At 37.1% G+C, this 72,089-nt stretch overlaps 3 protein-coding genes across 3 annotated transcripts; 1 reads left to right on the plus strand and 2 right to left on the minus strand.

Annotated features, from left to right (window-relative positions):
- Positions 1 to 1,424: 1,424 nt before the first annotated feature.
- Positions 1,425 to 4,332, minus strand: LOC149008221 (dehydrodolichyl diphosphate synthase 2-like). Its single transcript, XM_089166014.1, has 3 exons — positions 3,820 to 4,332; positions 3,651 to 3,718; positions 1,425 to 2,103 (listed from the first exon to the last, which is right to left on the minus strand). The coding sequence occupies exons 1-3, from the start codon at positions 4,279 to 4,281 to the stop codon at positions 1,656 to 1,658; spliced, it is 978 nt and encodes a 325-aa protein (XP_089022140.1). The 5' UTR covers positions 4,282 to 4,332; the 3' UTR covers positions 1,425 to 1,655.
- Positions 4,333 to 16,075: 11,743 nt separating this feature from the next.
- On the minus strand, positions 16,076 to 22,638 carry LOC149008222 (dehydrodolichyl diphosphate synthase 2-like). Its single transcript, XM_089166016.1, has 3 exons — positions 22,013 to 22,638; positions 21,828 to 21,895; positions 16,076 to 17,008 (listed from the first exon to the last, which is right to left on the minus strand). The coding sequence occupies exons 1-3, from the start codon at positions 22,472 to 22,474 to the stop codon at positions 16,561 to 16,563; spliced, it is 978 nt and encodes a 325-aa protein (XP_089022142.1). The 5' UTR covers positions 22,475 to 22,638; the 3' UTR covers positions 16,076 to 16,560.
- A 19,645-nt stretch (positions 22,639 to 42,283) lies between these two features.
- Positions 42,284 to 56,390, plus strand: DDB2 (damaged DNA binding 2). Its single transcript, XM_089167328.1, is given in 12 exon segments — positions 42,284 to 42,752; positions 42,859 to 42,949; positions 43,116 to 43,243; positions 44,543 to 44,665; positions 44,774 to 44,862; positions 45,020 to 45,140; positions 45,870 to 45,961; positions 50,453 to 50,582; positions 54,416 to 54,664; positions 54,746 to 54,841; positions 54,843 to 54,943; positions 55,486 to 56,390. Coding segments are annotated over 12 exon segments (1,716 nt in total). The 5' UTR covers positions 42,284 to 42,476; the 3' UTR covers positions 55,706 to 56,390.
- Positions 56,391 to 72,089: the final 15,699 nt, after the last annotated feature.

Here is a 72,089-nt window from a genome sequence, read left to right on the forward strand (position 1 = left end):
TCATCTTTTGTGGCTAAACTACCCAAATAAGAGTTTGAAGGTGCTTCAACAATGTTTGTAGCTTCATATCGATATTGATTTAAAATTATTTTCCCAATTTGGCTTGCCATGCTTTGCCAACATGTTTCTTCATCAGTATGATTATGTTTACCACAATAAGTACATATTCTTGAAGCTTTTTCAAAATAAGTTGAACTTCTTCCTCTACCTAGTCCCCAAATCGAGGCTCCTCCACCTTGAGATGGAAGCCCTTGCACGCGACCAGCCACCATGGCTAAGTTTTCTTTAGGTGGAACAACAATATTTCCTACAAGAGTCATGCATTGTAATTGAAAGAAGCTTTCAGATAGAGATGCTACATTTTTGCTTGTTTGTACTTAGTTGCAAGCAAGCTGATAATCAGAGTTAAGACCAACTAGAAATTTTGCCATTTGTATTTCAATCCTTTGTTCTCATAGTTTTCAGCATCAATAGTAAAAGGCTAATAAATAAAAGGCCAATTCTTCTAGAATCCCTTTGTATGCACTATAGTAATCAACTAGTGATTGATCCCCTTGTATAATTTTAAACCACTTTTCATAGAGATGGTGATACGAAAGATATTTTTCTCACCAGAATAAGTTTCCTTTAGATCGTCCCAGACATTTTTTGCAGCAGCATGGAACATGATGTTGTTGGCAATCTGTGGCTCAACGCTATTTCAGATCTAGATTTTAATATCAAAGTCGTCTCTACTCCATGTTTCGAACTCAGCAACGGATTTATCATTCGATGACTCCAATTTTAGAGGATCCTTTTGTCAGATGTTTTTCTTTCCCTTTGGTACATATGAATGCAAGAGCTAAGTAATTATCAACGCCATTGAATTTGTTGGTGGTGATTTTAATAAGAAACAATTCAACTTTCACAGCTTTGGCCATGGAGTAGAGAAATAATTAAGCCAAACAAAGAATTTTAAGGGTGCATATAAATACCTAACGGTATTTTGGTATCCTTAATAGCTCCAAACAAACATGGGTAGAGAAGGCAGCGTTGTGGTGCTACAACCAAGAGAACAATTGTGAATTGGGGTGGTTCAGAAGAGAGATCTAGATGATGAGAATTCCTGGATCGAACTACTGCTCTGATGCCATAATGCAATATCAGAGAAGAAATTTTACTAAAGACGAGAGAGAAAAGAAAGAATAGAAAGAGAGAAATCGTGTCTTCACTCCTTCCCCTATAATACTTTATTTACAACGTAAGCTACAGCTCTATATTATTTAGAAAAGTAAATATTGATGACTGACTATAACAAAAAATAATAAACACAACAAATAAATCAAAATCTTCACACGATAGTTCTGACTTATGCACTAAATAACTTGTTGCCCAAGTTACTTCGACATTATCTAGAGAGCAATAACATTTATTATTATGCCTCTTATAAATAGATTATTATTCCACATATTGGGAATTCCTAACTACAGCTTAAGCTGATACTATAACAATTGAAATGGAGTCGTTCATCCTGCCTAGTGCAGGGACCCTGGTTTAGCCACTAGAAAGCTAAACAAGGTACACTGATAACTAGCTTACAATATGAATGATGAAGACACGCAAATCTTGACTTATGGGTTCCACAGTACTCCTCATAGTGTATACATACATGTGAGTTATGAATCTCGACCACCATATCGCCGTCGCCTCTGCTGATATGAATGTATTGCATCCACAAATTCAGCTTCTCCAAAATCAGGCCAGAGTGGTTGTACGAAGACAAATTCAGTATAGGCAAGCTGCCATAGCAAGAAATTGCTGACCCTTTGTTCGCCACTAGTACGGATAAGCAGATCAGGGTAGGGAAAATCTGTGCAGTTTGTTTCCAGTTCTTGTTCAATTACAGCTTCTGTGATGTCATTTGGTTGCATGAGACCATTTTTAACTTTCTCAGCAATGCTTCTACATGCTTGAACTATGTCGTATCGCCCACTATAGCTGACTGCAAGAATCAGTTGGAATCGTGTGTTGTTCTTTGTGATCTCCTCAGCTTCAGCTATCCATTTCTGCAGGGACACTGGAAGCCTCTCGGAGTCACCAATTACGGATATTCGAATATTTTCTCTGCCACAAACAAACAGGACCAACAACACCAATAGCTCAGCCTTATCCCAACCAAATGATGGATCCCAGAAGAAACAGAATGTTAATTATATAAAAGGAAGCTAAAGAGCTCACAACAATGGCACTATCTCTAGAGCATTGACCCAACTTAGCTATGAACCACATCTTAACTGCTAAACGGTTCTGCTCCTGACCTCGAAATGGCATGTATTACAAGAATAGCATTCCAACACCATAGACCAGGTAAACAAGGTTTGCCAGTTGGATCTTTGCTCTCCGATTTGATCTATTTGAAATCATATTAAGAGCAGAAGGATTGGCATAAAAGGACAATGATGATGACAATGGACGACTTCTAAATCCCATAAAAAGGCAGTTAACCAACAGACAACCCAGGTAGCACAAATTGAACCCAACAAACTCTCTCAAACCTGAAGCAGCCCCGCTACCCACCCAGTTGAACCCTGAAAACTGCAAGTCTAGAATAACATTCAAGCGATTGGTTAGACAATTATTTCTCATAAGCACTGATGAAACTGAAAGCACCAAAACTCTAAACCATCATGGTCCGGCTGGACTCAAGCAAGCCCTTGAAGTTGAGCTTGCACAGTGGGGGTTCAGGCTTCCAGTAAGAGACATGCCAAATAGAACTTGGGATGGATTTATAACGAGTGTATGAATCATGTACATAAAACTATCATCAAGATTTTCTGATCTTCCATCAGATATTGATAGTTACTCTAAATTGATAAGCTATGAAACTTTGGTTCTTGAGAATGGCATTTGTAAGACTGAGCTGGATGCTAGAAATTACACTTCTATGGGGTTCAACGATATACTTATAAAAGCTACAACATCTAAACTCCTGGAGTATTATCTCTCTTTAAAGCACAACTGAAAATTGATTAAGCCTTGGAGAAACTTCAGAGATTAGATTGTCATATTAAAAGAGAAGTATAAAAGCTCTCGAGAGATTAAAATATACCATTTAATAGAAGCCTTAACTGACTTATGTAGCTTAATGAAAGGGGACAGAAACTCATAAAGGCTTAAATATCTTTTTTTTGGGTAATCCTATATGTAGAGCTTCACAAGATGAGAAAAAAACCATGACACAGGAACAGATAATACACCTGAAAATTTCATCATCAGGGTTTGTCAAATACCACAGTAAAGATATTTCATAGTTTGAATAAGCTTTGTTTAATTAGCATGGAATTAGTGTAATAATGGATGAGCCATCAGAAATAGATTTGATTTGACTACCAATTCAACAACAACAACAAAACACAACCAAAAATAAAAAATAAAACAAAAACTGAACAAGAAAACAGTAGCCACATTTGAAGGTTTTACAGCTTAATTCAAACAGCCATATGCGAAGCACATCTCAATAGTATGTTTGTTTCATCACTTTCATCATCCACTTAACTCCAGTGAATGGTGTTCTCAATATTTTGATAACACTGATGAATAGATGACTTATTGCCTAACTATCAGGTTTTACATTTTCATATCAAATTGCCATTTTGGGTTGAGAGAAGTACCTCGTATAATGTTCTATTTCTTCCTTAATCACCCTCTCGAACAAGCTCATCAAAAAATCAACCTCCACCTGCGGCAGAACAGATGACCAGAAAATCACTGAAAAATCAGACGAGAAGTTTTCATTCCAAAGGAACAAGGGAAACTCAAAAATGATTAGGAGCAACCCACTTTGGGCCGAATCCAGTTTTCATTTGAGAAAGCGAAAACAGATAGAACACTAATCCCCCATTTGCAGCAGAGCTCAATAACCTCTCTCAAAGACCGATAACCAGCTTTGTGACCAAACGAAGAATGCATATTCTTCTTCTTCGCCCACCTCACGTTTCCGTCCATAATAATCGCCACATGTTTGGGTATTAATTCAGGCTGGAGCTCATTTGGCAACAAAGGAGCCTTTTCTGCTGTAGTTCCAGCACCGGAATCTCTTCCCTTCACTTCTTCTCCTTTGGATACCACATCTCCTGGAGTTGTAGCTGCACAGAAAATATATTTCTGAAGAGAAGGGAACTCCCCTGGGAGGTTTCTACTACTGCTGCCGGATCGATCATGGACTAAACGTAATGCTGGTTTTGGGTTACGATTATAAAACCCAATATTGATTGAAGGAAGTGAAAACTGCAGAGACAGCATTTGCTTAGGGTTTCTGATACGAGCTGGAGAGAAAATTTCTACAAACTTGCAAAAAATTTGTCTCAATAGTTTGCCGCGCAGACTTCAAATAATCACATGAGCGGTTCACGTGCCCCTATAAAAAGAAAAGATTTAAACAACGTGTCAAGTCTGCTGAATTTCTTTGATAGTCGAGCTGTCTGATATGATGGCCCAGAAAAAAATGGAGGATGAGAAAGTTTTATTCGTTTTTATCTCTTTTCTTTTCTTGGCTATCTACAAAGCTCCTCAACACACTCCCCAACCCCTTACTTGGGGATTTTTATTTGCGGCAGCAGCTGCCTGCTGCTGCCGATGGCTAGGATTAAGCCACATGAAGAAAAAGAAATCAGACGGTTGTAATCGTAAAAGTAAATTTTGATTTTACATTTAAAAGTTTAAAGGTTTTCGAATTTACAAAACACATTCCTGCCGCTATTCGACCCAATCGCTATACTCGTCCACTTCATCTTCACGTCATTCCACCACCATCACCAGCAAACCTTTGCCGCCGATTCCAGCCAACCCTTTCTATGAGTTCGTCTCTTCACTCTTTTATGAATCAACAATGAAAAAGATAATAAAAATAATTGTCGAAGGTGAGGTTCTTATTTGCTACTGTACCGTGTATAGTTGAGTTCCAAGCGCTTCTAAAGTTTGAAGCAAAGGTAACTACACGAATTCATCAGGAACAGAGATGAACAACGACAAAAGAGACCCGAGTTTGACAATTGTGAAGAAGAAACAAACGTTAAGCATTCATCAGGAACTATTCGCAAAGATGAACAGCAAAAAAGAAAAAAATGAAGTTTCTACAAGAGCGGAATGAAGAATAAAGGGCACGAAACAAGAAGGAATACCTGAGCCATTATCGTCGAGAAGGTCTTGAGGGTTTCGAATTGTGAATAAGCCGGAAGAGATGAAATGCGCGAATCACACACTGAAATGTCTCATGCGCTTGAGTTTAAATAGCCCAACGATGAAATTATGAAAAACGAAAAAGCCAGAAAAGAAGATAACATGACTTCTTGTCAACGCTATCTTGCACTGAGTAGCGTAGAAATGATATTCCTACACACAACGATAAGTTCTCAATGGCAATCGACGGGAGTTTTTCTCTGCAACACGAATTGGATAGATTTCTTGCTCGTTGTCCTAAGCTTCGATGGTGTTCCCAGATTACAATCACTCTCAGAGAAGGTACTCTTCTTTCATTTTATTTTGGGTTTTAAATAAAAGTTAGTGGCTTTGTTTCTAATTCATTCATTTTATGTACAAACGCAGGGAGAAAGCTTGACGGAAGAGGAGGTAGTGAACTCAGCCGAGCTGTTTCTGCATCTGAACTATACAATCCCATGATGGGTTGTTTCCGTCCGCTCGGTAGAGGCAGGGATGTGTTTTGTAAATTTGAAAACCTTTAAACTTTTAAATGTAAAAATCAAAATTTGCTTTTACAATTACAACGGTCTGATTTCTTTTCTCTTATGTGGCTTAATCCTAGCCATTGGCAGCAGCAGGCAGCTGCTGCCGCAAATAAAAATCCCTTACTTGGCTACCTCCAAGTCCTAATTTTTTAAGAGAAATAGAAGTCTCCATTTAGAAATCAAACACATCACATTTTTTACATGTGACAATTTGTGGAAGCTTAATTAATGTTCTTTCAACCCTAGTTTATATTGAAGATGCATATCCAAACTAGTCCGGATGAAAACCTTATTAATTTGTCAACAATCAACCGATCAAATTCAAGACTATGAACATCGCTCACCACCCATAAGTGCATGAGTGTTGGTGCCTAGAGACTAGACCAGTAAATAGATAACTGAAATTCGCCTCATAATTCATGTTCGTATTTGTTTAAGAATGTCCAAATTCAAATTTTTTCTAATCGAGAAATATCCGTATCCGTCCAATTACTAAACGGATTCGGATTCGGATATTTACTAAACGGACTGGATGTTATCCAAATAATATATTATCTGTTTAAAATAAAAAATATATTTTTGATGAGTTTAATTAATAAAGATGACTTTGAATTGGGAAAAGTTCCTACCAATTTCTTCACGCATTTTAAAAGCTTTGTATACAATCACTTGTCACATCATTAAATGACTTATATTTAAAAAATTAACATTTTTCGATAAGGTTGAGTGATTTCACGAGCATCAAGAGCTGTGTTTTAAAAAGTTTTAAAAAACAAATTTTCATCATAACCATTACCGAAAATCACTTATCACATCAATAAATAACTTAAATTAAAAAATTAATATTTTTGGATAATCTCGAGTGACTTCACGAACATCAATGGATGAATTTTAAAAAGTTTTAAAAAATAAGAATTTTAAAAAGTTTAAAAAAATAAAGTTTCAACATAACCACTAGCAGATACACTGTTGAAGGAGACTTGTGTGGGCTGTAGACTTGTAGTCTCTCTTTTCTTCTCCTTTTAGTTTTTTTGGCTTGGGAACAATTCAGACGGCGTTGCTCAAAAAATCAAAATGGTTAAACCTCATGTTTCAGCTCTTCCCGTCAACCAGCAGCAGCTGGCAAGTAACAGCAACCAGCTTACGGCAGTGGTAAGAACGTGGCTTTGCATCTTCAGATACCTATATTGATGATTCTCATCAAACCCTTACTGTTCTCCGTTTCATGGGCTCTTGTGCATCTTACAGCGCCGGTAAAGTCTTGTTAAGTCCTTACCTTACAAGGTTACCAGGTTGTAAACAAATGTGAAAAGTCGTACATACAAATGAAGATCAAAGATGGCAAAACTAGGTTGCTTAATCCTGAAGAAATCATTGCTATGATATTGTTGAAGATGAAGGAGACGGTCAAAGCATATCTTGGGAAGAAAATAAAGGATACAGTACGTTGTTACTATTCCAGGAATGGAATTTGAATTGATTCAGCATTTTTTGGCTGGTGAAGGAAGTTCTCCCTTCACCCACCTATGAAGGGTTGGGTTAGTTTCAGGAACTTAAGTCAAATTGGATTTATTTAACTTCTTTTGAATTTACTAATCACTTTGGGTGATTTTTTTGGGTCGAATTCTCCAGGTAATAGAAGAGTGGGTTGTTCCATTTATGGGGTATTTTTGACTTTTTTTCAAAAAACTAACTTCTTACACTTGCATTTAACTGCAATTTCTAATGGCACAGGGGGTACTTGTCCCAGGCCTACAATCCCTCTCCCCTTGCCCTACGAAATATTTAATTCATTTATGCATTCCCTCCATAGGTCCTTCCCAATGCGGAGAATATGCAAAAAATAACTTGCTTACACTAGCATTTAACTGCAATTTTCTATTTGATTTTTTAATTTTTTTTGTGGGTTTGACCTCAGTTATTTCGACTAGAATTCTTAATTTTTCTTTCTCTTACTAATCCATTTCTCTTCTTCTTCTTTCTTCACTTTGCAGATACGAGTGTATAAATATTGAGGAAGCAAGGGTTAATGGATAGTTAAAGGACTCAATGAGAAGAGAAATTAATGGCTAGAATATCAAAGTAGGGAATTGACATTCTTGCTTCTAAAATGGATTCATCTCTCTATGATTTATCAATTATAATTATGAATTGATTGTTTGATAGAATACATGCACATCGCTTGTAATGCAACCATTTATTGTATCAAGTAATCAGTTGGGAATTAGTTTCAGGGTTTAGTTTATCCCAACCGTGCAACGGCTAGACTTGATCGCTAGCACTCAAGATTAGCATGTTTAAAAAGACAATACCAACCATTGACAACAATAATTAAAAATGAACTAGAAGCTTCTCTATAGCGTCAATACCAAATTCTCTATAAAGTGGTTTTTGGAATTCTAAATGGTCTATAAGGAAATTGGTCATCAGACATTATAAGGAAGCTGGGCAAAAATGAATGCCAAACTCTTCGCCCGCCCCCCCACACACCAAAAAACAAAAAAACCCAAAGAAAATAAAATATAAAATAAAGACACATCTAAAGAAATACCCAAATATCAAATAATATGAATGAAATAACAATTTTAATGTTATTTGGATTAAGAAATACCATTAGGGAAAAATGAAACATCTACTATAGCAAAATTCATTTTCTTTCATTCTCTTTAACTAGCTTTTTCACCCCATGTATAACCATTAGCAAGTTTTACTAGTGTACTTAAAAGCCAACCTAGAACTAATGTTAACGTTTGTTTTCAATACAGAATTCTAGGTCTTCCTCAATCGGTTGCAATGTTCAGTTTTTATCATTATATGAAATTCTTTATACGTAAAATTACTTGGCAGCCATATTGGAGCTGTTGTAGGACACATTTCCCTGTTCTACATTGATTGGACTTGGATATATCCTGAAGAAGACTAAAACTTTGTACCCAACACCAGGTTTCAACATCTGTTCAGCACAAACAGATTGGCATGCGTGCACCTAGATAACCTGTGTGCACACTGTTTCTGGCAATAGATTCATATTTCCATGATTGTGGAGGGGGTTGCAGAGATGGCCTAAGCTCAAGAACACATCTTATTCTTACCTAAAAGAGAGGAATGCTTAAGAAGAGGAATCACTCTCTCGTGTGGCTCACCCCCCATGTTTCATATTTCTTTCCCTTTTTTTTTTCTCTTTTTTTTTTTTTTTTTATTTTCTCCTCCTTCCTCAATCTTAACAACTATCCACCCCCCTCCCCCCCTCCCCCCCACCCCCCCCCCCCCCCCCCCCACCTCCACCCACCCAACAAAAAGAAGATGATAAACAAAAACACAAGGACCACCCCCCACTCTTTTTGAAAAAAAAAAAAAAAAAAAAAAAAACCCCCGGGGGGGGAAAGAGAGAAGCTTATGGATGGTTCGTGTTCAAAATAGAAACACAATTTTAACGTGGTTCGATCTTCAGTATGAAGTCTACGTCCACGGTGAAATCCCCAATCAATCGTGTTCGGGGAGAGCTTTCATTATCTTTAAATAGAGATGGTAGTGTACATGATGTGGTATTTTACAATGAGTAGAGTTCTACAAGTAAAGGAACTTTACAATGAGTGGGACTATTAGTCTTTGTGTTACACTGAAAGACTAATATCCGATAACACTCCCCCTCAAGTTGGATCGAAGATAACATCCGGGTCAACTTGGACAATAGTTTTTGGAATGTTCCCTTGGATAAAGCTTTGTGAAAATATCTGCAAGTTGCTCTTCACTTCTTATGAATGGAGTTTCAATAGTTCCATCTTGGACTTTCTCACGAATAAAATGACAATCAATCTCAATGTGTTTGGTTCTTTCATGAAATACTGGGTTGGAAGCAATGTGAGTAGCTGCTTGATTATCACAGAAGAGCTTCATAGGTTGACTAAAACTGTCAAATCCTAATTCTTGAAGAAGAGATCTGATCCATACCAATTCACTAGTTGCGATGCCATTGCTCTATACTCACCTTCAGACTGAACGTGCAACCACACTTTGTTTTTACTTTTCCAAGTGACTAGATTTCCTCCAACAAATACGCGAGGCCTGTAGTTGATTTTCGATCAATAGGATTACCCGCCCAATCAAGCATCGAGAATCCTTCAATAATAGTGTTCCCCGGTTTTCTTCATCCATATACCTCGTCCTGAGATGACTTCAAGTAACATAGAATACGGTCTACCAACTCCATATGTCCTTTGGTAGGAGCATGCATGAATTGGCTCACATAACTCACCGAATAAGCAATATCGGTCTAGTAATAGTAAGATAAATTAGCCGTCCTACTAATCGTTGGAAACAACCAATATCTTGCAGAGGAGTAGAATCATTGACCACTTTGCTATTATAGTCCATGGGAGAATTAGCTGGTTTCACACCCATTTTTCCAGTTTCTTTTAGAAGGTCAAGAGTATACTTCCTTTGACAAATGAACAATCCCTTACTAGAGCTTGCAACTTCAATACCAAGAAAATATCGAAGTTTTCCCAAATCCTTGATGTCAAAAGTTTTATCCAAATATTGCTTGAGAGTAGTAATTTCCTGATGATTATCTCCAGTGATAACTATGTCATCAACGTAGACTAAGACGACAACTATACCGCCGTAGTTTTCTTGACAAACATTGAAGAGTCCGATCCACTTCTTTTGAATCCAAAAACTATAAGGGCTGTACTTAACTTCTCATACCACGCTCGTGGTGATTGCTTAAGACCGTATATTGCCTTTTTCAATCTACAGCAATACCATCTTGATTTTTTAATGGATGACCTGGAGGAACTTCCATGTATACTTCTTCTAGCAAATCTCCTTGTAAGAATGCATTCTTAACATCCATTTGAAAGAGAGGCCATTCACAATTGACGGCTATTGACATTAACACTCTTACGGTGTTCATCTTCACCTACCGGTGCAAAAGTTTCCTTATAGTCAACCCCATATGTTTGGGTATATCCTTTGGCAACAAGCCTAGCCTTGTATCTTTCAATTGTACCATCACCGTTGTATTTGGTTTTATAGACCCATCGACAACCAACTGGGTGTACACCATTTGGAAGTGGAACAATATCCCAAGTATGATTCTTATCAAGGGCCTTTAGTTCGTCTTCCATAGCCTTTATCCATACTGATGAATTCTTGGCTTCAATGTAATTAATTGGTTCCTTATGATCATCAATGGCAGTTAAAAATGTAAGAAATTGAGGAGAAATACGATCATAACAAATATGAGATTGAATGGGATATTTTACTGCATGATATGTTGAAAAGTCATGCAATCTGATGGAAGGTTTAGAGACTCGAGTTGACCTTCGAACTTGTATAGATGATGTCTGCTCATTCTCAGGTGGAACCAATAGTTGTGGTTCTTCTTGAGTATCAAGATTTTGTTGCTCAATGTCGATTGATGAGCTATCTGGCATACTTGATAATGGGGTAGGAGCAAATTCCTGCACAACAAGTTCATTATAATTATCCATATTCTCCCCCTGAATTTGACTCCTGCCAGGATAAAACATGTGAGTTTCATTAAAGGAAACATCACGAGAAATAAAAACTTTCTTGGTGGAAGGATGATAACATTTATAGCCCTTTTGTGATGTCGAGTACCCCAAAAATACACACTTCTGAGAACGAGGATCAAGTTTGCTACCATGCTGCGAGTGAACATAAGCAACACAACCAAAGACTCTAAGATGAGTCATTGTAATTGAACGATTATAGAGAACTTCCAGTGGAATCTTGAATTGTAACACACTACTTGGAAGACGATTAATCAAATAACAACTTGTAAGAACCGCATCAGACCAATAAATTTTTGGAAGATTTCCATGAAAAAGTAAAGAACGGGTCACCTCCAAAGAAAAGCCTATTCTTACGTTCAGCAACTCCATTTTGTTGAGGTGTGCCAACACAGGATGTTTGATGCAAGATTCCCATATTTCTAAGATAGGACTGGAAGGGAGTATTTGTATACTCGTGCCATTATCTCATCCGCAAGATTTTAATACTCGTCTGAAATTGAGTGTGAACCATTTTGCAAAAATCTTGAAATATCTGCAAAACTTCATTCTTGGATCGCAATAAATATAACCACGTGGCTCGTGATTTATCATCAATAAAACTAATGAAATATTTAAAACCATCTCTAGAATCCATAGGAGAGTGCCAAACATCGAGATGCACAATCTCAAAAACGTCTTGGAAACATGAGTACTGTTCGGAAAAGGCAACCTATGTTGTTTAGCAAAATGACAAGCATCACAACAACTGGAATCAAAAAAGAAAGATGAATTCAAAAAATTTAGAATCCTATCAGAAGGATGACCCATAGGCCAATGCCAAAGTTGGGATTTCTCAGGTTTTCTCAAAGAAACCAAAGCATTGTTTGGAGAGTCCAACACATAGAGACCATCTTGCAGCGACCTTCACCAATCGTCATTCCGGTTCTCTGTCCCGAAATATTACTTTGTCCTTGGAAAATATCACATGACAATTCAAACTTTTAGTGATCTTGCTAACTGATAGTAAATTCATAGACAAAGATGGCACAAACAATGCATCTGCTTCAGTTGAAAATAAATTCAATTTCCCATGTCCTTGAATAGGAACAGTGGTGCCATTAGCAACCGTAATAGGAGGGAAGGAGTCCACTTTATCAGTACTCAAATCAGATAAATAATATGAAGAACGACACATATTGTCGGTTGCACCGAATCCACTATAAAATAATTCCGAGATAAAGTGGAAAGGGCAAGGGGAGTACCGTGGTGTGAGCAACATTGCTTGATTCAGCTCGAGCGAACGGAACTATTTGACTGAAGGAACTGTTGTAGTTGAGATGCAACTGCTCAAGAGAACCCCGAAAATCGAAGAGCTTGCTTGCGCAACAATTTTTGGATCCGATGTTTTAGTGGTGGTCCGATCTTTAGAAGGACGCAAGTGAGGGTGCAACTGCCAAACACGTTCTTTAGAATGACCATCACGATTACAATGATCACAATGATAAGTAGGTCGAGTTCCACGACCTTTCCCACGATGACGACCATAAGAGACTTGATTTCCAGGCGATTAGGAAAAATATTTGTTTTTGCAACATGGGCAATAGTCTCACTTTGATCGGTCCCTGTTTTAGATTCGATGCATAACACGTCTTCTAGTCTCTTCTCTCGAATAGTGGCACAAGCGAGTGAATGTGGGAATTTCAATTCATAATTCATGTCTCTCTTTTTAAGTCTTCATATTCAGGTCGAATACCGGCTAACAGTTGAAAGACACGGTCATGCTCATCTCTCTCATATATTCATCAATAGTTTGGGTGGGGGACGATCTCGACGAAGTTCATCCCATTTCTTTTAAGGTTTCCAAGATGGTCGAAAAAACTGAGAAGATCCTTGCTCAACATGAGCAATCTCTTGTTGCGGTTCATAGATTCTAGAGGAATTATCAGCTTGTCCATACATAAGACTTAAGGCATCCCACAGAGATTTAGCCGTTTCGAGTAAGCAAAAATCTCATATATCCGAGGTTCCATGGAATTAAAAAGCCAAGTCATAACTTGGTTATCATTGGCAAGCCATTCACCATATTTGGGGTCAACAATATCAAGAGCTTTGGTCCGTCCATTAACATGACCAATTTTAGACGACCACCTAAGGCACGGTTATTGCACGAGACCAAGTCAAAAATTTCTCTCATTGAGTAAGGTGAGGTAAGACGACCGGATTCGTATGAAACCTTTGAATCAGTCATGATGAATACTTCTACCCGTGCAACAACCAATCAATAATCAAGCAAAGGGTTAAAAGAGATGTTTTGCCTTTCCTTTCTCCCTTTTTTTTTTTTAATTTGGAGAAACAAAATCGAATGGCAAAGGGTTTACACGTTAAACCCAAAGCGAAGGGCAAAAAAGGTTTTTTGAAGGCTTCAAAACGTGAGACCCAAGCACTAACCAAGTGCCAAGCAAACAAAGAACACAAAAAGAGACAGAATGTACTTATCTTGAATTTGGCAAAGGGCACGTGGAGCTTCAAGATTTTCAATTGAAAGCGTGCTTGGTGGGCCCAATTTATCAAGTTTGCACTTGACACGCCTCCTTTGTCTAACAAGAAACTAAAGATGTCTGTGATTCTCAAAAACGGACTCGTGAAGATAATCAACGTTGCTCGTGAACTAAACCGCTTCAGCAATTCGAGAGGGAAGCAATCGTCTCCCTTGCGGAGATGCAGCACAAAGCCGAGAAGAGGGTTCAAGAACCGAAAAATACCAAGCCGGATCTTTGCCACCACCGAATTAATTCCCGGATCGTATATGCTCATACCATGTTCAAAATAGAAACACAATTTTAACGTGGTTCGATCTTCGATGAGTCCGTCCCGGTGAAATCCCCAATCAACTGTATTCTGGGGAAAGCTTTCATTATCTTTAAATAGAGATGGTAGTGTACATGATGTGGTATTTTACAATGAGTAGAGTTCTACAAGTAAAGGAACTTTACAATGAGTGGGACTATTAGTCTTTGTGTAAAAAAAAAAAAAAAAACAAGGGGGGGTGGGGGGGGGAGGGAGGGGGAGGCGGCGGCCTTTGTCTTAAAAATGTTTGCAAAGTATGGTGATTTGGGTTACATTATTAGGGTTTATATGGTTGATGTTTAATAGTAATAGTGGCTCATTACGTAATTTGACATTCGCTGCAATAGATATTGGAAGAATAATACATGATGAAGGTGAAAGCTTCTACAAAAGAGAGAAAAAAAAGACACTCATACAAAATAGACTTTTCCTATGAGACAGCAAATGGGTGGGGAAGGAGAGCACTGATATCAACTCGAAATATTTCGACTCAGAAGTCAGAAAAATGGGCTTCGATGAAGATTTTCAGTCATTTTCTAAGATCTCGATTCTAACAGATATTTAGATTTGTTAGGTTTAACTTCACATCTCTATCTACATTTTTTGGAGAAAAGTGAGATATCTCGAGAGATCTAACTAGTTTTCAAACCATACGGCTTGCACATTTTTTATTTTATTATATAGAACAGCTGTCAATCAAAAAAAACAAACAAATGGAACAAAATAAAATAATAAATAAAGACATGACCTAGGACCCAAAGAGACACTTGCAGAGTTGCAGGTCAATTATATTTTTTGAACGTAGAGGACACAGATTAATAGTTTGAGGATTTTAATATTTTCTATTTATCTACGAATTTTTTATTTTTTTATTTTAACATTTCTTCTATTCAAAACAAGCAGGAAGTGAAGGTGTAGAAAGTCCACCAACCACTGACTAGAAAGTGGTCATCCTTTTAGCCCGAAACCGAAAGATATAATATCTAGGAATGTTAATATTATAATAAATTTCTTAGATCATAAGGTTCTTTCAGTTTCGAGTCCAAAAAATTGGTCTAGTCTCACACTCTCACCTTGTAATTATCAAAGCTTCTTAGCCAGTGCTCCTTTTCAATCTAAATTAAGAACTTGATAATAAAAAATGCTTTATTTGGTTGCTCAACTAAGACTTGTTGAAATCATTACCAAAAGAAAATTTGCTAGACAAAGATACACAGTAAGCATACAGGACTAACAAAGAGCCCAAACTAACTTTGTATATGGCTGTAAATTGATTGAACTTTGAGGTGGTGAAACTGTTTCTTTTCTTAGGAAAAAATGTGCTTCTTGAAGCAAATGCACAAAATTATTGCTTTTTTGTATGGACGAAAAGATTACATTTGTGTATGATGAATCAAACTGTTTCTTTTCTTAGGAAAAAATGTGCTTCTTGAAGCAAATGCACAAAATTATTGCTTTTTTGTATGGACGAAAAGATTACATTTGTGTATGATGAAGCTCTCATTTTCATAGAAAAACTCCTATTATCCTTCTGTTTTTATAGAGAAACTCCTACCATCCTTCTTCAGGCTTCCCACCCGATCAAGAACCGAACCTCCCATTAGTTAATGATCTTGGGTTAGAGCCAAAACCCCTAGAAAACCAGATCAACAACCTAGAACCAGCCCGATTGACACCCCCATTGTAACCCTTGAAACATAGATCAATTAATTTCTAATGATAGATTGAAAACAAAATTATTGCAAGAATGTTGCTAAGTTTTCTGGTCTTTGAGGAGAAAACCTAGAGGTGGACAGTATCTTATGATCTGCAAGCAATGTTCATACATATCTTAATGTGCTTGGATCATGCTTCTTACACTTCAGAAACCCAAGAAACAAACTAGTTGTTCAAGTAACCATTTTAAGTAGAAAAATAACTTTATTACTAAGGAAAAGAAAAGAAGCTACATCATAGAATGGTTACTAAGTTGATGCACTAACCTATCAGCCTAAAAAGAGGTTTCTTAAAAGAATGTACATGACTATTTAATCAAGATGAAATAGAGTACAGTATCCATTACTATCATTTACATAAAACTATCATCAGGATTTTCTGATCTTCCACACCCAATGTAGCCTCTGTCTCTGGAATGTACAGTAAATCATCACCATCACCACTTTGCTGAAGTATTTTAATGGATAACAAGTGAATGCAGAACAGAGATATTATTCAGAGAACAATAACATTTATGATTATGCCTCCTGTAAATAGATTGTTATTCCACACATTGGGAATTCCTAGCTACAGCTTAAGCTGATACTTTAACAATTGAAATGGAGTCGTTCATCCTGCCTAGTGCAGGGACCCTGGTTTAGCCACCAGAAAGCTTAACAAGGTACACTGATAACTAGCTTACAATATGAATGATGAAGACACGCGAATCTTGGCTTATGGGTTCCAAACTCCTCCCCATATTGTATACATGTGGGTTATGAATCTCGCCCACCATATCGTCGTCGCCTTTGTTGATATGAACTTATTGCACCCACAAATTCAGCTTCTCCAAAATCAGGCCACAGTGGTTGTACAAAGACAAATTCAGTATAGGCCAGCTGCCATAGCAAGAAGTTGCTGACCCTTTGTTCGCCACTAGTACGGATAAGCAGATCAGGGTGGGGAAAATCTGTGCAGTTTGTTTCTAGTTCTTGTTCAATTACAGCTTCAGTGATGTCATCTGGCAGGATGAGACCATTACTTACATTCTCAGCAATGCTTCTACATGCTTGAACTATGTCATACTTCCCACTATAGCTGACTGCAAGAATCAGTTGGAATCTTGTGTTGTTCTTTGTGGTCTCCTCAGCTTCAGCTATCCATTTCTGCAGGGACACTGGGAGCCTCTCGAGGTCACCAATTACGGATATTCGAATATTTTCTCTGTCACAAACAAACAGGACCAACAACAACAATAGCTCAGCCTTATCCCAACCAAATGATGGATCCCAGAAGAAACAGAATGTTAATTATATAAAAGGAAGCTAAAGAGCTCACAACAATGGCACTATCTCTAGAGCATTGACCCAACAGCTATGAACCACATCTTAACTGCTCAACGGTTCTGCTCCTGACCTCGAAATGGCACGTATTACAAGAATAGCATTCCAACACCATAAACCAGCTAAACAGGGTTTGCCAGTTGGATCTTTGCTCTCCGATTTGCTCTATTTGAAGTCATATTAAGAGCAGAAGGATTGCATAACATGACACTGATGATGACAACAGACAACTTCTAAACCCCATAAAAAGGCAGTTAACCAGACAGACCAACCCAGGCACTACAAATTTTAGGTACTGTGATCAGGCTCAACCAAGAAACTCTCTCAAACCTGAAGCAGCCCACTACCCACCCAGTTGAACCCTCAACACTGGCAAGTCAAGAATAACCACAGCTTAATCCATGTGCTAACTCCAAAAAAGCAAATCAAGAATTTTGTTCAGTTAAAGGGAGTATAAGTTGGCACAAACAAAAGTTTTCTTGTTCATAACTGCATGTACTTGGACACAGCCTGTTCTTTTTTTTCCCCCTATTTTTAGGGGGAAGAAAGAGGGTGAAGTGGATGGAGGTGTCGTGCTAGACGAAAACATAACTAGATAATTAGTGAGAAGAGAAACAGTGATTATTCTGACAAGATATTCTAGCACCAGATCTCACGCCATGTTTGTTGCTGGATGGAATGAAGCATCTCAAGGGCTTTTAGTAAAATACAACAGGTAAAATGAATCCACTGAACATGTAGTTTATCGATGAAAATATATCTAAGCATTGTCATCAGTATTGGGTCGGAATTGACAGTTAGAACCACATATACCACTCACTCGACTTCACCCTTCGACTTCTCACAAAACCATTCAAGCAATTGGTTAGACAATTATTTCTCATAAGCACTGACGAAACTGAAAGCACCAAAACTCTAGACCATTATGGTCAAGCCGGACTCAAGCAAGCCCTTGAAGTTGAGCTTGCACAGTGGGGTTCAGGCTTTCACTAAGAGACACACCAATTACAACTTCAAATAGATTTATTACAAGTGTATGAATCATATAAGATATTCCTAATCAGAGTTTAACCTTACAAAAATTATCCAGGAAATACATGGGAAAGTCGTTTGAGGTGGGATGCCAATGGATGATGGAGGCTGTCAGATGTTCCAGTAAGGAGTGATTCAATTTTTGAAGGAGGTAAAAGCGGGAAGACCTAAAATAACAACCTCTAAGACAGACATCAATATCAGCTTTTCCCGCTTTGTAAAGCAAATACATTGCGAAAACTCCATAAGTTCTTGGAGACACTGAGTGTGATTCCAGTTCAGAAAAATAGACACAAAATGGCCCCAGGAAGATTTAAAGCAAGCACATAAAGGAAAAAAAAAAAAAAAAGGACCCATAGATTTGGTTGAACGCACAGAGGAGGTAAACAAGGAAAATACAACTTCCTGTCACTCTCATCTGCAACCCATCACTGGTATTCGGCTTCTTGTATCACACTACCCAAGCAATAGCCTTGCATCACCACCCAGATTCCCAAATAAAAAGGGGATAAACTAAGTTGCTTTGGGAACAGGGAGAGAAGGATTTGCGAATATGATTTTGGAAACTGGCTATTACAAGTCAAAGTCCAAACACACTTATCAGGCTCAGAGAAAGGGGTATAAACATTCAACCAAGCAAGTAACCAAGTCAAAGTCCCAGTCAACATCAGAGCTGCTGCAAGCCACATACTCTCCTATGGTCCTGCTCTTCACCCTTAGCAAATCATATAGCCTTGATGACCGACAAATACAACATTATCCTTCCACCACACACCCAAAATCCTCCAAAACCTACTTCATCTCCCATCTCCCACATCATGTCTGATATGGTTTAAGAAGGGCAGGAAGAGCCTTCTAATACTGTTCCCTAAGGATAAGTTAGTGTAATCTGATTATCAGACTCTCCATAAGTAACCACGAAGTGCATTAAACTTCCCAGCAGAGAAAATAAAATCTCCATGGTGTTTTGGCACATAGAGCCTCATTCTTTTGGGAACATCACTTAGAACTCAACCAATTCCCTTAATTAGTTTGTATACCAAACCCAATTTGCAAGGTGATCCTTACAATCAATCACAATTTTAAGAGAGTTACTTTTCAGTTAGTTAAGCTATGAAGGCACGTTTATCATTTTCTAATGGTGGATTTTAGTAGATTGCGTAATTTACAGGATGAACTGTCCATGTCAAAAATATCCTGGATGTCAATGCTCCACAAATTTGGTTGTGGTGATTTTCTCGAATCCAAAGTTTGACACCATAGTGTGTGTAGTTCTGGCTTTTATTACAATGCTCTTTATAGGAAAATTATTCCTTCCTAGTAGCATTTGTTTGGAATTCTCTTTCCCCTTTATCTCATTTTGGCAATTCAATTTTGTCTTGAGAGTGTTGAAGAGACCCCAAAAACAGTTTAGCTATACTGATGAGGGTACTACAATGAGCCAATTAACGGTACAGTTCCAAGGGTTCAAGGCGCAGAGAATGAGGTTGTCTCTCATCTTCTATTTGTGGTGACACCATTGTGCTTTTGAGGCCACTGCCGCTGCTGTGAGGAAGGTTAGGGTCTTCTGAAGTCTTTCCGTCATAATTGTCAAGGCGTCGCCTAGGCGTCCAAGTGCTCTGGTTGACCTGGGCACCTCAGTCGCCTAGGCAGGCGCCTTTCCTGCCTAATTGGTTTGGCTTGGCATTTTACCTTCTCCAACCCTTGGTTCACTTAGCATTTTGACAAGTATGTTTCATATATTTCTCAGCTGAGAATTCAACCTGGATAAGAGTTTTTTTATGGTGATTCTGAGATTTATATATTCACTTTGATGTTTGGATGTAGATTTGTGAATTGACCTACCAAATATTGTGGATTACCTCTTGGTAGTTACTCTAAATTGATAAGGTATGGAACCAAGTTCTTGAGAATGGCATTTGTAAGATTGAGCTGGATGCCAGAAATTACACTTCTATGGGGTTCAGCGATATACTTATAAAAGCTACAACAGCTAAACTCCCAGAGTCTTATCTTTCTTTTAAGGCACATCTGAAAATCAATAAAGCCTTAGAGAAACTTCAGAGATTAAATTATATCATATTAATAGTGAAGTATAGAAACTTCAGAGAGACTAAAATATACCATTTAATAGAACCTTAACTGACTTATGTAACTTAGTGAGAGTAGACAAGAAATTCATAAAGGCTTAAATATACTTTTTTTGGTAATCCTGTATGTAAGCTTCACAAGATGAGAGAAAAACCATGACATAGGGATAGATAATACCCCTGAAAATTTCATCATCAGGGTTTGTCAAATAAAAAATGCACCACATAAAAGGGTATGATAAGTTTGTAGCATTAACCCAAGCAGCCAAGGAAATAGGATCTATGGACTCACCATGGGAGATATTCTTCTTCAAACAAATAAGACACTAAAGAATAAAAACTAAATGGGATGTCTCACATTTTCTTTTTCTAAGTTAAATGACATCCCTAAGTTCAAAGCTTAATTCTTAACACTGACAAATGATTATGTTAGACCAAACAACCTCCATGTTTAAGGGCATAAAGCAAGAAAATTGATAGAGGGGACATACCAAATGTGAATATGCAAGACTTTAGGCTGACAATCAAATGTTCATCATACACTTCTACCCAGACACACATAGAAAATTTCGACACCTTTTTTAAGCTTAAAAAATTATCTGATTAGTTTTATTTATACTTAGACGAAAACCAATTTATGTTTCATAAATCGAGTACAAAAAGGTTGAGCAAAAATATTCAGGACTTCAGTAAGCATTCAACCTCACTTCATCATCAAAGTAAGCAACAAAAGCTGTTTTCTTACTGATATAGGGCAAGCATTATTAGAGATCATATCTCAGCATTATCCCATGTGTCCAATGAGGTAAATCTAAAATGCAATCTCCCATCCTTGGAGCAGCACACACATGGTAATCATGCATCTTTTTGGAGATAATATCTCAGCATTATCCCATGTGTTCAATGAGGTAATGCTGAGATATTATCTCTAACAAGCATAAAAACCAAAAAAGTTCCCCAAAAAAAAATGGAAGACACTGTTTTTAATTTGCAGAAAGGATCCTGAGAGTCATAGATGATTTCTAAAAGATAGTAAATTGCATCAACCTTCCAGTTACACCTGTAACTCCAGGGCTACAACTTAAACCAAAGCTACCCAGCCGAATCTTGGATGAACCAAACAATGTCAAAGTCATATTGATATTGCACTAACTCACTTGATTTTCTAGGGCTGCTATAATCAAGGCATCATTCCACAGTAAAGATATTTCACTTAATAACGGATGAGCCATCAGAGAGAGATTTGATTTGATTACCAACCCCCCACCCCCACCCCAAAAAAAAAGAAAGAAAGAAAGAAAGAAAGAAGAAAAGAAAAAAAAAACAACTACAAGAACAACCACAACAAAACAAAAACTGAACAAGAAAACAGTAGCCACATTGAAGGTTTTACAGCTTCAAGCTGCCATATGCTAAGCACAGTTCAATGGTATGTTTGTATCATCACTTTTATCCTCCACAACTCCAATGAATGGTGTTCTCAATATTTTGATAACAGTGATGAATGTCTGACTGATTGCCTATCTATCAGATTCGACATTTTCATATCAAAATGCCATTTTGGTTTGAGAGAAGTACCTCATATAATTTTGCATTTCGTTCTTAATCACACTCTCGAACAAGTTCATCAAAAAATCAACCTCCACCTGCGACAGAACAGAGCTATTCATTACGCTAGGACAGGAAAATCACCGAAAAATCAGATAAGCAGTTTTCATTCCAGGAGAACAAGGGAACTCAAAAATGATTAGGGGGCAACCCACTTTGGGTCGAATCCAGTTTTCAGTTGAGAAAGCGAAAACAGTGAGAACACTAATCCCCCATTTGCAGCAGAGCTCAATAACCTCTCTCAAAGACCCATAACCAGCTTCGTGACCAAACGAAGAAGGCATATTCCTCTTCTTCGCCCACCTCACGTTTCCGTCCATAATAATCGCCACATGTTTGGGTATTAACTCAGGCTGGAGCCCATTTGGTAACACAGGAGCCTCTTCTGCTGTAGTTCCAGCACCAGAATCTCTTCCCTTCACTTCTTCTCCTTTGAATACCACATCTGCCGGTGTTGCACTTGCACAGAAAATATATTTCTGAAGAGAAGGGAACTCTCCTGGGAAGTTTCTACTACTGCTGCGAGATCTATCATGGAGTAAACATAAGGCTGGTTTTGGGTTACAATTATAAAACCCAATATTGATTGGAGGAAGTGAAGCCTGCAGAGACAGCATTTTCTTAGGGTTCCTGCTAAGAGCTGGGGAGAGATTCTCCAAACCTGCAAAAATTTTGTCTCAAGAGTTTGCCGCGGAGACTTCAAATAATCAAATGAGCGGTTGACAACCCCCTATAAAAAGAAAATTTAAATAACGTGTGAAATCTGCTTAATTTCTTTGATGATTTTTCATCATCATTCTGTTTGTTTTTGTGGGAAAGAAAAAGGAAGAAAAGGACTACCAAAAAAACAAAAAAAAGGGATAAATGAAATTTTAAAATTTAAGAAAAGGGATAGGCTCATTTAATAATTTATTTTTTTGGATGATAGAAATAGAATTAGTACTTTACATGGCCAGTCGGCAAAGTAGAAATATAGATTGGAGTAATTTAAGGTTAGTGCATAGCCAAAGAATATATGGAATAAAATAGAATGACCAGGGCAAGGTTTAAAGTATCAGTATAGAGTATCGTATTGGTCAGGTGATTTTAAGAGACGTATCAGGAGTATTGCATCGCTGTGGCTAATGTATTTTAATATAATTCAATGGAGAGACGTATCAAAATGTATCGTATCAGTTGGGTCAAATATAGATATGTATCGGTAAGTATCGTATAGTATCGTATGATACTTTAAACCTTGGACCAGGATTCCTATGGGTTATGAACCATAACAACAGTTCATGTTCAAAATCAAGGCGACACATTAGACAATTATTGTCTCATCATTATTATCATATAATAGGTTTTCTTCGTTTTTTTTCTTGGCTACCAAATAAATCCCTAACACACACTCCCCACCCCTTACCCTACCCTACCTTCAAGTTGTACAACCTGTAAAGACCCTCATTTTTGGTGAGAAATAGAGTAGTTAAGTATTTCGAAATTGGACCACACATAAAAAGAAAATTTTTAAATAACCTGTGAAATCTGCTTAATTTCTTTGATGATAATATTTCATCATCATACAGTTTGTTTTGGTGGCAAAGAAAAAGGAAGAAAAAGACTACAACCAAAAAAAAAATCAGAAAAGGGAAAAAAGAAATTTTAAAATTTGAGAAAAAGGATTGGCTCATTTGACAATTTATTTATTTTTGATGATTGAATTACTACTTTACATGGTTCGTCGCCAACTAGAAATTTAGATTGGACTAATTTAAGGTTGGTAAATAGCCAAAGAAAATCTCGAATCAATGCAGGATTGATAGAGTGGTAGAGATCCATATTTCTCAGCGGAAAAGTCATGGGTTTAATCCTTACAGACAACATCTCCCCTTGAGAATGTAATCAAGGTGGTGCGCGCAACTGGGTCGGATGAAAAAAAAATCTACAATCAAGTAACTACATTTCATGCTCAAAACAATATAAAAAAGCAAGGCGACACATTAGATAATTAATGTCTCGCCATTATTAGCATATAAAAGGTTTTCTTCTTTTGTTTTTTGCTTTTATTGGCTGGCTGGCTACCTTCAAGTCTCCCCACCCCTTTTTTTTTTGGTCAAGAACTAAAAACATGTCATTAAGTAAAAGAGTGTAAGCCAGGAGACCTGGACAATAAAGAGACATCAACCATAAATAAAGGTGGGACATTCCACCATGAACGAGAAAGGGTCTCCCCACCCCTTACCTGGTTACTTTCAAGTCTTGTACAACCTCTGGACTCTGGAGACCCTCATGTTTTGTGAGAAACAGAGTGCTCTGTATCTGGAAATTAGACCACACATTGCATTTTACATGTTTCAACTTGTGAAAGCCTAATTATTGTCCTTTTGCCCCTTAGTCTATTTTGATCAAATCCATACTCAAATTGGTTTACATGAAAACCTTACTAACCCAACAATCAAGTAACTCCGTGACAAAAGAAGCAAATCTGGGCCTTGTGATAAAGATAGAGGTTGTCTTGTTGGTTTCTGGGGCATTATTGAGAGTGAAGTGACTGACTGCCCTACCTTATTTAGAATGAGATCCATTTTTTCTTGTTATGGGTTGGAGGAAATTGACAGCAATCTAGATATTAAATTTAGCCTTGACGACCTCAAAGTTTCATGAATCATGAGATGTAAGGTCAAGCAACTAAGATGTGTTGTGTCTAAAATCGATATATTTATTGAGCTGATCTAATTCAAGCAATAATTTGTCACAAAGAGAAACAGTGAGAGCTAGCCAACCTGGTTGTTTGGCAGACTGTCTCTGGAGATTAAGCCAGAAAGTAAATACAACACTTCTCCAAGGTTGTGCTAAGAAGTTCTTTCAACTGAGAAATCACAAAGCAATAAAAAAGTGAACATTTGTTACCTTGAGGCTGCATTTGTTTGCTAGAATAAAGGTGGGCAGAAAAATTTCTTGAAAAATTAAATTTTTTTTTTAAATTTTAAAAGTATAGTTTGTTTGGTTGCTTGAAGTGAGAAAATTAAAAAGTTATCTGGTGAGGTGGCAAATCAACTTATCATCTCAAGCTTTTTCAAAATCCTAAAAAATGTGTGGGACTTTGTGGAAATATAAAAAGTAGAGACCCACAATTAATACTTTTTCACAAAATCCATTCATTTCTTTTTCTTCTCCCTCACCTCACTACACATTAGACCCACATATTTTTTTCCAACTCTTTTTTTTTTTTTTGTTCTACCTTTGCAAACAAACGCAGCCTCAGGCTATGTTTGTTTGCTGGAATAAAGGTGAGGTGGGAAAATTCTTTAAAAAAACAAAATTTTCTACTTTTCCCATATACTTTTCTTAAAAGTGTATATTGTTTAGTTGTTTCGAGTAGAAAAGTGAGAGACAAGCTTTCTTGAATCAAGAAAATTTGTCTGATGAGGTGGCAGCCCAACTTCCCCACCTCAAGTCTTTTTAAAATCCCACAAATTTGATGAGATTTTGTGAAAAAATTTAGAAAAATAAAAAGTGAGACTCATCACTATCACTTTTCTACAAAATCCTTTTATTTTCTTTTCTTTCTCCCTCATCCCACTATATATGGGGCCCACATTTTTTTTTTCCACTCTATCTTTGCAGACAAACGCAGCCTAAGTGAAATAGTGAATAGGATAACTTGATCATTGAGGACAGCTAGATTGCATACCTCGAGAACCAAGGAGTTTGTGATACATCATATCCCAAGTTAATGCACCCAGTGCTCTTTTTGGATCTAGGTCTAGCTGTGGGATTTGGCACTTACAATAGGTACACACTGGGTAGTCCTTGAACCCAGTGGATAGTCTACTCTGGTTTTGTTTGGTTTGAGCCTTGGAGGTGATGGTCCTTGTTGGGCATTCAAATCTGTGAAGTATGTTGTAACAGAATTAGAAGATGCAAATATGCTTCAATTTCAAAAGTTTATGAAAAAGAGTGGAAAACGAATCCACTTAATTGATAGATTTGGAAGATCTAACTATCAATCGATCTGAAAAGGTCATAAACCATTGGATGAATGGATTCCTTTTTGGTTGTCCACATCATGTTCCAGCCCGTACCTGTCTTTCTCACGTTCTCAGATTGTGTAGTTCTGAGCTTGTCCTTAAATTTGCAGGCTCTTAGATTAGATTGATTGGTTTTCATATAATTTATGGAGCTTGGTTTACCAAAAAAAAAAAAAAAAAGAGCTTGTATGAGCAGTCACGAGCAATGTTTAAAGTATACCATGATACCATATAATACTAGTCGATACGTATCTATATTTGACCCAACTGATACGATACATCTCTCTATTGAATTATACTAAATACATTAGTCAGAGCGATACAATATTCGATACAAAACTATGCATCTCTTAAAATCACCTGACCAATACAATATTCGATACCGATACTTTAAACCTTAGTCACGAAATTTTATTGCCCACCCCAATTATTGGAACTTTCTGCCATGGGGGAGGGATCCGTATGGGATTTTTTCTTTTTTAGTAGGGTGGTCACCCAAAACACGTTGAGAATAATTGGTGCTTGGGAAAATATTGTCGGTTCCTTAAAAAGGCTGGAGTTTGATTGAATGGTCTACATTTGATGCGCATCACCTACTGCCAATGGTCCAACAATTTGACTTGAATGTTGATGCGCAACACCTGTTGCCAACGGTCGGGATTGAAATCTCAATTGAAATCAACGCATTTAATGTGCAATACAATATTGCACATTTTAATGCACATCATTGAAGTTGAAAAACAATCATGACCATTTTTGTTTTACTTAGTTGTACACATCTCTTTGTTGTGCATAGCAAGCATCATCACCACGTGGTGACATGTAGATCTCAAATGTGATGGTTGAGATTAGAATGTTGCACGTGGTAGAACCATATAACTAATTGGGAAATGCTCTCCAAAGAGAAGAGCTGAATACCCGTCTCCTTCAATCAGCAAAACTCTCTTCTTCTCTCTCTTTTGATCTCACCACTAATTGAAAGGTAAAATTGATGAGTTATCTCACTCAATTAAGTGATCAATGCTAGAAAACTCACTCTCGGTGTCATTTGTTTGAAGAATTTGAATTGGGGTGAGAAAAAATGGTGATAAAGATATTTTTTTTTTACATAATTTCAAAATCTAGATTATTTGGTTCAATGATAAAAGTAATATCTACATTTTCAACTTTTCCACAAAATTCTTTAATTTTTTTCTTCTTATTCCTCACCACACTATCAATAGGTCCCGAATAGTTATTTTTCCCACCCCTCTACAGTTATTTCTCCTGCACAAAGAACTACCTCACGTAATGGACACGCAGTCCCTATTGAAGCCCAACTCCAGCCACAATTACCATCTACCAATTTTGCTTGGAAATGGGCCATCAACAATACCAGCCACAGTTCACATCTAGGCTGCGTTTGTTTGCAAAGGTGGGGTGGGAAAAAAAAACATGTGTGTCCCATGTGTAATGGGGTGAGGGAGAAGGAAATGAAAAAAAAAAAGATTTTGTGGAAAAGTGATAGGGGTGGATCTCACTTTTTACTTTTTCCAACTTTCCCACAAAGTCACATATTTTGGGGTTTTAAAATGGCATGAGGTGGAAAAGTTGGGTTGCCAAATCAGCAGACTTGTCTCCCATTTTCCTACCCCAAGCAACTAAACAATCTACCATTTTGGGATTTAAAGGAAAAGTAAGAAATCTACAATTTTTTCAAAAATTTTCCCATCCCACCTTTATTCCAGTAAACAAATGCAGCCCTACCAATTTTGCTTGTAGCCTTCATTCTGCATTCCTTGGCACCACCCTTCCATAATTCCTATTTTCATCTCCACATTGTAATTTTCAGTTGTTGCAATGGCATTTTTGTTGCATTTCCTCATTTTTTTTTTCCTTTCACAATTCCTGCCATTTCCACCTTCAACATAAATTCCCCTTGTTGCTGCAGCAAGGGATGAATAAATTGTCCATTAATGGTTCTTAATCCTGAGCCTCTCCTTAATCTGCAAAATAAGGCAAAAGAGAAAGAAGGGAGGGAGGGATTTGGAGTTTTGGGTTTGAAAAATGAAGTTAAAGTTACATTTCATTCAAATCGTTTGATGTATTATGTTGATTATGTGGCATGATCTTATGTGATGGTAGGGTTCAAGATAGCAAAATATAAAGATCCCTCTTTTACCAAAGAGTTGGCTCATTGACAATAATCAATACTTCCAGTGAAGAGGTAGGTTAGGGTTTAATTATCCCTCGTGAAGTCATATATGTTGCCTCACTCTATTTCCAATACTTGAGAGACAAAAAAAAAAAAAGAAAGAAAGAGGAAGAAGAGAGTAGATACCAAGACGAGAGACGATAGATGTTTTAGAAGGTTTTGTGGGAAGATTTTTATGTGTATGTGTGAAGGCAGGAAAGAGTTAGAAATCATGTGTGAATGAAATTTGAGTTATCAGTCATGTATGCCTCTTTTTTTTTCTAATTTTCAAAATTTTTGAAACTACTTTGTTGATAATGATGAAATAAGTAAAAGTAATTTTGCAAAAAAATTTCTCAAAAAATTCGATTAGTCTATTATTATCTAAGAACCATAAAATTGGTCCGTTTTACCAAATACTTATTGTTCAGTTTTTTTCTATGTTCTTAGAATGAGAGAATGTCAAAAATTACGCACCCTTAACCTTTATAGCAAATGGTTTTTCTAGGCTTTCCATCAGGTCCTCTCTGTCTTTTTTAACCCTCTATCTTACCATCTTTATCATTTGAGCAAAGCTTCGGATTTTAGTTTCGTTGTATGTTTTATAATTAAACTAGTAAATACGTACGTGCAGATACACGTATAATTTTTGTTTATATTCGGATTAGATTGTAGATTACATAATATAGATTTTTATTGCTAATGTATGTTTTGTCTTACATCATATCTATCCTCGTTATCTGAGCATGTTTAAGTCTATTACTTTGCTTAAGAGACTCAAAATAGCAGTGCTGCAAGGATTCGGCCCCAACAAATTTTCTTATCAGAGACAGCCTTGTGCCATCAAGAAATGGCCGTCTGTCATACATGATTGTATCACTAAAGTTCGATGAAAGTTTATGTTATTGAGAATAAAAAAGTGTTCCTTGCAACTTCCCCAATCTCGAGAGGTCCTTGTTTATGAGTTACATACCTGTATTTGGCTATTGAGCTGATGTTGTGTTTCTTCACATCTTCAAGAGCTTTATTTGGGTTGGTAGTAGTGATTCAAGGAATTTATCCTAAGAAAAACAATATTGTATCGGTTGTTGAAATTATCTAGTGAAAGCCAAGTGCAGAGGCATCACTGAGGTGTTGTAAATTATGTTTAAAATTTTATATTTATTATTTTATATTTTTATATAAATATATGTTTTAATCATGTCTTTAATTTATTTTTTGGTTTTTATAACGAAAACTTTAGTCTCACATCGGAGTGAAAAGAGTTGATTATCTCGTTTATATATTGTAAGGACCTATGTAATATTTCTTTGGGATAAGGATTGAACCAATTGCGATGCGAACCAAGTCTGACATCTGGTGTAACCCAGTAATGGTTATATAGCAATATATTAATTAATATAAATAATTTTATACGATTTGGATCATGGGTCATAGGCCTTGATTCGGAAGACCCATTTTTTCATGCGTCCTAATCTGGAAAGCCCACTGCTTGATAAAAGTGTGGAGATGCCATTAGAGAGGCACCTTCCCTAGAGGTTAGCTGAATAGGTACTTTCCTGTAAAGAGTTAAGCTGATTGGTATCCTCACAAAGAGAGGTAACCTTACCCTTTCACCCACAGCCTTTTGGGGCTATATATAAACCAAACCTTAATGAGCTATGTTTGGGCTGAGGGTGGCGAAGCCCGCACCAACCCGAAACCGAATCACAACCCGTTATAGTCCGTTTTACAACCTGTTTTGTAATTTAACATTAAATTGTATTTGAATCATTATATTACCACTAGGTAGTTGACATAGACAATTAAAAAAATTATGTATGATTTCAAAGATCAAATAATCATTCTACTAGTTAATATCTAGGTTCTTGATTTCTAGAGGATTGGTGGATTTTTTTAATAAAAATTGACCTATTGCAACTTTGCTCTTCATAGAATTTTGGCTTTTGTTGTAGGATGTTTCATTATTTCATCTTGTTCTTTTTCTTGTACACCATAAGCCGTTAGCTCAAACCGTTAGTTAATCCAAACCCAAACTACATCAAACCAAAACCGGCCTGAAACCGTTTTTTGCTAATGGGCCGTGTTTGGGCTAGGTGTTTTTCAGCCCGAAACCACCCCAAACCACACCGTTGAGTTGTTGACACCCCTGGTACATAGCCAAAAAAGATCTCAAATCAATGTAGAATTCCATACTTCTCAGTGGAGAGGTCATGGGTTCGATCCTTGCAAAAAGTGTCTCCCTCCTGAGGATGTAATCAAGCTGTGTGCAAGCTCGCCTAGATGAATCTCAGCTTTCCCAAAAAAAAATAATCTAGAATCGAGTAACTACACTTCATGCTCAAAACAATATAAAAAAGCAGGGCGACACATTAGATAATTAATGTCTCACCATTATTATCATATAAAAAGTTTTCTTCTCTAGTTTTTTTGTTTTATTGGCTGGCTACCTTCAAGTCTCCCCACCCCTTACCTGGCTACTTTCAAGTCTTGTACAACCTCTGGACTCTGGAGACCCTCATGTTTTGTGAGAAATAGAGTATTCTGTATCTGGAAATTAGACCACACACATTGCATTTTACATGTTTCAACTTGTGAAAGCCTAATTATTGTCCTTTTATTTCTAGTCTATTATTATCGAATCCATATTATTATTGTCCTTTATTTATTTATTTATTTTTTAAGAAAAAATGCAAATTGAGAAGTGATTGCCCTACCTTATTTAGAATGAGATCCATTTTCTCTTGTTAGAGGTTGGAGGAAATTAAAAACAATCTAGATATTAAATTTAGCCTTGATTTCCTCAAGTTTCATGAATCATGAGATGCAAGGTCAAGCAATTAAGATATGTTGGGTCTAGAATGGATATGTTTATTGAGCTGATATAATTCAAGCAAGAATTTGTCACAAAGAGAAACAGCAAGAGTTAGCCAACTTGGTTGTTTGGCAGACTGTCTCTGGAGATTAAGTCAGTAAGTAAATACAACACTTCTCCAAGGTTATGGCTAAGAAATTCTCTTAACTGATAAATCACAAAGCAGTAAAGAAGTGAACCTTCTTTATCTTGAGGCTGTGTTTGTTTGCTAGAATAAATGTGGGGTGGAAAAATTCTTGAAAAATTAAACTTTTCCTTTAAGCTACGTTTGTTTGCTGGAATAAAGATGGGGTGAGAGAATTCTTGAAAAATTAAACTTTACCTATTTTTCTTTTAAATTCTAAAAGGGTAGATTGTTTGGTTATTTAGGGTGAAAAAATTAGAATAAAACTTATCTCGTGAGGTGACAACCCAACTTTTCCACCCCAAGCATTTTTAAAATTCCACAAAATGTGTGAGACTTTGTAAAAAAGTGTGAAAAAGTAAAATGTGGGACCCACAATTAATACTTTTTTACACTTTTCTTTCCTTTCATTTCCTTTCTTTCTCTCTCACCCTACTACACATGAGACCCACATTTTTTTTCCACTCTTTTTTCCCCACCCCACCTTTACAAACAAACGCAGCCCAAAATTCTAAAAGTATAGCTTGTTTGGTTTCTTGGGGTGAAAAAATTAAAGACAATTTTTTTTAATTTAAGAAAACTTGTCTGGTGAATTGGTAACCCAATTTACCCACCTTAAGCCTTTTCAAAACTCTACAAAATATGTGTGACTTTGTGAAAAAGTAAAAAGTGAGACTCACAATTAATATTTTTTTACAAAATTCTTTCATTTCCTTTCTTTCTCTCATCCCATTACACATGAGCCCTGTTTATTTTTTTTTTTCACCCATTTATATCTACTTTGTAAACAAAGGCAACCTGAGTGAAAAATACTGAATAGGGTAACTTGATCGTTAAGGACAGCTAGATTGCATACCTCGAGAACCGAAGAGTTTGTGATACTTCATTTCCCAAGTTAATGCACACAGTGCTCTTTTTGGATCTAGCTGTTGGATTTGGCACTTACAATAGGTCCACACTGGGTAGTCCTTGAACCCAGTGGGTAGTCTACTCTGGTTTTTTTTGTTTGGCTGGAGCCTTGGAGGTGATGGTCCTTGTTTTGCATTCAAATCTGTGAAGTATGTTGTAACAGAATTAGAAGATGCAAATATGGTTCAATTTCAAAAGTTTATGAAAAAGTCTGGAAAACGAATCCACTTAATTGATAGATTTGGAAGATCTAACTATTAATTGATCTTGACAAAGTCATAAACCATTGGATTGTCCAGATCCTGATCCAGTCGTTCTCAGATTGTGTGTTCTGAACTTGTCCTTAAATTTGCAGGCTATTAGATTAGATTGATCGGTTTTCATATAATTTATGGAGCTTGTACGAGCAGTCACGAGCAAGGTTTAAAGTATACCACGATACCATATGATACTAGTCGATACGTATCTATATTTGACCCAATTGATACGATACATCTCGATACGTCTCTCTATTGAATTACACTAAATACATTAGTCAGAGCGATACAATATTCGATACAAAACGATACATCTCTTAAAATTACCTGACAAATACAATATTCGATACCGGTACTTTAGACCTTAGTCACGAGATTTTATTGCCCACCCAATTATTGGAACTTTCTGCCATGGGGGAGGGATCCGTATGGGATTTTTTTCTTTTTTAGTAGGGTGGGGTCACCCAAAACACGTTGAGAATAATTGGTGCTTGGGAAAATATTGTCGGTTCCTTAAAAAGGCTAGAGTTTGATTGAATGGTCTACATTTGATGCACATCACCTACTGCCAATGGTCCAACAATTTGACTTGAATGTTGATGCGCAACACCTGTTGCCAACGGTCAAGATTGAAATCTCAATTGAAATCAACGCATTTAATACGCAGTACAATATTGCACATTTTAATGCACATCATTGAAGTTGAAAAACAATCATGACCATTTTTGTTTTACTTAGTTGTACACGTCTCTTTGTTGTGCAGAGCAAGCATCATCACCACGTGGTGACATGTAGATCTCAAATGTGATGGTTGAGATTAGAATGTTGCACGTAGTAGAACCATATAACTAATTGGGAAATGCTCTCCAAAGAGAAGAGCTGAATACCCGTCTCCTTCAATCAGCAAAACTCTCTTCTTCTCTCTCTCTCTCTCTCTCACCACTAATTGAAAGGTAAAATTGATGAGTTATCTCACTCAATTAAGTGATCAATGCTAGAAAACTCACTCTCGGTGTCATTTGTTTGAAGAATTTGAATTGAGGTGAGAAAAAATGGAGGTAAAGATAATTTTTTTTTACATAATTTCAAAATCTAGATTATTTGGTTCAATGATAAAAGTAATATCCACATTTTCAACTTTTTCATAAAATTCTTTAATTTTTTTCTTCTTATTCCTCACCACACTATCAATAGGTCCTCAATAGTTATTTTTCCCACCCCTCTGCATTTATGTCTCCTGCACAAAGAACTGCCTCACGTAATGGACACGCAGCCCCTATTGAAGCCCAACACCAGCCACAGTTCCCATCTACCAATTTTGCTTGTAGCCTTCATTCTGCATTCCTTGGCACCACCCTTCCATAATTCCTATTTTCATCTCCACATTGGTAAGTTTCAGTTGTTGCAATGGCATTTTTGTTCCGTTTCCTCATTTTTTTTCTTTCACAATTCCTGCCATTTCCACCTTCAACATAAATTCCCCTTGTTGCTGCAGCAAGGGATGAATGAATTGTCCATTAATGGTTCTAAATCCTGAGCCTCTCCTTAATCTGCAAAATAAGGCAAATGAGAGAGAGAAGGGAGGGAGGGATTGGGGGTTTTGGGTTTGAAAAATGAAGTTGGGAGTAAAGTTACATTTAATTCAAATCGTTTGATGTATTATGTTGATTATGTGGCAAGATCTTATGTGATGGTAGGCTTCAAGATAGCAAAATATAAAGATCCCTCTTTTACTAAAGAGTTGGCCCATTGACAATAATCAATACTTCCGGTGAAGAGGTAGGTTAGGGTTTAATTCTCCCTGGAGAAGTCATATATGTTGCCTCACTCTATCTCTAATACTGGAGAAAGGCTTCATGGGAAGAATTTTTTTTTTTTATGTGTGTGTGAAGACAAGGAGCTAAAAATCATGTGTGAATGAAATTTGAGTCATATCAGGGAGAAAGAAAAAGTACAACAAGCCTCAACATCGGGAGAATCCAGTAGAACAAATATTGATTCTAGAGTATGGAAAAATATATGGACATGTCATGCGGCTCCAAAAATTAAAAACATGTTATGGAGAGTGTGTACTAGGGCTTTACCGGCGGCGGAGGAGCTTTCCAAAAGAATCGAAAGTTTTGATCCGAGTCGGGTGTGAGCTTTGGAATCAATCGATCACCTTCTACTTGTGATTTCGCCCGAAGAGTATGGTTTGCATCTCCCTTTTCTTTCTCTCCTCCGGTGAATCCTTTGATGCATGATGCGATTTCAAATTGGAAGAGATGCCTACCTGAGGAGAAATCAGATTTCAGAGAAGCATCATCTCTCATCGCATACATATGCTGGAGAATTTGGAAAGCCCGAAATGACCCGGTGTTTAAGGGATTACAATGGTCTCTGACGGTGGTGGAGAAAGCGCATGGAGGCAGGGTACTCCGAGCTTCACCTCTTCTCTTCGGGTTGCGAGACGTCTTCAGCGAAGAATCGTCCGGAATGTTGGTAAGATGGGTTTTCCTCCTTTGGGCTTCGTCAAAATTAATGTGGATGCAGCTCTAAGTGAGGGTGGAAGTGGGCTGGGCCTCGTTTGCGGGGATTCGGATGGAAAACCCATCATAGGGGTTGCGATCCGCCTTTTTTACTTGCATTGGGCGAGATGTCGGCTATTAGAGAAGGTATTTTGTTGGCTCTAGAGGAAGGCTTTGTTAATGTCCTCGGTGGAATCAGATTCGGCGGCGGCGATCGAATTTGTGACTAACAGGCAACTGATTCCAGTGGACATTCAAAACTTAGTCTGGGATGTGGTGAATCTTTCCTCTAGAATTCCAAATATTTCTTTTTTCATGTTAAAAGGGAGTGTAATCTGTGCAGACTTCCTTGTTGGTAAGGTCCGTGTCCGTAGCGTGCCGACTCTTTGGCCTATGTTAGATCCTGGGTTTCTTGATCTTTGTAATCTGGATGCCTTGCGTGGGTCACGCGTTAATATATAGACCCTTTTCTACCAAAAAAAAAAAAAAGATTTGAGTCATGTTAGATGTTTTGCAAATGTGCATCTTTACGCGCCTTTCTTTATGAGGAAGCCAGTTTGAATGAAAACATCATTTGGCATGAATTATATTGGAAAACCCATTGATGACAGTAAGACAACCACTACTACGAAAGACATGTCAGCTTCTACAAAGTATAAAAGTATACATTTATTTGCAAATTGCTTCAGTCATGCGCATTAACCGTCAAAGCGAAGTTTTGGACCGTCGACCCGAAATTTCGTTGAATTGACCATATTTGTTCTAATATCAAGCATTTTTAAAAGTTTCATATTGTCTAGAGGACCATTGGTCTTTGAATATCAAGCAATTTTAACTGTTTTCATGTCTCTCCTCCCTGCCCTATGGGGATCTGTATCTTGTTTTAGTCAGCGATTTGGTTAGTGCACCATAAAAGATGCTGAGTACTATGCGAGAGCAAGATATACTGATCTGTGTCTAGGATTCTGGGTTTAATTAAAATAGAATAATGGGAGCTCTCAGATTGCAGCTTTAGATATATTTTAAGTTGTTGATGTGGAACCGTCCGTATACCAGTCTTTGGTTCTATAGACATCTAAACCTGATTAAAGTTCAAGTTAGGGATACAACATGAACAACGGTAACAGTGACAATACCTAAGACAATAAGGACTACTTATAGCAACCGCTGGAAGACCTGGGCAACCTAGAAGGTTGTTGCATTTGGTATACAGATAAATTTGAATTAGATGATGCTTGACAACACAATGCAGTTATGATGGATGAATTATTTGTTGAGGAATAAAAGACTTGTAAATAAAATTAGAACGAGTAAGCTAGAGACAACAAATGAAGATAAATGGGATTTCGAGTGGTTCTGCCAACTGCTTAAGTCTACTTGTTGAAAAGTTTGTTGAAGAATCTCCACTAAAACTTGAATGGTTGTTGTAATTACAATACTTTTTTAGAGTTGAAACGTACCAAACATACTTTCTTTAAGGTATTTAGACACCTCCATTTGTGCAGACGGGGTTCCAAATATGTCTTCACCCCAAGATCAATCAGCCTAAACCTTTAAGGTTGCACCCAGAAAATTTACTTAAGGTGTAATCAGTTTATGTTCACTGCTTAACAAAATAAGAGGGTAACAGCCTTTCAACTCAACTCCCTACAGGAAGTTACCTGTTCAGCTAACCTCCCTAAGGAAAAGTGCCTCTCTAATAACATCTCTCCACACTTTCACCCAGCAGTGTGGCTTTCCAGATCAAGACCTATGACCCATGACCCAAGTCATATAGAATTATTGGTATTAATTAATGTATAGCTATACAATCATGGCTGGCTCACACCAGATGTCAGATTTGGCTTGCATCGCATAAGGTTCAATCCTTAACCCTAAACTAATATTACATAGGTCTTTACCGTATATAAACAAGTTAACCCGTTCTTTTCAGCCTGATGTGGGATTAAAGTTTTCGTTATAAAAACCTTAGGATAAAAAACATATATTTATTTAAAAATATATAATAATAAACATAATTTACAACACCACTCCGCAGTGATGCCTCTGCACCTGGCTTTCACTAGATAATTTCAACAACCGATAAAATATTGTTTTTCTTGGGATAAATTCCTTGGATCACTACTACCAACCCAATTGAATAAAGCTCTTAAAGATGTGAAGAAACACAACATCAGCTCAATAGCCGAATACAGGTATATAACTCATAAACAAGGACCTCTCGAGATTGGGGAAGTTGCAAGGAACACTTTTTGATTCCCAATAACATAAACTTTCATCAAACTTTAGTGATACAATCATGTATGACAGACGTGCATTTCTTGATGGAACAAGGTGTCTCTGATAAGAAAATTTGTTGGGGCCAAATCCTTGCAGCACTGCTCTTTTTAGTCTCTTAAGCAAAGTTATAGACTTAAAAATGCTCAGATAACCAAGACAAAACATACATTACCAATAAAAATCTATATTATGTAATCTACCATCTAATCCGAATATAAACAAAAATCATACGTGTATCTACACGTGCGTATTTACTAATTTGATTATAAAACTATAAATAGATACAGAGAAACTAAAATCCGTAGCTTTGCTCAAATGATAAATATGGTGAGATAGGGTTAAAAAAAAGACAAAGAGAGAGGACCCGATGGAAAGCCTAGAGAAACCATTTGCTATAAAGGTTAAAGGTGCGTTTTGTCTGAGGGTAATTTTTGGCATTCCCTCGTTCTAAGAACGTAGAAAAAAACTGATCAACAAGTAGTATTTGGCAAAAGAGACCATTTTTATGGTTCTTAGATAATAGATTTTCTGAGAAAGTCTTTCGCAAAAAAAACTTTTACTTATTTCATCATTATCAAAAACAAAAAGTAACTTTTCAAAATTAGAAAAAAAAAAAGGTATACATGAGTTCTCAGCCATATACCAACTAAATCAGGTTGGCTAAGGAGTAAACATAGGTTAGTATTAACACACGAATGAACGATTCTAACAAAATATTTGAGATCTTACGCCATGAGTTGGTAATGATAAGAGAGTGAAAGACTCTTTTTTTCCTTTTTTCTTTTTTGGGGTACGAGAGTGAAAGACTCAAGCCTGCAAGAGAAAGATAGATGGGGAGAGGCCCCAAGCTCAGAGTTATTTATTTTATAAAAAGAAACAAGAAACCTCAAACCAAATCAACACTTGAACACTGGTTAAGAGGACCCAAGCTCAGAGTTATTTATTTCATAAAAAGAAGCAAGAAACTTCAAACCGAATCAACACGCTGAACACTGGTTAGAGAAGGCCTCTGGTGAAAGTTTTCAGCAATGCATTGAAATCATGAGCACAAAAAAAGGAGAAAGGCAGCAAGAGGAGTGAGATTGTCTTAGAAATTAGACGGAACACTCAAATGCAGTTTGTAGACATGATGAAAGAGAATCAATGAACGAAAAAGAGCAAGATGATGGTACTCACCCCGTGGTCTGTGCAGAGATAGACCAAAAATGCTCACTAGCACTGATTTTTCGACGCTCAACAGATTCACATTGTAAAGCGTTTTAGCACTGGTGTTGAAGAATGTAGGAACTGAGAGCATACTATCAAGAAGATTTGAAATTGGTACAAGGTCTGAAACGCTAAAAGGAAGAGTTTATTTCGAACATGAGGAACTGAGTGCATACAATCAACAGGATTTGAATTCATTCCAAGGTTTGAAATTTTGAAAAGGAAGAGTTAATTTCGAACCTCAGGAAAGATTTGAATTCATTCCAAGGTTTGAAACATTAAAAAGGTAGCTGTGAGACCGCCAATGAAACCGTTCTGTATGGTATAGGATGAGAAGAGACAAGGTGTATGGCTGAAAGGGATCACTAGAGTTGGAGGATAAACAAGGGGGTTTGAGAGAAAGAGGAGCTACTAGTGGAGAGCAGGTGGGGTTGAACAGCAGTTGCGAGGAAGATGGGTGTGAGAGCGAGAGGTGTTGGCAATGGATGGAGAATGGAGGAAGAGAGAGTGGGGGATTTTTCGGACTGTGAGGGCAGTGGACGCCCGCAGGAGAGGATTGGGGTGGTTTCGGCCGTGGTGGTCCGGTGAGGAGTAGGTAGAAGCACGGTCTAATACGTTGAATGAAGTCGCTGTGTCGGTGGTTGGCGACACCATTGACACTGCGACATTGTCGCCGAAATGTCAAGTGATTCTGGGAGGGTTATTTATGTAATTCTAATAGATAACATCGTTTTCTCTGGTGGTTCAACGTCTTCGGCGGAGGGCTTTTTGATATTCCGTTCCTGTTGGATCTTTGAGAGAGAACGTGAGAAGAGAAAAGCATGGCCGTGCAAGGAAAACCCCTATCACAGGCCCACAACCCCCGTAAATCTACCAGGGCCTCCCTAGAACTCTTGCTGCTCACACCCGCTCTACCGTGGCCATTGTAGAATTGTAGAAATCACACCCGCAACCCACCGCCCACGAATTCACACCTGCAGAAAACACACCCGTCAAATTGACTCCAATATAAATCATTACTGTCGAAAGCTCTCTCTCAAAATAAGAAACCACCGCCATCAAATCACTCCCCTTGAGCCTGTCGTCCTCCAAAAAATCGACCTTTCGATTTTTTGTTTTTTTCGTATCGCTGGGGCAAGTGACACGGCAATATATCGCCAACACAATATTCCATGGGTAGAAGATGGGCAAAGGGAGACCATTAAGAGTTGACAGTGAGATAAAATGGGGTAAATTGGCCATTTTAAATATTTTAAATAAAAGTAATGGTATTTGGTTAATTTGATAATCTATTTTAACAATAAAGTTAAATGTGAATAACTTGTGATTTACATGTGGGTGTCATGTAATTTATGTAATTTATGAGGCAATAGTGGGTAAGGGTGTAAATGGATAACCGAAATCTGCTTCCGAATTCGCATCCGCATCCGTTTAGGGGTATCCGAATTCGTCCGATTATTAATAGGATGCGGATACGGTAATACCCCTTTCTTACCGAATATTATCCGTCCGATAAAATTATTTGATTAAGTTACTTATTTATATTTATTATTCTTATTTTTATAAATTTTACCTATAACATGTGACTATTTTTCTAGATTTTCTACTAAAATAGCTACTAAAATTGTTAAATTTTAAACCTAGCCCTCATAAATAAAAAGGTAAAGATGTAAACTGGTAGTCAAAAACTTGTATTCAATTTATATTCATGTCCGTTTAGAAGAATCTATTAAAAAAAAAAACAATTTCATTATCATCCGAATCTGACAGAATCCGTCCGAATATATAGGATGCGAATATGAATATACCACTATTCGATCCGAATCCGGTCCGTTTATACCCCTAATGGGTGATCAAAGTTTTGCCCCAAATAGGTAAATGGGTCATTCTCCATATTTTATTTCTAGAAAAATAATGACATTTGAATAATTTGATAATCTATTTTAACAGGAACGTTAAAAGTGGATAACTTATTTACCAAAAAAAATCATGACCCCCCCATAAGCTTGTTCCTAACCATCCTACTACTCCTCCATTGGCAAAATGTGTTATTCAATAATAAAATTTGTAATTATAAGTGTATAACGATCAAACCAATTGATTCTTTTCTTGGATCGATTCGTCAGAACGTTGCAGACAATTCAAGAAGAGAATGGGGAGATTGCAAGGTTACAGGTCGAGCTCAAGGGCGTGGGGATCTTAAAATCAATTTTACATAAATTGTACACACAGATAAACAGAAATGGGTTCTCAAAAATGTTGGATATAGGTTAAACGGGTCGTTGCCACCGTCTCCTAGCTATGAATACTCTGTTTTTTTTTGGCCAAAGCTATGAATACTCAATCTGATGAGGTTCTTGCCACGAAACCCGTAGAGCTCTTGAGATCCTAACTTCCTACAGAGGGAGCAGAAAGGCGATTCAATTAATGTAGATGAGAAGAAGAAGAAGAGGGGTCATGTGAAAGGGGTGGTTGATTGGTTGTGCCGTTAGAACCGTAAACCTGAGGGCAAGTTTTGTGGGGAGAAAACTAGGTGGGTTTTCCATTTTTTTTCCTCCTGATCATACCATTCATTCCTTAATCTAGTCATTCCAGTTTTTCACTCCCAAGAACGAAAAAAAAAAAAAAGTTTCATTCCTGTCTCATTCTGTGAGTTCATGGAGAATGGGTTTTGGATTTGGATGTGAAAAATAGGAAAAATATAATTGTATTTGATCTTTTTCGTATATTTGGTTGATTTTTCTCCGAGTCATGCGTGAATATGATTATAATTTCTGTGCTTTTATTTGTTGAATGATGATAACTCTTTTTCATCTTAGTGTTTCTTGGTTACTGATCTAAGGATCACTCTGGTGGAATTTAGTGGAGTTATTATCATTTAATAAACTTGAGTCTCAAATCCAAGTTCAAAAGCTTTCGCTGAATGCAGGGTACTTCTTGTTTCTGCTTATGCTATGTTCTATTGATCTGTGTCATCGGTCCTTTTTTTAATTTTTGTCTGAAATCCGGCGATGGAAGTGATTGGAATGATGCATTAGATTAGCATTTCCATTTGGGTTATACGATCATCAACATGTGGGATTTCAGAGCTTTCCCACGAATGAGAATGAGAATGAAAGTGAAAATCGATACTAAAAAGTCCCTCTATAAATTCAGGAATGGAGAAACAAAAGAATCAGAGAAGGTGAATGAACGGTCAAAGCCTTTGGATTCTTGAAATTCCGATTATAACAAACTGAGTGCGTCAAATTTCATGAATGTCTGCAAAAGAAACCCAGAAAAACTTCAGATTATGTATTTAAAAGCCAACCTAGAACTGTTGTTAACGTATGTTTTAAATACATAATTTACGTCTTCCTCAATCCTTGCAATTTTCAGTTTTCTATCATTACATGAAATTCTGTATCCGTGAAATTACTTCGATCCTGAATAAGACTAAAAATTCGTACCCAACACGAAGTTTCAACTTCTGTTCAACATCATCTTCTACTATTTTCTGTTTCCAGAGATTTTCCACTTCCAGTAGAAGAATTAAGGCTCAATAAACAGATTGGCATGGGCCTAGATAACCAATGTGCACAATGTTTCTGGCAATAGATTCATATTTCCATGATTGTGGAGGGTGTTGCAGTGATGGTCCAAGATCAAGAACACATCTTATTCTTAACCAAAAGAGAGGAATGCTTAAGAAGAGGAATCACTCTCTCGTGTGGCTCACTATGTTTCATATTTCTTTACTGTGCATTTTTAGGATCTTGGAATCTTTAAAATAAGATGTTCTTCTAATTTCAAGAGTATTCGTCAACAAGTGATGAGACATGAACAAAGTGGAATTTTGAAATAAGATGAGAGAAAGAACTGAGAAATTCAGAAGAGGTGTGAAGGTAGAAATGGACAGTTGCAGAAGGTGAAGCGGTAGAGGGTAAAATGGTCAAACAACGCGCATTATTCTCTCTCCTTGTCTCGTAAACTTCGAACGACTGTTAAGAAGCCACGTCGTATCCCGCCATTTCGACTGTATTTGTCTTTAAAGCCATTTAACTCCCTAGCGCCCTTGACACACACAACCCAAATTCCAGTGAGTCAATTTGTGTATTGAGAGGGCTATTCTGGTAAATTTCGCGCTAGATAGTCGGTTGGTGTTACTCCCGCCCCATTTCAATTCATTTCCTTTTTCCGGTTTCTCTCCAACTTTTTGGTCGCAGTTTTCCCTCTTCGACTTCTTTTCTTCTTCTGGTGCGAGAGACGAGAGACTCGTTCGCATCGTTTCCGAAAATGCCCCCACAGACCAGAAGAACGGCTTTCCCCAAAATCGTGATTGAGAGGGACACCGATTCTGAACAAAGTTCATCAGAAGAAGAAGAAGAAGTTGTAGAAGAAGAAGAAGAGCAAGAAGTAGCGGCTAATCCTGTTGTGGAAGAAGATGAAGAGGATGAAGAAGTTGCAGAGAAGGCGAATGGCAGGAAACTTGGAGTGAAGGTTATTGATGCTTCGGATTCAAAGAAGAAAGAGAAAGCGCCGATAACCATTAGTCTAAAAAATGTCTGCAAAGTATGGTGATTTGGGTTACACTATTAGGGTTTATGGTTGGTGTTTAATCGTTTACTTTGTCTCTGTTGCTTCTGTTATTACTCATTCACTGTTTTCTGTCGTCTAGGTGTGCAAGAAAAAGGGGCACCAAGCAGGATTCAAGGGAGCTACTTACATTGATTGCCCTATGAAACCGTGTTTCCTTTGTAAAATGCCTGGTAATATTCCAATTTTCAAGCCTAAAATGTATTTGTTACAGAGTGCGGGAAGCTAGTGCTTTAGTAGCCTCTCTTTTTCTCTTTATTGGGTTTTTCATTCAGCCAAATGTGTTAATTTTTGGTTGAAACTAATTGTGAATTCCATGTTTTTGTTTGGGAACCAAAGGACACACGACCATGACTTGCCCACATCGTGTAGCTGTGGAGCATGGGGTAATCCCAGCTCCCCATAAGAACACCGGAAGGCCTTTTGATTATGTATTTGAACGCCAGCTTAGAGCTTCTGTTACCAAGGTAGGTTGTCAGTGCGACATACTTCTTTACACTGGAACATTCTCATGTTTATTAAAACTATCCCTTGTTGTATTAACTGCATTGCCAACTGTGCCTTTGCATTCCCAGAAAATTGTCATTTTCATGCTTAGACTTGTGTACATTCATTATCATGTTATTTTATGTCATTTTATTTATGTTTTTATTATTTAACCTCTTAATAGGCTAGATGTCAGTTTACCAAATATTAATTCCAAAAATCTTGATTCAGCCTTATCCCAGCTTAAATGGTCTGGTTACTTGGATCCTTACTGAAATCAGCTTTGTTCTAGGTCATACATGGTACAAGGCCCAAGACATGCATGTCTTTCCTCTCCAGTTCTCTAAGAGTCATCTGAGGCTGCCCGTGGCTGATTTGACTCTTCAATTTGATATCATATTGCTCTTCCTTACTGAACCTTTTAAAGGCTTCCCTTGAACCTGGCTATGCCTCTTCAAAAGATTTTCTTATATCTTAGAGTCACTCCTAAATCGGCTCTAATATGGTCATTCCCTGCTTGTTCCTTCCTAGATTTCTCACGCTTCTATTCTTAACATTCTCATCTAAGCTATAGTGTGTTTATCTATATGATGTTTCTTTGCTAGATTATATTTGCATCATCATAGCTGGCCATGTGACTGTCCTATAAAATTTTCTTCTAAGTTTAAAAGAAATACATTGATCGCACTACACTCAAGATGTACCTCTTCACTTCATTAATCCTATTTCAGTTCTTCGTGAAACTTCATGCACACCTTTTCTATTTATGATTGATCTAGCATAAACTAATTACTTTGCAGCATCTTCCTTCCATAAATTTTCCCCACCATATTATCTATCTTTGTGTAACTAAAGTTACTACATATGCTTTGTATTCAATTACTTATTTTAAAGCCTTTTGATTTCGAGGTTGATCTTTGTAGCTCTAACTTAGTGTTAATCCTTGCTTTTGTCTCATTTATCTATCAATATCATTAGCAAAATGCATTTACCAAGGAAACTCATCTTGAGTATCTCTTGTTAAATCATCTATGACAAGTTCAAACAAACGAATTTGAAGTTGGAGCTATAACAACAATGACAACAACAACAAGAAGCCTTATCCCAATTAAATGGGGTCGGCTACGTGAATGCTTGCATTTTAGTCAGCTCTATTTGAGGCCATACTGGATACAAAGCCTAAGCCATGCATATCTTTTCATACAAGTTGGTACCATGCACTTTTTAATATAAATATCAACTATTTGAATATGGTATAGTTTATATGGTTTTGTACTTAGGTCAAGCCAGCTTTTGTAATCCCGGATCAAGTGGACTGTGGTGTTATTAGATACCATAGCAGGCGTATAACCTGCCTGGAGTTTCATCCAATAAATCAAAACATTCTTCTATCGGGAGATAAGGTAGCTTGCTCAACTATTGAACACTAATATGTTGCTTATTCTAATGGCTAATTTTTATAATTATTTGCCATTATTAACATCTTGTCCTTTTTCATATTCCTGAGAAAGAAAGGGCAGCTTGGAGTGTGGGATTATGTTAAGGTATATGAAAAGACAGTCTATGGAAAGATACATTCTTGTATACTTAATAACATGAGGTGAGTCTTCTTTATTGGGACTTTGGATTTTTGTATTTTCCACATTATCTATGTTAATGTTATCTCTTCTGTAGCTCCTTCATAAAGAGGCACTGGTTTGAAATGACAACACCTCACCCCCACTAAAAAGAAATAAGTTTCTTTTTGTGGTTTGCAGGTTCAATCCATCTAATGATGGAACATTATATGGAGCATCTTCAGATGGGACAGTCAGTTGTACAGACTTGGAGACTGGAATGTCATTTCCTCTGATGGACCTCAATCCTGATGGATGGCAGGTATATGGTTCTTCCCATAATCTATCATTATGGCGAATATCACACTCCATGAGGGCCTAAATCTTGCTTGGTTGGAAGCCTAGAAGTGGGATGAGTACTTGGTGGAGTCTCTATGTCTCTCTCTCTCTCTCCCTCTCTCCAACACATGCATACACTCAGTAAAAAATTGCATACATTTTCAGTGTGGTTAGTGTATAGTGTTCTAAGAGATACTACTATATATTGGACTACCCTTTCAAGTTTTTATAAAGCTTTGGATGTTAAAGTTCATCAGGGTCATACATATTTGGAGTTCCTGTTATGTTCTGATTCCTGACCATGGATATTGTTGCTTGAGTACTACTCAGTCATGCTATCTGATCTGTTTGAATACATTATATTGATTATGTGAGTTTCAAGTCTATGCAGTACCATCTCTGTTTGATCCTGGAGATCTGAATGCGGAACATTTCTCTCCTTATTTTTTTTTAAAGTTACATTGCCATGTTTTTTCTCATTTTGGCTTATTTCAAGTGTTATCAATGCATAAAAATTTTGTTTGAAGTTCTTCACTTTAAGATCCCAAAATTTCAAGTCTGACCATTGGTGGTGTGCTTTTCCCTTACCCTTCTGACCTTGAGTTGGCAGGATTTGAGCAGCTTGCCTAGAGGAAAAAGGCCCCTCTTTTTTTTTTCTTTCTATGGTCTGCATATCAAAACATTTTGAGTAGCAAACTGTTTTGTCATATAGGGTCCAAATAGCTGGAGGATGCTATATGGCATGGAAATCAATCCAGAGAAAAGTCTGCTGCTTGTGGCAGATAATTTTGGATATCTATACCTGTGAGTATCTTTCTTCTCTCTAACTGTCTTTTTCTATTTCCTGCTCATGGGTTTTTTTTTTTTGGTTTATTATTATTATTTTTTTGGGGTGGGGGTTGGTTTGCATTAAGTCTCCATTACTTGTAACCATTATAGTTTTTAAAGCTTTGACTTTGAGACACCTTGGTTGCCTTGTTGGTGTCATCTTGTGTCTAGGACCCTCAAACATCTTGGGTCTTGTTGATGCTATCACATTGACAACTATGGTAACAATCTTATGTGATGTTACAACAACCATAACGTAAATCAGGGTTGGCTGGATGGAACCAATAGATTTTGTTACAGCGATAGGAATAAGAGAATTAAAAGGAAGCCATAAATCAAAATAAGTAAAAGGAGTCGTCAAAGCAGCACCATAGGAAGGGGTCAGCTGCATGGGTCCTTGTCCTTCAGACAACCATATTCGGGTTCATACTAGGATCAGACCCTACCACGTGCATATCCTTACTTATGACTTCTCCTATTGTCATTTTAGGCCTGGCCCTACTTCTTTTAGCTCTGTAAAACTGTGCCTGGTGATGTGAACCTAGGTTTGGGGTTAATCTTCAGGATCTTCTAATAAAATTCCAGTACTTAACTAGGGTTTATAGGGTGTTTTGGCTAAGGCTGAATAAGGGTTATAAGGCTGCTGGGTTTGTTATTTCAGATCTCAAATTGTATAAGATTTCAAATTTCAGATTTGAAACTCAAATTCTAGATCAACAAGAATTCGGCTAGGGTTATGGTTTGGAGAATGGGTTTCGGTTGGTGGGTTCTAGAGATCTGACTTCGCTGGTTTTATGTTTTAGATTTAGGACTCAGGGTTTTGGAAAGGTTAATGGGGTTTGGAAGGTCTGATCTATGGTTAGTGAAGCTTCTCAAAATTCTGCAGAAGTCCAAGGTTGAAGAAGACTTGCTGAAAATTTCAGATTAGGGTAAAATAGGTTGGATAGGCTAATTGGCTTAGGGGTTATGTCCTAGGGTTGGTTGCAATTCTAGGGAAGGGGAAAAGACTTCAAGAGGGTCTGGGAAAGTAGGGTTTACACAAGGGGAGGTGCTGCTGCTTGTGCAGAAACAGGGAGGGGCAGGGATGGCCTACGGTTGTTAGAGAAAGGTCTTTTTGTCTAGGGGAAGGGGCTGGAGTTGCAGGAAACTAAAGGGAATTAGCCTAAGGTAGTTTGCGATGGGTTGGGGATGTAGAACTAGGCCAAACAAGAGAGGGAAGGGACTGTTAGGGTGACGGACAGAGGGAGATAGGTTTAGTGAAGAACTGCAAAAAACTCTTTGTAGAATGATTGACTTGGTGATGGTTTTGAGGTTGAAGAACAATGCATAAACCTAGCCGCAGTTCACCTCCCAGGGATCCCACGACTTCCCAAGTCTATTTTCTCGAAACTCAATTCATTCAATTCATCTAATTTGAAAATAACTTACACTAGAAAGGCTATTTATAGCCTGAGTCAAAGGACTCAGACTCATACTGGGTTACCTTGAGTGTTAGGGTTCCATCACAACTAAACTTGGACTTTGAAAAAGGTATTTAATTACTATGCGATCTCAGCCCTTGAATCTGAGATCTCACTTAAGTCACCTAATGCTAATTAGATAACAAACAAACTGGACCCAAAAGAAAATAACTCTTTCTGATTTAGGTTATCCTTAAAAGTAGGACTTCTTAAATAGGAACAATGCTTTCCTAATTTAACACAACTCTTGACTCTTTCCAATTGCAACTTCAAAACAAATAACTTGATTCTCAAGACTTCAAAATAAACTAAATTACTAGATTTTGGTCATCATTATAGCTCAATTCAGGGGGAGGAACTGACCATTCTGCCCCTGGGATGAATTCGGCCTCCTTGACTCACAGTTGGGCTTGGGCCCATTTTTTTGAGAGGGGGGGGGTCCAACCCTGGATACGTCACCCGGTCACTTTTCCTTACTGGTGCGTCTACGGGTCTCTATTGGATTTGTCCATACACAACCTCAGGTGGCTGTTGCATCATATTGCAATCGTTGAAAAAAATTGTGACTTTTTATCAACGACAGAGGTCCCCTTTATTCATAATGAGTAACAATCCAAGGGAAAGAAAATAAACGTTTAAAATATTTTAAAACCACAAAGACACCTAAAGTGAAGTGATAATATTCCAATCCCACAATGTTCAAGACAAATCTATGTTATATAAGCCAATATATAGTTTTTAAATTAATCATTGCTATCTTTTCCCTATTTTCTTGATAATTCAGGCTTGTGTGTGAAGTTAACTTAAATGGTGGATATTATCGTTCTTAGTGTTTGACCTCATTCAATCATTGATTGAACAAGAAGAGACAATGTTCCCATTTTTTATTGAAACAATTTATGTTTTAAAGTGATCCCCTAATTAGTCACACATGGGGTTTATCTGTAAAAATAAGTCTTGGGCTGGGCTACGGGTGAACAGCCTTTAGCCCTATGGGTTTGATTGTATTTTTCCATTAAATTAAAAATGGGCCTGAGTTATGGAGGAGGCCTGAATATGGAATCTGTTACATTTTTAAGTTATTGGATCCACTGGGTGTATTCCCTAAGTTATTTTATTTGTTTCCTTATTGTAAAAGCTTATCGTCTGGGCCTGGCCCACCTATCCATTCCTCTCCCTCTCTTACATCCGACCTGGGTATCGCTAACTTCGTAAAATCTCTAACCAGCCCTATCTTAACGAGTAAGTCCTGTCTCTTTGGCTCCTTCAGTGGCCTCGGTTAATAGCAACCATGTGGACAACCTTGATCTAAGTTTTGAAGTTACTGGGGGTTGTTCTCCCACTAGTGAGATTGTTAGAGATACAGGTTCTTCTCCTGTATCCAATGAGGACCCATTTACTGCGACCAGGTTGCCTCTTGTGACACTGAGCTTGAGGGCTGCTTCAACACTGGCTCTCCCTCCCTCCCTCTCACATACATTGGAGCATGATGGTTCTAGAAGAAGCAACTGTTCCACTAAAGGTTGCTACTGCATTGATGGAGACTTCATTGTCGATTTCAGGACCACTAGAAAGAAAAAATAAAATAAAATAAAGAAGAAGAAGAAAAGCCATGGGAAAAAATAGTGCTGGTCCAGTTTTTTGTTTTGGGCCTTCGTTTCTAGGCCTTCTTTGTGGTTAGTTCTTCTTTTGCATTGTTGTTTTTCTTTGTGCCTTGCTCCTTTTTTTGGCGCTTTGTCTGTGTCCTCTTTGTATTCTCTCCCCTCCCCTTCTTTCCTTTGGTAATGAATTCCTTATTCACCCAAACCCCCCCCCCCCCCCCCAAAAAAAAAGAAAAAAAGAAGAAGCTTATCTTGGTTTGAGAACCAATCTGAGTTGGCTCCACATTTCTTGAGCATTGGATGATATTTGGTTAGTTTGGAGTGCTCTTATAGGTTAGATGATGAAAGCTCTTTTTTCGTGCTTTCCTATTTGTTAGAAATACCAGGCTGGATTCAGGTTCCTAAAATCAGGCCTAGCCTGACCACTCTCATGACTAGCTCAGACCCAACCTTGTGCCAGCCTGATTTTAGCCCAAAATAGATACATGTATTAGCAAGAGGGTTCCTTGAAATATGGATTGTACACGACCACAAACTGGGGCAGGATGGTCATTCCCAACTCCTCTGTGGCTGGGTATAGGGCTAACCTGCTATTCAGGGTTCTTTTGCCCTTGTATTTAACTATTTATTAATGAAGAGCTAAGGGCAACAGGCCAGATTCAAATTCATGATATAATGATGAATAAAACCTGGTTTCACAGAGAATTGTTGGAGTTGCACTCTATGAACTCAGCAAAACCCCTGCCCAACAGATGTGGGTTCGATTTAGTGGGAAAGGCTAGTCAAAGATCTCTGCATGGCCTTTTCTGCGCCTATAGCTGCCCCAATCTATTCAGTAATAGGATGTTTGAGATTTTAACAGCCTGTTGTTCTGTGCTTAATACAGGATTACAAGGATGATGTATCAATTGACTGACTGTGGATAGTTAAAAACTATGATTATCATATGATGGTGCCTCTTGAAGACTAATTGTTTGTTTCTTGTCTTGAAAGGGAAAACTCTTGACACTTTCAGAGCGTAATTAGATAATGATTAGAGACACAATAAGCTTTCAAAGTGGCACTTTGTGCGGGCATATGTTGCAGGGTGCATCTTCAAGCTGCTTTTGAAATTATAAAGTGCAAACGTTAGTTTGAATGACGAAATTTTGAGTGGGGAAATGAACGCAAAATATATCTGGGAAACATTGATGTATTTCAGCTTATTCTCAGACTCTCAGTGCTAATTTAGCAGTTGCATTTACTACCATATGCGATAATTTTTCCTCGGTTTTTTTTCGGGTGAATATTTTTCCTGGATGTTATTTGGCTGGATACTTTGAAATATTGGTTTGTATTTTCAGTTAATTTCAACATTTGAGCTGTATATGCCTTACTTTCGTTTTATTTTTCCTGTGATTTTTTAGGGTGGATTTGCGTTCGAACAAGAAAACTGGAGAAGCCATTTTGGTCCATAAGAAAGGTAGCAAAGTAGTTGGGCTTCACTGCAACCCTGTTCAGCCAGACATTCTCTTGAGCTGTGGAAATGATCACTTTGTGAGTCTTTCCTGACTTGAATAGTTAGCTGTCTACTATGTTCGGTGATACTTAACACTGTTGTTTTTCAAAGTGTTAATTTGTGAATGAGTGTAATATTTCTGGGAGCTCTGAGAGAATTTTAATGAAGAACAAAAAGAGTGGGAAGATAAAGGCTGTTTTGGGTTCTTTGTTGGGAATAAATAGAAAATCCAGCAGAAGTTCCATCATTGTCGGTCAGTTGCCCATGAATTGCAGTTCACCAGTAAATTATTCTCCACTTTGTGAGAGGGAAAGTGCAATTTGGTTGATGTAAATTTAGGTTGATTGAGGTCAATTAAAGACCAATTGCCAAGATCTTAAAATCAGAACCGACTCGGTTTGGTAAAAATAGTTCCTTTGTGATGTGAGCAGGGGTCACCCCCATGCCACAACTACCAAGAGGGTGCACCCAGGGCTGGCAGAACCCCTGTAGGGGGCAATTTGGTCATTTCCCAGTCCTAATTAGATGATGATTTATTTTCAGAATTTTTGTTTTTATTTTCTGAGTCCAATTATGTTTTGAATTCTCAGATTTAGTATGTGAGTTCTTTTGTTACACAGGTCATTCTCATAAGTAGGACTCTAGGGACAATTAGATATTTTATTTCAAGTTCAGTTCTTTTATTTAAGTGGCTGTTATCTATTTGTAAACTCCTAGCTTATAAAGGAAATGCTAGTTAAGTCTTAGTCGAGTCCAATTAGAGTCTCCCAGTTTGAGTTAAGTTCTTTCTTTTTTATGTAAGGCTATAAATAAGCTAGTCTATGGTTGTAAAATGGTAGTCTATATTGAATAAGAATTGACTATTGTTTGTGGGAAATAGGTCGTGGTTCTCTTTGGGAGGGCCATGGCTGATTTTCAGATCTTTAGATTCAATTGCAACATTCCATCCTCAAGTTCTAGCTGCCAATCAACAACTCCAGTAGCAGAATTTGAATCCAAGTAAGTGCAACAGCCAAGAACCCCTAACCCTCCCATTGCAGCCACCAAGAATCCTCTCCCACCCCCTGCGATCCTCTCTAAACCCCTCCCCCACTCCTGCGATACCCCTAGGCAGAACCCCCACCCTCCCCTACACCTTGCAGCACCCCTCCCCCTTCTCTTCTTTCTCTCGGCCCCCTCGTTTCCGCTTTTGATTCTTGCAGCAAGTTCTGAAATTTCAGAACAGAAAAGAAAAGAAAACAAAGAAGAAAGAAGAAAGAAAGAGAAAGAAATGAAAAGAAAGAAAGAAAAGAAAGAAGGAAAGAAGAAGAAAGAAAGAAAGATCGCCCAAGGTCTTTCTAAGATCCAACCATTACCCTCCCTAGAGTCATTCCTAAATCCTTCCAAACCCCAACTGCAGGCTTTCTATCCTCTCCCCATCCTACCTAGTGTAAGTTTGATATCCTATTTTCAGGTAAACCATCCCATCTTGGGTTTTGATAAAACCCTAATTTTTCCATTTTCCCAAATTATCCCAACCCATTCGTTTTGTGATACTAGAACTTTCCCACATTAATTTAGACTGATCCTTTTCATCTTGTAATATATTTAATTTATTTGTTGGACAATTCTGAACAAACCCTCAATTTTAGGGAAACCATCCTAGAACCATAATCCTAAAATTTGGTTTACATCACCTTGTAGTTCGGTTATAGTGTTCATGGGGTGAAAACAAAAGGATCTCAAAAAAGGATCTTGGGTAGTCTGGTTAATGTGAAACTTCAAGGGTGATGTCTCATGGTGGTTTATGTTATCTGCAAATAATTCGGGGCCAACAGAATCTGTTAGGAGAAATTTGCTGATGGTGTGGTTTTGGGTGAGTGAGATGGGAAACTGTGTTTTCATATGTAGCCTCAATCGAATGAGGCCAATTATCCAAGATCTTGTACAGATATAATTGCCGTCTATAGATGTCATGCCCTTTAGACTACAGCCCTGGTCGGAGACCACCTTGTAGTTTTCTCGCGCTAAATGCCTGACTCAAATCTCAAATAAATTGGTGGAATATATAGCTCACCCAGGAATATAGAAATCAAAATTCGATGAGAAAGAGATACATAATAGATGTTATTATATATGAGGAAGCAAAGAGGCCAGCAAAGAAAAGAGATGGAATATATAGCCCTACAAAGGCTCTAGAAATAAAGGGTTAGGGTAGTCTGACCTTAGAAGGGCCAGCTATGGTTGGCTTTCATAGAGAGAGAATTAGAAAAGTAGGAGGAAGAAGGAAGGAAAATTCATTCATGCACACACTTTCTCTCTATATTTCTCTCACACTCTCACACAGTCTCTTTACTAAGCTTCAATAACCAACTTCTTAAAAATGAGTACTCCTTAAGTTGCTATGGTTACAATGAAATGTACAAACAATAGGCTTTGCATAGAGGTAGAAACCTAACTAAAATAGAAAGCAACTCAAACAAGAGACTAACTATAATAACCATACTAAAGGAAACTACCTAGCAAACCATATGTAACCTACCCAAAAAAATTAACCATATGTAACCTACCCAAAATTAAGTATTGCTAATTCCAGCCCTTCCCAAACCAGCAAACCGATTTAGAGCTAGCACTTGGTCAGGTTCAGCAAGGCTGAGGCTACAGCATCAGCTCTCTTCTTCTTTAAAAAACTCAACAAAAAGAACCAAGGAGGCCATTTGATAAAATTCATTGGTGAAGGAATGATCAGTGTTTTCTTGAGCTTAATGTTACAAGGTCCTTGTCAGGAAGAGTCATGGTTTTGCTGTCATGCAGTCGTGCTTGAGAGAGTGGTATTTGCATAGCCACATGTTGAACGTTTAATTCGAAAGATTTGGCGGACCTTCAGATGGAGAATGTCACACTGTATTTTGTAGGTGAATTCATCCATAGAATAGTGACCAAATAGTCTGTTAGTAACCTTGAGGTCAGTGTTTTTCGCTCATGCAACTTTGTAGGGGTTTGAATGTGGCTTTGCTTGCAAACCAACTTACTTACAGCTTCTTCAGAGACAACATTAGTGCAGCTACTGCTATCTATGACCGTAGTACACAATTGGTTAAAGAAGCGCTTCACATGGGTCTGAAAAATACTGCTAACCATTGATCCAGCTTCATTGTTTGTTTACCCACTAATTCCCACCGAAGGATCCCTCTCCTCTGCTGAACCATTAATCCAGAAACCCCCTCCCCTATTATCCACCCCCTACAAACACTAGTTGTCCATGCCATTGAAATTTAAATTTCCTAAGTTTTGGAAATTTGAAATCCCAGATGCATTAGCCACAATCTGCCTACAAATTCCAGCATTGGCTGACCTAGCCACATAACCCAGTTATTCCTAGACACAGTTGTATCCCCTCATTTGAACCGTAACATCCATTATATCCTAACTACGTTTAACTTCTAAAATCTGCAACTATTGTATATCCTCAATTTAACCATCAGAATCCATTATGTTTGCAGTAAACCAACTTCTCTACAGGGCCTACCTTTGAATCAAAGCCCAAACCTGCCTGTTAAAATCCCATTCACCAGCCTAAGGCCCTAAACCAAATTCAACCATTAGAATTGGTCCTATTCTGGAACAAATCCTTTCCCCCACCTTCCTTTACACAACCAATTTAAAACCCTATCTGAAACCTCTAAACCCTAGAGCCCTAATTAGCCCTGTGGAATTGGCCCTCAATCTTGTTAAAACTATCTTTGCTGAAAATTTTGTTCTCTAACTTAAGGGAAAAGAGGTGGGGAGGGGGCAGGGTTGCTTCATAGTTTGGATGGTTTTGTTTGCCATTCATATGTTATATGTTAGTTCGAAGAATATAACAGTTTAATGCCTGTTAATATTTCCACAGGCTCGGATATGGGATTTGCGCCGACTTGACGTTGGATCTTCCCTATATGCTCTTCCTCACAGCCGTGTGGTAAACTCAGCATATTTTTCCCCACAATCTGGAAGCAAGATTCTTACTACAGCTCAAGACAACCGCCTTCGAGTATGGGATTCAATCTTTGGCAATTTGGACTCCCCTAGCAGAGAGATTGTACATAGCCATGATTTCAATAGGCATTTGACCCCTTTTCGAGCTGAATGGGACCCAAAGGTAATTAGACTCCTATCTATTAAGATTAGACGGGGAAAAAGATGATTAATCGTATTTTGGCCTGTATAACTTTCTTTGCAGGATCCATCGGAGTCCTTGGTAGTTATTGGCCGTTACATAAGTGAGAACTATAATGGAGCTGCGTTGCATCCCATTGATTTCATCAATACAAGTACAGGGGCAACTGGTTCGTGAGGTGATGGAACCAAATATCACAACCATCAGTCCCGTTAATAAGCTTCACCCTAGAGATGATGTCATGGCAACTGGTAGTTCAAGGTTTGGACTCTGATATATTGCGTTCCATGTCAAAATCTTATCAAATTTTATTATTTTCTATTTCATCATGCTGCCCCCCACCCTTTTTTGTTTCCTTTGTTGTTGTACCTTTTCTCTTTTGATCTCATTTTTACATGGGAGAGAGATATTGACTTCTAGCTGCAGCCATAAGAAAGTGAAGTCATTGTCAAATGGTGTTTTGTTTTGCCTTTTTTTTTTTTTTTTTTTTTTTTGTCCTGGTGGATAAAATTAAAGAAAGATGGAAAAATCTTGGGTGGATGGAAGCATTGTGCCCTATTTTTGAATGAACTGATTGGTGTGGGATTATGTGAGCTCTTTTTTCTAATGTTTGTTGAAGCAGTGTGGGAGAAGTGAGGGGAGCATGGATTGTTTTCTTATGTGACATTCTTTTTAATCACTCCATGTTTGGGAGAAAGAGAATAGGGGGAGATGTGGAAGGATAATTATGCGTTCTCTTGTTCCTTGATGAGATATTGGTTTTTTTTTTTGTTTTGTCTGATGTTACTGTATTACCATTTCAGATCAATTTTTATTTGGAAGCCCAAGGAGAAGTCTGAGCTGGTCCAAGAGAAGGATGAAAAAAGGATAATTCTTTGTGGAAAAGCTGGCAAAACCAATAAGAAATTTGGTGGTGAAAGTGATGATTCTGATGATGATACATTTAGCTCCAAGGGTAAGAGCTCCAAGTACAAGAAACCTGAATTGGACAGCTTTAGTGATCTGAAAAAGAGGAAGCGCTGAAAATCACGAGCTTTTGTACATGGGTTTGTAGATGACGGAAGTCCAATCTCCACTTTTGTACCTTTTGGCAACTTGCTCCAGTCTAAGTTATGTAAACTTAAGTTTTGTTCACTATTTAGGGCTGTAAATCGGTTCTTTTTGGCAATGTAATCTACCTGTATTTAACTTGGATCTTTCTCCTTTTGTTCGAATGTGTAGGTATAACGAATGAGAACAGTCCACACTCTATTTACCAGTCACAACTGCTGGAGTCTCAGTGTATTAGGCCGGTTTATGTTCTGAAACTGATTGACTGGAGTTAATAATTAATGTCATTTTTTCTCTGTACACCATATGGTTCTGTGCGTTTCCTAACACATGCTCTTCAAAGTTTTGCTCGAGATAAGCTAGAAGCGATTTCAATTCACCATTTCATGTTAACTAGATTTCAATTGATCTATAATCTACAAGAATTAGTGCAGAATTATATTCATTTGTAAATTATCCTATTTGAAAATATTGTTATCCCTTCTTGTGAAATCATATAATTGATATACCATCTTGAAAGATCTGTTCTTTTTTTTTCCGTCTTTGGAATTTAATAGCATTCGATCTTCATATTAGAAGTTGGTATAAGATGGTAATCATGACTGGATTCTTGCTATTAGTTGATGTGGGAGGCTCTATTTTGTATTTTGAAGCATGATCATTCAGTGGAACTTTGGAACTTAAGAGTGAAGTGATGTCTGCTAAGGCTGTGTGAATTGCCGAGAAAGTGTATTCTTTTTATCTAATTGAAGTTCCTATCTTGAAATATATGATATTTCTTTATTTCTTTGAGGCTTGAATTTTAGCTTCTGGGTGGAGTTTAGCTTGGATTTGTTGCTTTTAGGTAAGTGTAATGGATCAGATATTCACATTATCAATGTGAATCTCATTATATTCAGGTTAAGTAATAATTAATACTTCTTTTAAGGGCATAGGAACAGCCGAAGGAACAGCCTAAGAAAACATTCTGCTCAATTAAACTGCAACCTCTTCTCAAAGGGGACTTATGCAGGAAACAAGAAGGGCATTTACTTCTTGATTGACAATTATTTTGTTCTTCACTGTGTGCTTCAATTACAAGTTCTGTTTGTTCTTAATGGGTTCTTGGGGTGCTACTTGATCAGCTGCTGTTGGTTGGTTTGTTGCTGTGTCAGGTGCTATTGGTTCTTGTGGTGCTGCTTCATCAAATGCCTACTAGTTCTTCCTGGGGTTCTTGATGTGCTGTTAGATCAATTTCTACGTTATTCTCGAATCTCCTTTGATCTGCCATTGTCCTATTCTGTAAGTGTATTTTGAAGGGGTTACTATATAATATTCATTTTCTAAAAAAAATAATTAATAATATTCATTCAAAAAGTTAACTGATCCTATTGCAGTTCCATTTCTGTTGGTTTCCATCTGCTTCTTTCCCCATCATTTGCAAATTAAAAACGTAATTGGTCACAATTGTTCTATGGGGTATAACCAAGGTGATGATTTTGTTCATTTTTAGAATGTCTTATGTATTCATAGTCTAGAAATTAGTTGTAAACCATATTAAAATAAATGGCACTATGATACAAAATTCAAAAAGTTATATTCAATATATATTTACCTTTTTATTGGTATCCTCCAATATCTCAGTGTCAAGCTATGTAATGCTGCATTCATAGACTTGTCTTGTCAAACAAGGTAAACCTACTTCCATGGATCTTTCATGTGTAAATGAACATTCTAAGAAGTAAACATAAACACTTGATTTTTTATGAAATAAAATGTTCATTAAGCACCTTAGCTTCAAGATTAATAAATAGGCTTCAAATTAAAATAACTTCTCCCCCCTTCCCCCTTTTTTTAAGGAACAAAATGATAAATCTCTTCTCTAAAATTTGATAATGTAAATACTCAATTCTTTTTCGTTTCTCAATGAAATTGACGAGAATAGTTTGAGATTTTCTATCAAATTACTAACGGGTTTTCAGTAGAAAAAATTATTGACCAGGGATTTATAAATAGAAGGATAAACTAAATGCAAAACGTGACAGGACAATCTAGCTAAAGCACATTGCTTACATTTTTCATTCTATTTCACAACAATAGAATGATAGCATTAGGTATAGAATGCATGTATCATGCCATCATGCATGATTAGAAAAAAGACTTCTGCAAGATTATGCATGCTCCAATTTTCTATGTTTTCATAAGATAACTAATTTTGAACTTTTGAATTTCACCTACATTTTCCCCCTATGACGGTATAAGCTAAGCCATTATCAAAATAGATTTGTCATAACTAATTAAGAATGATAAGTGTTACTAACAGTTGTTTAAGATGATTTGACAAATAATTAAACCCCATAATTCATATCTACCCTATCTAGTCCAATCTTTTACTCTGATGGAAAAGAAATTTTTGAATTCGTATGGTTGGATTATTGACATGTGCCAAATGTCAAAGTAAGATTATATTTTTTAGTAATTAATCTGACTCTATCTATCTCAGGTATATTACGTTGTAGATATAATCATACCTACAGAGTTGAGGACAAATAATGCTTGCAGATTAGCTTGAAAATGAGGGTATATGAGAAATGATTTTAGGGCATGTTTGGTGCTTGAAAATGAGGGTATATGAGAAATGATTTTAGGGCATGTTTGGTTACATGAGTCTGGAAATTTCAAATACTCAGAGATTTCAAATCTACGGAGTAATAATTCATAAAATTAACCTGAATTTGTGGAATGAAATCTGCAGACTCATTTGTGATTTTTGTAAATGCGCAAATGTTTAACGCTTTTATAGTAAGAGTGAAATCTGCATAACCAATAAATCTACATTGTAAAAGATGATTTTGTAAATTTCATGAATACAGAGATTTTCACAACCAAATGGGTAAAAATCTTGTATTCATGAATACAGAGATTTCAAATCTTTGGATTCATGTAACCAAACAAGCCTTTAAAAAATCATTTACGAATAGGTGAATTGAAAAATCTTTTTATGGTAATCTAGGTGTTAATGATAAAAATGGTCATTCCACATAGCCTGGTATAACCGGATGAGTAAACGGTCCAACCAATAATTCTTTATAGTTACAGTCCACCATATTATCAATGGTAGGAACGACCACTTACTAAAAAGAGCCCGATCAGAGTAAACTTTTAGCATCTATCAACTTCTTGGAGTGATAGATCAAGTAAAGAACTCTACATAGAGTTACTCTCCCTGAGTAACTTGTCTTAGAGTCATATATTCCGAATCTGACTCTGCCATCTTATATTATATAAACACCTCAGGTAAAACTAAAGGGGTAAGCATTCATATTCTGAGAGATCAATTACTTGAATTCACTAATGAGTAGTTGAGATCTTATTATTGGTACTGACTTGCTCATCGGAGATGTATTTTACAGGTTCAAGACAAGGAAAGACGAGCGAGATTCCGTATCAACACTAGGTGAACTGAAGAATCAATCGTAATTGATTGCGATTGAATGAGGTCCAATTTGACATATACATACTAGAAAAAAGTCTAGAATTATTGAATATTTCTTGAGTACAGATTTTAGGATTTTTAGGACGGATTCAGATTTAAATATGGGAATAACAAAGGAGAAAATATATCTAATCATAAGTTCATAACCATAATTAAGCTCTGACTAAAATTTAATTCATCAAATCTGAAACTTGCTTTGGCAATCTGAAACTTTTTTAATACATCAGAGTGGATTAATTCTGTATGTTTGCTCATGGACAAAAAGAAAACAACTCAACGGTCAATTATTTTATACACATGCTGTTGATGTTTATTGTTGGCGCAGCGGCTGATGTTTTGTAGGGAAGAAAGAAATTGGTTATTTTTAATAATTTTAAGTGGTTTATGTAATTTTTCGCATAATTTAGGAGGCTTGACTAGACCTGTAAATGGATAGTCGAAATCCGCCTCCGAATTCGCATTCGTATTCGTTTAAGGGTATTCGAATCCGGAAATTTTCTTACCGGAAAATATCCGTATCCGTCCGCTAAGTAACCGGATTCGGATTCGGATAATTGCTTATCGGATCGGATAATATCCGGATAATTTTTTATCCGGATAGAGTAAAGTATTTAACATTTTTCCTTTAAAAATAGATGATAATCGGATTCGGATACCAGTAATCGGATTCGGATACCGGTAATCGGATTCGGATAGCGGTATTCGGTAATCAGAAATTAGAAATTTATAATAAAAAATGTAAAAAAATGACAATTATCAATCAATAATCGGATATTTTATCGGATCGGATTATTATCGGATATCCGATAAAGTTTCGGATTCGGATTCGGATGCCTTCTCTAAATTTTTGCCGGATTCGGATTCGGATTCGGATAACGGATTTGCTAATCGGATTCGGATTCGGATACTGGTGTATCCGAACCGAATCCGGTCCGTTTACAGGCCTAGGCTTGACATAGTTTTCTCTTAATAGAAGGCAATAATGTCATTTTTGTGAAAATATGACTCCAAGGTATATAAGTAATTCTCTGCAAATTAGAAGGCCAGACGTAATTTTGTTCCTTTCTTTCCGAGCATCGGAACATAGTGAAGAAAATGTGAGAAAAGAGGTCTTTTTTTAAATAAGTAAACCATATTCTAACTTATTAGATCTAGCTTTAGTTTCGTCTTTGTACATTCATGTGTGGTGCGCTTTTTTTTTTAGGGAGGGGGTCAAATTGTTGGTACATCATTTTTTTTTTTTGTTGCTAACTCTAGTTTCTAAGGCTTTGTCCTGGCTAATCCGGTGTTCGACCCGGGTCGTACACCTGGCTGTGGTGGGTAAGTCTCCCAACGGGGATTTTTTGCATCCACAAGATTTCGATACCGGAACTTTGCTTAAGCGGCCCAAGCTGCTTACCACTTTAGTAAATATGGTGACTCGTTTCGTCTTTGTACATTCATGTGTGGTGCGCTTTTTTTTTTAGGGAGGGGGTCAAATTGTTGGTGCATCATTTTTTTTTTGGTTGCTAACTCCAGTTTCTAAGGCTTTGCCCTAACTAATCCGGTGTTCGACCCGAGTCGTACACCTGGCTGTGGTGGGTAAGTCTCCCAACGGAGATTTTTTGCATCCACAAGGTTTCGATACCGAAACTTTGCTTAAGCGGACCAAGCTGCTTACCACTTTAGTAAATATGGTGACTCAATAGTAAATTATATTCCAACTTAATCTTAGGGGTGTCAACGGCTGGATTGGGCCGAGTCAATCTTGAACCCTAACCCGACCTTGATAGTGCCCAACCCGGCCTGCCTTGATTAACCCTGAAAATGTTAGGTTGGCTCTCGTAGAATTGAACCCTCAACCTTCTCCTTCAAAAGCAAGGCTTGTACAAAAAGGAATCTAAGGATTTGTTTTATTTTTGTGCTTGTATTAAATTTAACTATAAACATTACTCTAACTAAATTATGCTAATATAGGGTCAAGTTGGGCTAGGCCGGGTTGGCCCGAGGGCTAAATCCGAAATTGGACTACAATTGGATCGGGTCAAGGTGGGCTTGGGCCAGACCGGATCAAGAGTGTGTTTTTTTTTTTTTATTTTTTTTATAACACCCCTGCTTTATTTATTCCTTGATCATATCAATTGAGTTGGTCTTCCCATGATGACTTTTGGCTTGCAATCTGAAAATTTATTTTTGGGTAATTTTCATCTGGACCCCTTGAGGTTTGGTACAAGTCACTTTTAGTTCAGTTTAAGTTTCCTTTTGCATATGACTCCCCTGTAGCTTTAACAAATTATTAAATAAGGACCAGTTTAACAGAAACTGTTAATTTAATAAATTTTGTGACAAAAATACCTTAGTTTGGAATTTTTTTAATTTTTAATTTTTATTTTTACTTCGTCCTGTGAAGGCTTCTTCTTCAGCATCGAAACCCTACCAGCAATAACTTTAGCTCTGATCGTTTTGAATTCAGTTCGGATAGGGATAATCTGGTTGATGAAGTTTTTTAAGTATATACAGTTCAAATCACAACCTCTCAAACTCTATAAAACATCAAAATGGAAGTCATGAGGAATAAATTTCAAACTTCAATTCCATTCCGATATGAGATGAAAGATTCGTCAGATATTAATATTCTCACCACTGGTTCTCTGAGAAAAAAATTCAAAACGATGGATCCACAATCCAAAAAAAGCAAAACAAGAGCACCTGCAAAAACGAAAAAAGAAAGTCAAAAGCCAAGAAAAACACTGATTTTTTCTATTAGACTATAGAGGATCTTCAACTCGAATCCATCTAAATTAGAAGAAGAAAAAAAAATCGAAAAGAAAAAGAAAACCCGTAAAGAAGAAAAAAGACCATCAAACAAAGTCAGAAACCTGAAAAAAAAAAAATTGAAAATTATAAATGGGTATTTTCATGTATTCAATAATCCCACAGCAAAAGAACCGATGCTTACCTTTGCGATTGTACAGAATGAAGCAAAAGATCCACTTCCAAGAAAAATAGCAACTGATCCAAGCTTGAAACAAGATAACACTTTTGAAGAGCGGTTACCCCGGTACGAGATGGAGACCAGCAGTAGTCATCCTCATTTTCTTTTTTGTGCAGTCGCATGAGGATCACAGATGTGGTTTTGATCTTCAAATGTGACTCACTCTAGGCGAATGTATTCAGACTCCCACCGATAACTGTAAAAAAGGAATGATGACTGTTTATTATTTATTTATTTATTTTAGTATATTAAAATTAAAATAAAATAAAAAATCCAAACAACACAAGGGTATTTTTGTCACAAAATTTATTAAACTAACAGTTTCTGTTAAGCTTGTCCTTATTTAATCATTTCTTGAAACCATGAGGGAGCCATATGCAAAAGGAAACTTAAATTGGACTAAAAGTGACCTGGACCAAACCTCAGGGGTCCAGATGAAAATTACCCTAAATAAAATAATATTTTGTAACAGTTGTAAAATGCTCACAGTTTTATTAATTACTTATTAATTAGGACCTATTAACTTATCATATGTAATGCAATAAGTTATTTTTTTAGGACCTTATTGACCATGTCTTTTTAACTGATGAACTTCCTTTTATAATAATATTGTGATTTTTGAGTTCTATTTATCAAATTTATTATGAGTGGTAATTAAATTACGAGCTGAAAATCACGAGCTAGATGCCGCAGCCACAAACCGTCACCCAGGGTACCTCGTGTCGGCGATTTATCGCCGATACGGGGCGATATTTCGAGGTGTTGCTGGGGGGCGACACGAAACCCCCCAGCGACATCGACTTTACCCTTTGTCGCCGATAAGTCGCCGATTTTTCGGAGATATGTCGCCGACAGTCGAAAAAATCGACGTTGTCGATGAGTATTGTATCTTTTTCCTCTTCTCTGCAACCTCAACATGACCGAAACCAAGATGATGAGAAGAAGGAGAAGCAGAAGGCGTCGTTAGTGACAGACGAGATCAGAGCAAGTGCAGAGGTTTACCGTTTACCATGGAGACGAAATGGGGCAAGAGAGCAAGCAATTCTTTCTCAAGGAAGCTGGATTGCCTAATCAGAGTCCATGTTTCGATTCACAAGAACTCAGGCCTTTATTTTTTTGTTGCAGAGATAACCTGATTTACCCAAAAAAGGAAAATCGTTTAAGTTCTACGGTCCGAGCCGACGATGGTGGTGACCTTTCTTGGATTACAGTGGGTTTCATTGCAGGATTTGAGGTTTTACTTACCTTGGTAGGTTCTTGCAGAGGAGGAGATCTTGATTCTTGAACCGGCGGTGTCGATCTGTTGCAAGACTCGATGCTTGAGCTGCTGGTGGTGGTGTTTTTATTCTTCTCCGATGGAATTAGGGTTTTAAGGAGGCTTATGGCGATGCCTGAGAAAACTACGAAACCAGCCGTCTTAGCAATAGCGGCATCTTTGTCTATACCTCCACGATTATCGTCATCACCTCCAGTCGCCATAGCTTGGAAGATCTCTGAGCTCAACTGTAGTTGTTTTCCGGTAGTTAGGATCTCTTCCACGCAGAAATCAGACAAGAGCGCTTGCTTCGGGCCTTCGTTCGGCTGGTCTCAGAGGAAATCACACTATGTAAAGATGGGAAAGAATTCTAAATAAAAACTTACTCATCTGAGATAGACTCCAACGACTGTAACTCAGAGCACCAGTACGGAATTTCAAGCCAGGCAATGGATCCCTCGCTTCGATGGACAAAAAGCTTTACGAAACCATTACCGATAATTTATGCTTTTCCACACGATATTCATGCATGAATCTTTCCATGAAGAGATCAACATGTGAAGGGAAACAGAGATATCTCCAACACTGGGAAAATTTGGGGTTTTAGTCTTTCAGATAACTGTCGAAACTCAATGAAAGGATCACCGTGAAGAGCAGCGTCGGCATCTCAAATATTAATTTATTTACCATATATCGGGCGACTTTTGGCGACATGTCGCCCGTGTCACCGTGTCGCCAGGGTCCGACACGGCGACACAGGCCGACATGTCGAACATTGCCGTCACCATGAATCAATGGAGGAAACTGATTGACTGGAGTTAATAATTAATGTTGTTTTTTCTGTATTCACCATATGGTTCTGTGCGTTTCCCTAACACATGCTCTTTCAAAGTTTTGCACGAGATTAGCTAGAACCGATTTCAATTCACCATTTCATGTTAAGTAGATTTCAATTGATCAATAATCTACAAGAATTAGTGCAGAATTACGTTCATTTGTAAATTATCCTATTTGAAAATATTGTTATCCCTTCTTGTGAAATCATATAATTGATATATCATGCATCTTGAAAGATCTGTTCTCTTTTTTCTCGTCTTTGGAATTTAATGGCATTCGATCTTCATATTAGAAGTTGGTATAACATGGTAATCATGACTGGATCTTGCTAGTTGATTTGGGAGGTTCTATTTTGTTTTTTGAAGCATGATCATTCAGTGGAACTTAAGAGTGAAGTCTTGTCTGCTAATGGCTGTGTGAATTGCCGAGAAAGTGTATTCCTTTCATCTAATTGAAGTTTCTATCTTGAAATATATGATATTTCTTTATGTCTTTGAGGTCTAAATTTGAGCTTCTGCGTATACTTTAGTTTGGATTTGTTGCTTTTAGGTAAGTGTAATGAATCAGATATTCACCAATGGGGGTTGGTCCAAGTGATAAGCAGCTTGGTCTGCTTAAGCAAGGTTCCGGTATCGAAACCTTGTGGATGCAAAAAATTCCCGCTGGAAAACTCACCCACCACAGCCAGGTGTACAACCCGGGTCAAACACCGGATTAGTCAAGGCAATAATTTAACACTCCCTCTCAAGTTGGAGCATTGACGAGTAGGTTTCTAGCAAAAGATAACAAAATGCCTTTCCTTTGAGAAAGGAAGATATCAATTTAACACTCCCTCTCAAGTTGGAGCATTGGTTTCTAGCAAAAGATAACAAAATATCTTTCCTTTGAGAAAGGAAGATATCCTTAGCTGCCCAAGTCTTTGATACGAAAGCGACTATGAGGAAACAATTTCAAAGCATTGATGGCAAGTTGTATTCTCCCCCTTTCGGGAAAAACTAGGTGGCAAAGAAATGTTTTCTTTCTTGGATTGTAGGTTTAAATACACATGTGAGTTAATTCTTTTTTCCGTGGATCCTAGCACAAAAATTGCGAGTCTTAGAGGCTTTAAGTTACCCATGAATAAATTTCTCATTTTATTACAATTGCATTGTCATTTTTCATCCTAGAGTTCCCTTCATCCTTTTTTATAAAAGAGTTCCCTTCATCCTGTATGGTCTTCTTGTGTTTTTTTTTTTTTTTTTTGCCATTGAAAATGAATGATATGTTCTTATGACCTCAGTGTGTTAAGAGTACTGATTCCCTTGCCATTTTCTTTTTCTCACCTGCTTTGTTTACAGCATGAGTTTTAAATCAGTTGGTGTCCAACAAAGAGCTCGCATTTAGCTTCCAGTGCATCTACTTGTAAGCAGAGCAAGAGGCTCACCCTTATAGAAAGCTTCTAGATCAAGTTAATTACTTTCTCTTGTTGAACTACCTGTGATTCTGTAGCAATGTTAGTGGTAAACATCTTTTTCATACTCAGAGCCCAGATTTGGTTTTCTTTGCTCATGATGGATGTCTGTTAGAAATCAATAGTATTACTACAGTAGAAATTCCACCTCAAACAAACAAAATCAATGGTATTACTTTAAACAAAAATCTTATTAAATTAATCCTCAAATACCAAAACTCCATAACAAACAAATGAACAATACCGAACTATCAAAAATACAACAAAACTAGAATAAAGAATATCATTACGTTTACTAACGAATGCTTAATCCATGTGAATAAACCACACGTGCATATCCACGTGTATCTTTATTAGTGAAAAAAAAGTAGCAACTAACTAGTAACATTTTTGGTACTGTTCCAAAAAAATAGTTTTTGGAGTTTTTAACTTGTTTTTCTTAATCATCGGGTTGATAACCATGACTTCATGAATACTATGGCTCAAGTTTAGAGCTTTTCAAGAATGTTTTAAAGGATTGGAGTCTATTAAAAATTTCACTGTCTTAATAACAAAATAGCTTTTCTCTCCAATGATGTTTACGTCTTCCAAACTGGGATTGAAGGGGAAATTATTGATGATCATATTATTGATAGATAAAAGAAGCCTTTCTCATCATCTTCACCATATCATGAAGGCAAGATTATATTGGATGGAAGATGGCGACAACTCTCGATTTTTTCGTCATTGCATCAATGGGTGACGCGGCGAGTGCATCATAGGACAGAGAATTCTTGGTTAGGCCCTTCTTGTTTGAGGAAACTAAAAATGGACTAGTGACAATAGCTCAACCTGGGAGTTGGAACTCTCTGTTTTTGTGAAGTCCATCGAAAATAGCAAGTATTTTAAGTAAACATATGAGAGTCCTCTATGAGGGATTCTATATCACCCTGAAGAAAAAGAAGCCAACCTTTAATTGAAGCAATAGCAATGAGCATCGCACAGTGACTAATTTCGCAATAGGGGAAAATGTTTCTTGATAGTCAACACATTCAATTTGAGTAAAGCCTTTGGCAACCAAGCGAGCTTTGTAGCGTTCAATAGAACCATCAGCTCTATATTTAATTTTGTATACCCATTTACAATGGATAGCGACCTTGCCAGGGGGAAGAGGTTGCAAGCTCAAAGTATAGTTTAGCTCAAGAGCCTTAATCTCATCAGTCATTGCAGCACACCATTTGGGATTGTGGGAAACCTCAACAAAATAACGAGGTTCGGAATCAGTAGAAATATTAGAAAGAAAGCACGGTGAGTGGGGGGAAAAGCCGAATACTAGAGGTAATTATTGAGAGGATAAGGGCAAGAAGGAAGAGAAGCAACATTGCACTAATAGTCGTGGAAGTGAGAAGGAGGGCAAGTAGGAGGAGTACTATGACGAAGAGGGATGCTAGGATCATCAGAGTGTGATTCTAGTAAAGAGGGGATGGGGTAGGAGGAGGAGGGGGTGGGGTAGGATCACTTATGTAGGAAGCAAGAAAGGCCTCTGTTTCTTGATTGATAATCCTTTCGTTCTTCACTGTGTGATTCAACTGTAAGTTCTATTGGTTCTTATTCGATTCTTGGGGTGTTACTTGATCAGCTGCTGTTGGTTGGTTTGCCGTTATGTCAGGTGCTATTGGATCTTGCTAGGGTTCTTTAGGTTTTGCTAGATGTTCTCGAGTCTCCTCTTGTGGTATATCTTGATATGGTACTTCATCATCCTTAGTCACCATTTGTTGATTTGGAGGTGGGAGTGAGAATCTTACAAAGACCGTTACTTTAACCAATGCTTAACTACAGATCTCTTCCCTCGGATATGCCATTGTCTTATTTTGTTGTGTATTTTGAAAAGGTTTGTTTATAATATTTATTTTCTACAAAATTTTTTTTTAATAATATTTATTCAAAAAGTTAATTTATTCAATTGCCCTTCCATTTCTGTTGGTTTCCATCTTGTTTCTTCTTCGTTCCCCACCATTTGCAAATTAAAAAGGTAATTGTAGTATGGTTGGGTATAACCAGGGTCATGATTTTGTTTATTTTTAGAATGTCTTATGTATTCATAGTCTTCTTTTAGTAGAAATTAGTTGTAAACCATATTAAAATAAATGGCAAAACCTATGATACATAATTCAAAAAGTTATATTCAATATATATTTACCTTTTTATTGGTATCCTCCGATGTCTCAGTGACAAACTATATATGTAATGCTGCATTCATAGACTTGTCTTGTCAAACAACGTAAACCTACATCCATAGATCTTTGATTTGTAAATGAACATTCTAAGAAGTAAACGTAAATACTTGATTTCTGATGAAATAAAATGCTCATTAAACACATTAGCTTCATGATTAATAAATAGGCTTCAAATTAAAATAACTTGTCCCCTCCTTCCTCCTTTTTAAGGAACAAAATGATAAATCTCTTCTCTAAAATTTGATTATGTGAATACTTCAACTCTTTTTCGTTTCTCACTGAAATTGACGGGAATAGTTTGAGATTTTCTATCCAATTACTAATGGGTTTTCAGTAGAAAAAATTTATTGACCAGGAATTGATAAATAGAAGGATAAACTAAATGCATAAAGTGATAGGACAATTAATCTGGCCAAAGCACATTCCTTACATTTTTCACAACGATAGAATGATAGCATTAGGTATAGAATGCATGTATCACGCCATCATGCATGATTAGGAAAAAGACTTCTATAATAGATTATGCATGATCCAATTTTCCATATTTTCATAAGATAAACAAATTTTGAACTTGCTGATTAGGATACATGCATGGAACTGCCTCTAGCATTGCCTCAAAGGTATAAATACGCCCACCCTTTACTTGAATAAGTACCTATCTTCCCTAAGCTGAAGCTCTTTTGTATTTAATTCTAAGTTTAACCCTGTAACAAGATTTTCTGGTGTTCCTAATATTGAATCTGACTTGGGAGTTGGAGGCGCCCTAATCCAGGGTGATCAGTCTGCTTTTTAACTTTGGTTTATTCTTTTGCAAGAACAATTAGACCCATTAATTCAAGCCAGGTTGATCTAATTTTCAGATTCAGTAACGACATGCATTAAATTTTCTGCTTGACTAAAGGTCTAGAAGTGGAATGGTGGGTTAGTAAAGCAGTTAAAGGCTCAACCTCCACGGGGAGGTCTTGGATTCGCACTCATTCTGCGGTATCAATATTCTCATTCCCATTATAAAATAAAATAAAAGAAAGAAGAGAGAAGAAGGAGAAGAAGATGACGTCTAGAAGTGGGATGAGCACTTGGTCGAATTATTTGTAAGTGATCTGTGTTTTCTCTTTCTCCGTTCCACCAACAAATATTTTCTATATGCACTACAAGATGTTCTAAAAGTTATACTATAAATTGATCAAGTTTTTCAAGCTTATAAATACTTGGGTTTCCTGTTATTTTCTGTCCTGACCGCAGCTATTATTACTTGAGCACTTTTGAATCATCGCTAAAAAGGACTTCCTTTGTAGTATATGCATCAGTGTTTGATCCTGTAAGGTTTGAAATGCCAAACATGCAGTCTCGGATTTTCATCAAGTTATTGGATATTATTGTCTACCATATGGCCATGACTTTTCTCATTTTGGCTCATTGAAACATTATGACAGCATATTTTTTTGGAACAGTGTAAGTTTCCTAAATTTGTTTCGTTTTCCCTATTCTACATTACTAAATCCAGGGCTCTCCAAGGGATAGAATAATGCTTCAGTATAGATTGTATAGCCACTGTAGAGTCGGACTGAACTTCCACTTTCGTGATGCCCCGTGGCAAAGTTACCTCCATGCCATGTTTGAGTGTAAAAAAGTTTTACTGAGATTGACATTATCCTTCCAAAGTCCACTGTCAAAGCAAATAAAGGCTTGAACCTAAAATGTGAGACTTCGTCTCCATCCCATGTAGCAAGTGGGTGTCTCACATCTACGATTTATAATTTTAAGTAACAGACTGTCAACAGTTATCTAGAGTGACCTATATAAGGGTCATTGCCTCTCTGCTTCTTTGTCTTGTTCCTCTCTTATGTATCCTTTTAAAGGCACAGACTTATGTATCCTTCTACAGGCACCGATCATGGGTGTCTATCATTTCACACAAACTACTTGGTAGTTATGTGGTTGTGATATGATTATTGGTTTCTATATGCAAAACAGTCTTCTGTGTAAGATAGCTTGCGATATATACACGGGTGAGTTTTATTATTTGTTCTTTCTCTCTCTTTAAGTAAGTTGGTGGGTTTTTTTTATTGGTATCCTCCAATGTCACAGTATCAAGCTGGTTAATCTTACATCCATAGACGACTATAGATCAGTGATGCGTTTGAACATTCTAAAAAGTAAATATAAATATATAAAGATGCTCCTAAAACACCTTCACTTCATGATTTATAAGTAGGTTTAAAATTCAAATAACTTCGTCCCATTAATGTTCCTTTTATAAGGATGAAATGGCAAATCTATTTTCTAAAATCTGATTATGTTAATACTAAGAGTAGTTTGGGATTTTTTTATCCAATTACTGAAGGGTCTTCGCTGGAAAAAATTATTGACTGGGGATTTATAAATAGTTGGACAAACTAAATGCACAAGGGATGGGATAATCTGGCTAAAGCACATTTGCCTACATTTTTCACAACAACAGAATGATAGCATTGAACGTGAAATGCATGTACCATGCATGATATCATGCATGAGTAGAAAAAAGACTTCTCTAAGATGATGCATGATCCAAATTTCCATATATTAATAACGTAATGAATTTTGAATTTTGAATTTTTACCTACATTTCCCCCTTTAAACGTATATGTTATTAATATGGACTTGTTATCGCTAATTAAAAATGATAAGTGTTACTAGTTTTCATCTCAGGTGTATTAGATTGTGGATATAATCATATCTACAGAGTTGAAGATGAATTGAGATCCAATACATATTATACACTAGTAAAACTGCACGTGCAAATGCATGTGTATTAGTGTGTATATCTAATGAAATATAAACTATTGAAATGAGTTAGTTTTTAATATGTTGATTAATTAATTAGTTCTTGTGAAGAGAAGATACATAAAGTGGGCCCCCATAGAAGGCAAAGTAACCGAACTCGAGAAGCATATTTGGATGTGTCCTAATTTAGACTTCTTCAATTTACACCTAGAAATGTAGTACCTTTTTTAAATGTATATGGCAGCTTAATATGGCCCTCCTAGCCTGGTTTTGAGGACTATTCGGGGGTTCTGTGTTCTTTAAAATGTAGCATCTTATTCTATTTCATAATTTTGACTAATATAGGCATGGAAAAGCTTGAATTCTTTGTAGCACATGTTTTTCTGTTTCTTTTGTGTGAAGATAAATATATAAAACATAATACCCTTTCCTATATATGGTGTTACTGTGCTATATTATTTTGATGTAAAACATAAATAGTAACATCGATAAATAATTTATCATGTATATGATGTGACATTTTCGCGGAACAAAGAAAAAAAATTGTGATTCTTCATTCAAAAGTTTTAAAAATTTATAGACAATTCGAAATTCAAGATTTCTTTGAATTGATAGAGAAATTTAAGAGACATTAGAGACAGATAATTTGCATTGCATTTGGTGTGATGATTCTTAGCTCGAGATTCATTATTATTCCTTCTAACTGTCACAACTGCTGGAGTCTTCGTGTATTAGGCCGGTTTATGTAGTGAAACTGATTGACTGGAGTTAATAATTAATGTCGTTTTTTCTCTGTTCTTTATCACTTACAAGTCAATGGGGTGTAGAGTGATAAAAGAATAAAGAACTATTGCTGCTCCGTCATTTCTCATTGAGAGAATCCTGCTCCACTGTGCTTCAGTTTAAAATTATAATTAGAGAAATCTTCTCTATAGATCGATTCTCCTCCACTTCCATCTCCATTTGTAATGTCACTGCCCACAATCTTATGAAAAATACTCCCCTTGAAGTGAAGAGGTTTCCTGCTCTTGATACCAATCCCCTGCAACAAAGAAGAAAAAACTTCTAATACAAGATTCAAACACTGAGGAACACACAGCTGTATAGATGGGATACCTGTACAAAGCCTTCGGAAATTCTCTGCCCATCACAGAAAGAATATTTGAAAAGATTAGTTTCTGTTCATGCATTGTTTTGCAGTAATTATAATAACAAATGTTATTTTTTTCTGTGTCCACCATATGGTTCTGTGCGTTTCCCTAACACATGCTCTTCAAAGTTTTGCACGAGATTAGCTAGAACTGATCATTTCAATTCACCATTTCATGTTAAGTAGATTTCAATTGATCGATAATCTACAAGAATTAGTGCAGAATTATATTCATTT

The sequence above is a fragment of the Hakea prostrata genome, chromosome 8 (assembly GCF_041222555.1).
Source record: "Hakea prostrata isolate BN-2017 chromosome 8, UWA_Hpros_2, whole genome shotgun sequence".
NCBI classification, from domain to species: domain Eukaryota; kingdom Viridiplantae; phylum Streptophyta; class Magnoliopsida; order Proteales; family Proteaceae; genus Hakea; species Hakea prostrata.

Coding starts and splice junctions, on each gene's coding strand:
- LOC149008221 (XM_089166014.1), bottom strand. CDS start 4,281: ATGCTGTCTCTGCAGTTTTCACTTCCTTCAATCAATATTGGGTTTTAT. Junction 3,719..3,819: donor AAAACTGGATTCGGCCCAAA/GTGGGTTGCTCC, acceptor GTTCTGCCGCAG/GTGGAGGTTGATTTTTTGAT. Junction 2,104..3,650: donor GAAATAGAACATTATACGAG/GTACTTCTCTCA, acceptor TGTTTGTGGCAG/AGAAAATATTCGAATATCCG.
- LOC149008222 (XM_089166016.1), bottom strand. CDS start 22,474: ATGCTGTCTCTGCAGGCTTCACTTCCTCCAATCAATATTGGGTTTTAT. Junction 21,896..22,012: donor AAAACTGGATTCGACCCAAA/GTGGGTTGCCCC, acceptor GTTCTGTCGCAG/GTGGAGGTTGATTTTTTGAT. Junction 17,009..21,827: donor GAAATGCAAAATTATATGAG/GTACTTCTCTCA, acceptor TGTTTGTGACAG/AGAAAATATTCGAATATCCG.